Below are 60,948 nucleotides of genomic sequence, written 5' to 3' on the forward strand. Positions count from 1 at the left end.
GGACATGTTTAAATAAACTTTTTTTTTTTACTTTTTTTTTTAACTGCCTGGGGGGGCGGTGCCCGGAGGCCCCCTATGGACGGGCCGCCACTGCAACTCCTGTCATTCATGAATCCATGCTGTCTATTGCTTAGAATATTTTTTTTCCAGCAAGAACTCATCGATGTGGTCTTTGATTAAACTCTCTAGTATTATTCCAAGTTTAGAAGTTAAACTAACAGGTCTATAGTTACTTGGTAAAGAGTTTGATTCCTTTTTAAATACTGTATAGGCACCACATTGGCCTTACGCCAATCCAGTGGTACCATGCCAGTCATTAACCGATTCACGACTGCCCCATAGCAGATTTACTGCTAAAGGGCGGCCGCTCTTTGCAAAATCTTGTAAAAATAAGCAATTCTGCACTCCCGGGTTTCTCCGCCGGGACCCGCTGATTGTTTGTTACTCTGACATAATGACAGACTGCCTATGTAAACAAGGCAGACTGTCATTCTGTGAGTGCAGAAGACATGGATCCTGTGTTTCTGTGAAGCAGAAACACTGATCCATCTCTTTCAGTGGTAAAAACACCTCTCCCACAGTTAGTAAGCATGCTCTAGGCACACAGTTAACCCTTTGATCACCCCTTTTAATCCCTTCCCTGCCAGTGTCCTTAGTACAGTGACAATGCATATTTATTTTAGCCCTGATCACTGTATTAGTGTCACTGGTCCCCATAAAGTGTCAGTTTGGTGTCCGATTTGTCCGTCGCAGTCCTGCTATAAGTCACTGATCACTGCCACTACTCGTAAAAAAAAATATCTCAGTTTGTAGACGCCGTAACTTTTGCACAAACTAATCAATTTACACTTATTGGTGTTTTTTTTTTTTACCAACAATATGTAGCAAAATACATATTGGCCTAAACCAATGAAGAAATTCGATTTTTTAAATTTTTCTTTATTTGAATGTGTTGTATAGCAAAAAGTAAAAAATATTGTTTTTTTTTTCAAATTAGCAGTTGTGTCAGAGGTGATCAAATACCAACAAAAGAAAGCTCTATTTGTGGTAAAAAAAATAAATAAATGAATTTGGGTACAGTGTCGCACGACCACGCAATTGTCAGTTTAAACAACGTAGTGCAGTATCGCAACAAATGGCCAGGTCAGGAAGGGAGATAAACCAGAGCTTCAATACAGGGCACTTTCACCCCCTTCCTGCCCAGGACAATTTTCAGCTTTCAGTGCTGTCACATTTTGAAAGACAATTGCGCGGTCACGCAACACTGCACCCAAACTAAATTTTTATCATTTTCTTCCCACAAATAGAGCTTTCTTTTCACCGCTGGGGTTTTTATTTTTTGCTACACAAACTAAAAAAGAAAGACTTTTGGAAATTTTGGAAAAAAACGTTTTTTTGTTTCGGTTAAAAAATATTGTTTTCTCCTTTACTGAAGGGCACTGATAAGGCAGCACTGATGAGTTGGGACTGATGAGAAGGCACTGATATGTAGAATTTATGGGCACTGATGGGCACCAATAGATGGCACTGATATGCCATCATGGGCACTGACAGGTGATACTGATGATGAGGTACTGACAGGTGTTACTGCTGGGCACTGATATGGGCACCTACATACGTTTCCGATGGGGCACTGACTGGCAGATGATGTGCACCTTTTTGGCAGCTGGGGTGGCACATCTGATGGGGCTGTGGTGATAATCAATGTGATGATTATCAGCACAGACTCTGACAGGGAGAGCCACCGATTGGCTCTCCCTGTCAGTGCAAACCAAGGAATGATCACAGCTGATCACGTGGTAAGGAGCCTTCGTCAGACTCCATACCACGATCGGAGATGCAGTGTGTCAGACTGACACACAGAACCTCAGATCACCACGTTGCTTGCCCCCTCGGTGCGCACCGGCATGTTATCCTGCTGGACATCATACCACACCCAGTCAGGATAACAGAACAACCGCCTGGCCATCATTCTGCTATAGGCCAGGCGGGAAGTGACAGAGCTCACTTCTTTTAAGATCTGTGGCGTATGTCATCTGGTCCAGGTGCTTTATTCACCTTTATTCTGTCTAAATTAATCTAGACCAGCGGTTCTCAACCGTGGGTCGCGACCCCCCTGGGAGCTCAATTGCTGATTTGCCAGGGGGTCGCGAATGCTGTTCCAATCCGGTCAGACCCGACTCCGTACACAATAGTAATGTTCATCTTGGCCAGCGAGACATCACTTTCGGGAGAGGAGAGACCATGCGGAAGTGGCATTCTGTCGCCACCATCTTGGTACACTCGTCCACATTAAAGCCACGTACACACGATCGGATTTTCCAATGGGAAATGAGTGATGACAGGCTGTTGGCGGAAGATCGCATGGCAACGGATTTTCGGCAGACAAATGTTGAATGGAAGGCTTTAAAATTTTCTGTGGACAAATGTCTGTTGTCTCTGTCGGACAAAAGTCCAAAGTACAAACACGCATGCTCGGAAGCAAGGACGAGCCAGAAGCGGTCGGTCTTTTAAACTAGCATTCGTAATTGAGAATTAACATTCGTGACTAGAGATGGACGAACTTCCGACGGGACATTTCGCAAACACGCACCTCGAACGCGGCCAAAAGTTCGCGAACCGCAAAGTTCGTGGTGGGCCCCATTGACTTCAATGGCAGGTGAACCTTAAATGGCCACTGACATAACAAAAGTATGAAGTGAATCTGGGCTCGACAATGACAAGCATTCTTTTTTTATCTGTGACATTTTGACAATTCAGGATGCAGGAGCGCATGAAGGCAATGGAGGAGAGGAAAGGTCAGGGTAGGCTATGAAGAAGGTGCAGGAGATGATCACCAGCACCGTGATAGAGAGCACTGACATCAGCACCGAGATAGAGAGAGAGCACTGACACCAGCACCGAGATAGAGAGCACTGACACCAGCACTGAGATAGAGAGAGAGCACTGACACCAGCACTGAGATAGAGAGCACTGACACCAGCACCGAGATAGAGAGCACTGACACCAGCACCGAAATAGAGAGCACTGACACCAGCACCGAAATAGAGAGCACTGATACCACACCAGCACTGTGATAGAGAGCACTGAGACCACACCAGCACCGTGATAGAGAGCACTGAGACCACACCAGCACCAAGATAGAGAGCACTTACACCAGCACCCTGATAGAGAGCACTGACACCAGCACCGAGATAGAGAGCACTGACACCAGCACAGAGATAGAGAGCACTGACACCAGCACAGAGATAGAGAGCACTGACACCAGCACAGAGATAGAGAGCACTGACACCAGCACAGAGATAGAGAGCACTGACACCAGCACCTTGATAGAGAGCACTGACACCAGCACCGAGATAGAGAGCACTGACACCACACCAGCACTGAGATAGAGAGAGAGCACTGACACCAGCACCGAGATAGAGAGAGAGCACTGACACCAGCACCTTGATAGAGAGCACTGACACCAGCACCGAGATAGAGCGCACTGACACCACACCAGCACCGAGATAGAGAGAGAGCACTGACACCAGCACCGAGATAGAGAGAGAGCACTGACACCACACCAGCACCGAGATAGAGAGCACTGACACCAGCACCGAGATAGAGAGCACTGACACCAGCACCGAGATAGAGAGCACTGACACCACACCAGCACCGTGATAGAGAGCACTGACACCACACCCGCACCGAGATAGAGAGAGAGCACTGACACCAGCACCAAGATAGAGAGCAATGACAGCAGCAATGATACCAGCAACTCGCTGCGGGACCCAAAAATATGACACCGCTTAACCTCTTCAAACAGGAGGGTACGGGCATTTAGTACGGTGTGCTTTTTTTGTACAAGGAAGTGAGCCAAAGGTAGAAAAAAGGTCCGTGTGCTCGATTAAATAAATTGTTTATAAAGTTATGCATATACATGGTCTACTGGTCACATGTGTTGAATTCCTCCGAGATCCATGCCTCATTCATTTTTAGAAATGTGAGGTATTCAACACTGTTGTGAGCTAGGCGAGTGCGCTTATTGGTCACGATCCCCCCTGCTGCGCTGAACGTCCTTTCGGACAGGACACTGGATGAGGGGCAAGCCAACAGTTCCATTGCAAATTGGGCAAGCTCTGGCCAGAGGTCAAGCCTGCCCACCTAGTAGTCCAGGGGTTCATCACTCCTCAGAGTGTCCACATCGGCCGTTAACCCGATGTAGTCGGACACCTGCCAGTCTAGGCGTTCCCTGATGCTTGATCCAGATGAGACCTGTCGATGGGTCGGCTGAAAGAATGACCTCATATCAGAAGTCACCAACACATCTTCAAACCGCCCTCTTCTTGCAGGCGCTGTTGGATTGGTACCCATAACTCTTTCTCTGGGAGTGGGAATTCGTCCTCTGCCAGCGCACGCAAAAGCAGAATGCAGCATTTCTCGAAGCAAGGCCTGGAAGTGCTCCATTCTGACAGCCCTCTGTGACGGTGGTAACATTTCCGCCATTTTGTGTTTTTGCCGGGGGTCTAAGTACATTGCCACCCAGTACTGGTCCTGGACCCTTATGCTTTTTATACGGGGGTCCCTGTTAAAACACTGGAGCATGAAGGCCCCCGTTTGCACTAAACTGGAAGCGGTGTGGTAGCCTGGCTCCTGCTCATCATCCAGGATAATGTCGTCCTCCTCGTTCTCCTCTCCCATCCACGCACAACAACAGGGATCCCAGAAAGGTATAAAGCATGCTCTTCTTGCTTCTCCTCATCTGCCCCGGCACCATCCTCCTCTGACTTATCTTCAGACTCCTGTTGTTGACTTGTCTCAGATAGAGTAGCCCCCCCCCCCCCCCGGGAATTCATCCAGCATTGCGACTTCCTCATCTTCCTGCTCCTCCACGGCTTGATCAATGGCATGACGCAATGCACGCTCCATAAAAAAAGGCATAAGGTACCATGTCACTGATGGCGCCATGGCTGCGACTGACCAGTTTGGTGATCTCATCAAATGGCCGCAGAAGTCTGCATGCGTCGCGCATGAGCAGCCACTGGTGCGGTGAAAAAAAACAAGCTCCCCAGAACCTGTTCTGCCGCAGCGTTCGTACAGGTAGACATTAACTGCACGTTTCTGCTGGAGCAGCCTATCAAGCATATTGAAGGTTGAGTTCCATCGCGTCGGTCAATCGCAAATAAGACGTCTGACCGACGTCTGAATGTCAGCAAGGCGAGCCATGGCCGTGTAAGATCTTCTGAAATGGGCCGAGATTTTCCTTGCCTGCCGCAAGATGTCCTGAACCCCAGGGTATTTTCAATGCACTAAGCAGATTGGCACTGTTGTCACACACCACTTTACCAGCTGTCAAATTGAGCGGTGTTAGCCACTGATCTGCCTGTGAACGCAAAGCTGAAAGGAGTGCAGGGCCAGCGTGGCTCTTGGCTTCCAGGCACAACAGACGCAGCACAGCATGGCAACGTCTTACCTGGCATGTCAAATAGGTTCTGAGGAGCTTGGGCGGCCCAGTGGAAAAGACACTAACAGCGGAAAAGGAGGAGTCCACCGAGGAGGATGGAGGAGGAGGAGGAGAAGAAGAGGCAGGCCTGCATGCAATCCGTGGTGGTAAAACCAAATCTACACGAGTGCCACGGGTTACATGCTTGACGGCCATCAGAAGGTTCACCCAGTGGGCAGTAGAAGTGATATACCTTCCCTGTCCGAGTATGCTAGACCACGTGTCTTTGGTCAGATGTATGTTGGCACCGACACTGTGTGCCAGAGATACATTCACTTGCCGCTGAACATGGCCATATAGCTCTGGGATGCCTTTCTGTGAGAAATACTTCCTTCCTGGGACCTTCCATTGTGGTGTTCCAATGGCCACAAATGTTTGAAAGGCCTCCGAGTCCACCAGTTTATATGGCAGTAGTTGGCGGGCTATCAGTTCTGACAAGCCAGCCGTCAACCGTTGGGCAAGAGGGTTATCCGGCGTCATCATTTTTTACGCTCAAACATTTGGCCCACGGTAGCCTGCCTTTTTCCAGAAAAATGTGAGGATGGCATGATGGAAGGTGGAGTGGAGGACAATTGTGAGGAGAGAGGAAAAGGTTAAGTAGAAGATGAGGCTGGACGGTGAGAGCCTGGAGTGTGGCTTTGTGTGTTCCGTTGGCTCGGTGATGGCAGCTCATGTGCCTTCTTAAGGCGGTCGTCCCTAGGTGAGTGTTGGGCTTACCGCGACTTATGCGTTGACTGCAAAGATTGCAGATGGCAACTGCCATGGTTATGCAGTGATCTTCCTGTTTGCTTACCTCTCCTCATGTGTTCAGACTAAGAGGCCAGCCACTTCCACCTGGTGGTTTTTATAACCTCTCCTCTAAGCATGGCTCCACCCCAGGCCCTATCAGGGAACCTTATATTAACCTGTGCACTGCAAGCCAACAGGGCTGATCAACCATTGTGTATTCCTTTGTGTGTTTAGCTTCCTGTTACCTGCCGTGTGCTCTTCTTTTGTTCCATTACCAACTTTGGCGTGTCTTTGACTATCCCTGTTTGCCTGTGATCCTGACCTTTTGGCGTGTCCCTGACTATTCCTGTCTACTTGTGGCCCCGACCTTGGCTTTGTCCCTCACCATCCCTATCCTCCTGTGGCCTACTGTGGGTGTGAGCTGGGGGACTCTGGGGGTCGTGACCTGATGCCAGTTGCAGCCAAGTCCATCCTCACCACTCAAGGCTCTGGTGAACACCTGCTGGCTCTTAGCCCACGTACACACGGTCGGAGATTTTGCCAACCAAATACGTCGGATTTTGGCCGTCGGATTTAGTCCGACGGATTGTGTCCGAAACTGTTGCATACACACGGTCGGGCCAAGTTGGCGAAAAATCCGATCTTTCAGAACGTGATGACGTAATTTCGTTACGATGGGACTACATTCAGGCTAGTAGCCAATAGCTTTGATGTAGGAATTTGATCTGAGCATGCGTGGCACTTGGTCCGATGAAAATGATCTACACATGATCGGATTAGGTCCGTCCGGCCCAGTTGGTCGGGAAATCTTTCCAACATGTTGGAAAATTGGGTCGGACGGAGATTCGGATGGAATCAGTCCGATGCATACCACACACAGTCGGATTATCTGACGACACGGTCCGATAAGACTCATTCCGACAGATTCTCCGACCGTGTGTACAAGGGCTTAGACTCCGTGCCCCAGGGAATCTTATGCTCTAACCCCAGTGGGACCTGTCTCCCATCCGCAGCAGTCAGTCATATGGTCCACAACCTTGCGGTGCACTCCTGATCCCTACGGTGTGCATCTGTCACCTCGCCTTAAGGTGACCTGACAGCAACACTATTGTCAGCAGCGGACATGTTAAAAAAAGCTCACACTGCGGAGCCATGTGCCGGCGTCCTGGGAGTGCCAGATGTGACCGTACATGGTTGATGCCTTGCTCCTGATACATTAGCAGTCTGCTTTGTTTCTCCTGTGCAATGTAAGTTCTTCCTGCTTCTCCTCCCTATCTGCTGGTCCATATCTCCCTCTGAACTCCCCTCCTCTTCCTCTCTTGTGGGCACCCAGGTGACATCACTAGACACGTCATCATCGACATCACCTTCCCCACCGCTATAATTAGAGATCTCAGAGTAGGCAGCAACAGCGGGGACCAACCTCCTCCTTGGGCTGATCTGAGTACTGTCGTCAGACTGCTGAGTGGCAGTTGTTGCTACCCCCTCTTCCTGATCCAATGCCAAGAGTGGCTGCGCATTGGAAATGTCTTGATATGGATCGGAAAATAATTCCTGTGACTCAAGCGGAAGGTATATTGTGGTGGTGTTGGTGGTAGTGTCTTTGGGGGTGCACACAGCAGAGAGTGAAGAAGAGGGTGCAGATCGAGAGGATGAGGACGGTGCAGAAGAGTAAGGCTGAGTGAGCCACTCAACCAAGTCTGGTGCGTCCTTTGACGTAATCGCACCCACCTTCTGCAATTTGCCACTTTAGATAAAGCCTGTTGCTCCTGCCCTACCCTTACCACCCCTGCAGAAGGGCCTGCCTCTTCCTCTGCCTGTCATTTTTTAAATGACCCTGTGACAAAAGTCTCTAGAGAAGTGCAGTATGTATGTGGAAGAAGGTATATAACACCCCGCTTCAATCTGTCATTTTTGGGGGCCACTGGTCTATCACACCAGTTATAATACTTTTTTATTGCGTTTGTCACTCTTTGTAGTATCGCTGCAGAACTACTCAGCAGTCTCAATGCTGCACAGTGGAAATACACTATACTATGCTTTCTATATGTGCAAGTATTTTATACGTGTTTTACACACCAAATAGTACATCTATACCAGTCCTTAAAAGGACCTTTGTGGACCTAGTAGCTAGTGATTTGCAGACTGTCCCTCTGGCCCTACACTGAAAAAAGACAGCTGCAAAAACGAGCAGTAATCTGCAGCACAGCAAATAAACTGAAAAGTGGTGCGTGCAAAATTATTCGGCCCCTTTACTTTCAGTGCAGCAAACTCACTCCAGAAGTTCAGCGAGGATCTCTGAATGATCCAATGTTGTTCTAAATGACTGATGGTGATAAATAGAATCCACCTGTGTGTAATCAAGTCTCAGTATAAATGCACCTGCTCTGTGATAGTCTCAGGGTTCTGTTGAAAGCGCAGAGAGCATCATGAAGACCAAGGAACACACCAGGCAGGTCCGTAATACTGTTGTGGAGAAGTTTAAAGCCGGATTTGGATACAAAAAGATTTCCCAAGCTTTAAACAACCAAGGAGCACTGTGCAAGCGATTATTTTGAAATGGAAGGAGTATCAGACCACTGCAAATCTACCAAGACCTGGCCGTCCCTCTAAACTTTCAGCTCAGACAAGGAGAGGACTGATCAGAGATGCAGCCAAGAGGCCCATGATCACTCTGGATGAACTGCAGAGAACTACAGCTGAGGTGGGAGAGTCTGTCCATAGGACAACAATCAGTCGTACACTGCACAAATCTGGCCTTTATGGAAGAGTGGCAAGAAGAAAGCCATTTCTCAAAGATATCCATAAAAAGTCTTGTCTAAAGTTTGCCACAAGCCACCTGGGAGACACACCAAACATGTGGAAGAAGGTGCTCTGGTCAGATGAAATCAAAATCGAACTTTTTGCCCACAATGCAAAACGATATGTTTGGCGTAAAAGCAACACAGCTCATCACCCTCAACACACCATCCCCACTGTCAAACATGGTGGTGGCAGCATCATGGTTTGGGCCTGCTTTTCTTCAGCAGGGACAGGGAAGATGGTTAAAATTGAGGGGAAGATGGATGTAGCCAAATACAGGACCATTCTGGATGAAAACCTGTTGGAGTCTGCAAAACACCTGAAACTGGGATGGAGATTTATCTTCCAACAAGACAATGATCCCAAACATACAGCAAAATCTATCCAAGTCAAAGTCCAGACCTGAATCCAATCGAGAATCTGTGGAAAGAGCTGAAAACTGCTGTTTACAATCGCTCTCCATCCAACCTCACTGAGCTGGAGCTGTTTTGCAATGAAGAATGGGCAAGAATTTCAGTCTCTCAATGTGCAAAACTGATAGCGACATATCCCAAGCGACTTGCAGCTGTAATCGCAGCAAAAGATGGCTCTACAAAGTATTAACGCAAGGGGGCCGAATAATTTTGCACGCCCCACTTTTTATTTTTATTTTTTTATTAGTTTAAAAAGTTTCAAAAATCCAATAGATTTCGTTCCACTTCACAATTGTGTCCCACTTGTTGGTGATTCTTCGCAAAAAATAAAAATGTTATATCTTTATGTTTGAAGCCTGAAATGTGGCAAAAGGTTGAAAAGTTCAAGGGGGCCGAATACTTTCGCAAGGCACTGTAGTATATAAACTCAGTTTAGTGCTTTGATTGAGAAAAAAAATAAAAAATAAACTCAGTTTAGTGGTAAAAATAAGTGTAAAATGAAAGACTTCATGGGTGTAAAAAGATGTCCGCTTGCCGACTTCTAACTGTAGCCTTAGTGTGGACGAGTGTATCAAGATGGCACCGACTGAATCTCGCTTCCCTTTCCACATCAGATGAGTTGCTGATTCTGATGGAACATCAGTAAGTCAGAGACAAATTAATAAAAATATATTAGTACTGTGTGTCACCGGCCCAATCAATCAATAGATTGTATAGCACCCAAACACTTGTTATGCGCCACCACCTTCTGAATTGTGCACTCACCAGAATAAGGTATAATAAGGGTCTGATCAGAAAATAATTTGTACTGGTTACTCCAAAGATGCTTCAGCAGGTCCAGCGGTATGTATTCTCCACCCATATTCTCATGCAAGATAAAGAGCCATCATTGCGCAATATTCCAAAAAAGATAATTTATTTAGCTTAAAACATGAACAGATGTACACTCACATTATAGGGTCTTGTCAGCATCGCTCCACTAGCCTCAACATGTTTTGCATGAAATATGCATCATCAGGAAGAGCTGAGGCTAGTGGAGCAATGCTGACGTCATACCTGGCCCCTGAACCGCACTGAAAATGAGGCTTGGAACGCAAGCCGGCTTCTAAGCACAGTGTGCACCATCTTTTTCCAGAGCAGCCCATATTTCTCCTGAGGTTACCTGTGGGTTTTTCTTTTGTATCCCGAACAGTTCCTGTGGCAGTTGTGGCTGAAATCTTTCTTGATCTACCTAACCTTGGCTTGGTATCAAGAGATCCCCAAATTTTCCACTTCTTATTAAGTGATTGAACAGTACCGACTGCCATATTCAAGGCTTTGGATATCTTTTTATATCCTTTTCCATCTTTGTAAAGTTTCATTATCTTGTTATGCAGGTCTTTTGACTGTTCTGTAGTGCATCCATGTTAGAGCCAACAAACTTATTGACTATTTATACACAGACATGAATTGTGATTTAAAAAGCCACAAAAATGGTAAATTAACCTATAATTGCCATTTTAACCACTTAAGCCCAGACCATTTGGCTGGCCAAAGACCAGACCACCTTTTGTGATTCAGCACTGCGTCGCTTTAACTGACAATTATGCGGCAAACAAAACTGACGTCCTTTTTTTCCCCACAAATAGAGCTTTCTTTTGGTGGTATTTTATCACCCCTGCTGTTTTTATTTTTTGCACTATAAACAAAAACAAAACGCCAATTTTGAAAAAAACTCATTATTTTTAACTTTTTGCTATAATAAATATCCCCCAAAAATATATATAAAAAAGGTTTTAGTCAGATACGTATTCTTCTACATATTTTTGGTAAAAAAAAAATGCAATAAGTGTATATTGATTGGTTTGCGCAAAAGTTATAGCGTCTACAAAATAGGGGATAGATTTATGGCATTTTTATTATCTTTTTTTATTATCTTAAAAAAAAAAGACAATTTATAAAAAATAAAAATATAAAAAAAATTGCATATTGAATGGCTTTTGCAAAAGTTATAGTGTCTACAAAAAAGGGCATAGATTTATGACATTTTTATTTTTTATTTGTAATTGTAATGGCAGCGATCTGTGATTTTTATTGGGACTGCGACATGGCGGCCAGACTGCACACTTTTTTGGGACCATTGACATTTATACAGCGATCAGAGCTAAAAATAGCCACTGATTACTGTATAAATGACATTGGAAGGGAAGGGGTTAATACTAGGGAGCGATCAAGGGGTTAAATGTGTTCCCTCAGTGTGTTCTAACTGTAGGGGGATGGGATGGCCTGGGGGGAGGAGACCGATCATTGTTCCTATATATTAGGAACACACAATCTGTCTCCTCTCTCCTGCCAGAATGAGGATGTGTGTGTGTGTGTGTGTGTGGGGGGGGGGGTATACCCCCACACACACATCCCCGTTTTGGCAGGGGAGAGGAGACAGATTGTGTGTTCCTAATATATAGGAACAATGATCAGTCTCCTCCCCATTCTGGCTCTGTCTGGAGCGATCGTGGGTGGCTGGTGGACATCGCGGCCACCGGGCACACGCATCGGCTCCTCAGTGACGCGGCAGGCATGTGCGCCCCCCTATACACCTTAAAGCAGCCGCTGTACAGCTACAGGGGAGCCATTCTGCCACCGTCAAACGATGGCGCGTGGTCGGCAAGTGGTTAAGGAGCTGCCACCTTCCATTTATTCTGTCATTGGTTCCAACATGGACCAAGACAGCTGAGTCATGCCCAGCTCCTCCCAGAAATATATCAACCCGGTCCACCACAAACCAAACCCTGGAGCCAGGGAGACCGCAAATCTTTCTGTTGAGGCGATCTTGGTGATAAATTATTTTATCAGTCCTTCTGATTATAGAATCCCCTATTACCACCAACTGTCTAGGCCTTTTCCCGCACTACTAGATAGGCTGCTCCCGCAGTTGTTAGGGGTAGCAGTGACATCTAGGGCTGCCACCTCTGAACTTGCCACCCCCACATCTTTACCCAACTTGGCAAATCTGTTTGGGTGCTCAAACCCAGGGCTGGCCTTACTTTTCTGTAATCCCCTGCCACTCCCTCTATCTACAATAACCCATTTTCCTACCCGATGAGTCTAAATTACCCCTCCACATCAACCCTATTAACCACCCCTTTCAAGGTTGTCAGTTCTGCCCAGTGTTGCAATTTGCGACTCCAGCTCTCTAATGTGAGCTTCCAGAAGGGCAACGCGCTCACATCTGTCGCAGCGGTATCCATCCTGAAGCCGTTGCTCCATTGTTGTATACATGCAGCACACTGTACATTGCACAAAAACCTTCAGCCTTTTTAGTACTCATTATTCCAGTTAAAATATTAAATATTACTAACAGGAAATTTCAGATGCTACTTACATGTTAGGAGACTTCTGTTAAAATCTCCTGTTTTCAATTCCACTTAGTCAAAGTTCCAGCAATCAAAAGGTGAGCAAGTTCAGAGTGAGTTCTACAAAAAGTTAAATAGTACCTGTAACCAATTAACCAATCCCCTTAATTAGCAGACTGAAGGGAAAAAATTCTATTTAAAAAGTGACAGAAAAAATAGGATTTTTTTAAAACAGCTTACCTGTAAAATCCTTTTCTTGGGAACACATGACGGGACACAGAGCCTTTGATAATTACTTAGTGGGTTAGATAGTCACCATCAGGTGATTGGACACTGGCAACCCTAATTACAAGATGAGTTCCTCCCCTATATAACCCCTCCCATCTGGAGAGTACCTTTTGTAGCAAAGCAATAAGTATCCCAATGCATAATCCTGAAGAGGGGCGGGAGCTCTGTGTCCCATGATGTATTCCCAAGAAAAGGATTTTACAGGTAAGCCGTTTTAAAAAAAATCCTATTTTCTTGTTGATACATCACGGGACACAGAGCTTTTGATAATTACTTAGTGGGATGTCCCAGAACAATGCCCAAATTTGAGGGGAGGGAGACACAGATCAGAAAACACAGACCGCCAACGGACAAGAGGACTTATACCGCTGCCTGCAGCACACTGCGCCCAAAGGTGGCATCCTCATGCCCTCTCACATACACTTGGTAGAATCTAGTGAATGTATGGACCGAGGACCAAGTTGCAGCTATGCAGATCTGAGTCATGGAAGCCTGGTGATGCACTGCCCATGAAGCACTAACTGCCCTAGTCGAGTGCATTTTAACCTGAAAAGGAGGAATTTTCTTCTTTACACCATAAGCCTGAACAATAACCCGTCAAATTCATCTAGCGATAGTGGATTTTGATGCTGCCTGGCCCTTCTTGCAAAATAAATAGACAGTCTTTCGTATCTGAGCCGTTGCCTGCAGATACATTTTGACTGCTCTTACAACATCTAGAGTGTAACAACTCCGCGGACTGTGGATCTGGAAAAAAGGATGGTAGGACCACATCTTGATTCAGATAGAATCCTGAAACCACTTTAGGCAAAAAAGTCGGGTGAGGATGCAACACCACCCTGTCTTTGTGAATAATCAAATATGGATCTTTACAAGAAAGAGCTGCTAATTCTGATACCCTCCTAGCTGACGAGAACCAAAGAAGCATGGTGCAACAGTCCAAAAGGTTGTTTCTGTAAAACAGACCAAATTTAAATCCCATGGGCACACAGGAGGCTTAATTGGTGGATTCAAGCGCAGTGCCCCCGAACAAAGGCCTGGATAAGGGAATGAGAGGCAAGCGGCCTTTGAAAGAATACCGACAAGGCCAAGATCTGGCCCTTGATAGTGCTCAAGGCCACCCTCATTTCTACGCCTAATTGTAGAAAAGCAAGAATCCTGCTAATGGCATACTTTTTAGGATGCCACCCCCTGGATTCACACCAGGAAACATATGCCTTCCAGTTTCTGTAGTAGATGAGCCTGGAGGCCAGCTTCCTAGCATTAACCAGAGTGGATAGGACTGGCCCCGAAAGTCCACGGCTCTTCAGAATATGGGTCTCAACAACCAAACTGTCAAATTCAGACTTAAAATAGAATAGCATATTGGACCCTGTGAGAGTAGATCTGGGCTTAGCGGAAGAACCCAAGGTCTTCCTTCTGCCATCTTTACGATCTCCGCATACCAAGATCGTCTGGAACAAGCCGGGGCCACCAGAATTACCAGTTACCCTTCCCTTTTGACTCTCCGAAGGAATTGCGGGAGAAGCGGAACTGGAGGGAATGCATAGATCAGAGAGTACTGATCCCATGAAATCGTTCAGGCATCTGACCCTTGTGCTAGTGAATCCTTTGCTCGACACAAAGCTGCCCAATTTTCTGTTGAACTTGGAAGCCAACAGGTCAACATCCGAGGTACCCCATTTCCGACATAAGGCCTGAAATATGTTGGGGTGTAGAGACCATTCTCCTGGACACTGCTGTTGGCAGCTTAGGAAGTCCAGCTGCCAATTTTCTACCCCTGGAATAAAGAACGCAGACAGGCAAGGAACATGCCTTTCTGCCCAAGAAAAAATGTGATTCACCTCTTTTTTTGGCATCCAGACTCCTGGTGCCAACTTAGTGATTGATATAGGCCACTGCCGTAGCATTGTTGGACTGTATCCGGACAGGGCAACCTTGCAACCTGGAAGTCCATACACTGAGGGATAGACAAATTGCCCGAATTTGCAGAATGTTGATGGGCAAGAGTGCTTCGGCTGTGGATCATCTTCCTTGAGTGGAAGCTTCTTCCAGAACCACTCCCCAGCCTATTAGGCTGGCATCCGTGGTTATGACTTTGCAAGTAACTGGGACAAAGGATTTTATTTTTAGTAGATTTTTCGTCAGCAACCACCAATTGAGGCTCTGGTGATAGGCATATTGGAAGATTCAAGGCTTGAACTCTTTTCTTCCAGACCAAGAGAATTCTGCTCTGTAAAGGCCTTGAGTAAAAATGGGCATAAGGAACAGCCTTGAATGGGGCCACCATTTTCCCTAATAGTCTCATACATAGTCGAATGGAAGGATTTTTCCTTGCTATGACTACCCAGACCAAATCCTTTATGGCTTTGGCTTTTTACCAGAGTAAAAATACTGTGTTTTGGATTGTGTCTATGACCATGCCCAAATACTCCAGCCTTTTTAGGGGCTGTAAGTAGGATTTTTCTGGATTGAGGACCCAGCCTAGGTACTCCAAGTACTCCACTGTGCCAAGCACATTGCGGTCTAATTGTGCAACGGACTGTTCTATGAGTAGCAAATCGTTCAGATAGGCTGTCACTGTTATGCCCTGAACCCTTCGTTTTGCCAAGGGCAGGGCTAGAATTTTTGTGAACACTCGAGGTGCGGTAGCAAGACGGAAAGGTAGGGCCACAAATTGGAAGTGGCGCTGATCCATTGCAAACCTTAGAAACTTTTGGTGGGCGGGAAATATTAGCACATGTAAATATGCATCTTTGATGTCTATTGATGCTAGGTATTTTCCTCCCTGAAGGGTGGAAACCACTGAGCGGATTGACTTGAGCGAATGTTTAGAAACTGATTCAGGTCTTTTAGATCTAGAATAGGTCTGACATCCCCGTTCGGTTTTGGAACAGTAAAGAGGTTTGAGTAGAACCCCAAGCCTTTCTCTTCTAAGGATACATCTATAATTACCCCTTGGGATAACAGACGTTCTAAGGCTAGAAACAAGAGACGCCTCTTTTCTGGATCCTTTGAGACTCTTGACCTTAGGAAACGAGATGGCGGAAGCTCCCGGAACTCCAGCTTGTAGCCCAGAGACACCATGGAGGTTACCCATTTGTCCTGAATCTCTTCCCGGCAGGCGCCTGCAAACTGCAGCAGCCTTCCCCCCACTCGGCCGACTTGTTCCTTGAGGAACTGGCACATGCCAATTGCTGTGACCGCAGCATGGACCACAGTGCCATCTACAGAAAAAGAGGCTTTAAACAAAGTTTCCAGCTTTTTATCAGTTGGATCTTTGAACCCCTGAGCATTGCCCACAGCACAGGTCAGGCTTTTATTCACACAGGAAATAGCTGCATCAATTGCTGGCACCCCCCATTTCTTGGCGAACTTTTCCTATATTGGCTAAAGGAGAAAATAGTTTATCTGGGTGAACCCAGTCCCCATACAACAATTTCTCCAGCAAGGGATGAATTGGGAAGGTATACGCAGCCTGTAGGGATTTCCGAGATCCCAAGGAGGAAACAGAGGATATGGCCACCTCAGCAGAGGGCAATTTGTATGTGGTACGCACCAACTCAGTATAATATTGCACCTGAAGGCCTGAGAGGCAGAAGAGAGCTTCTCCTTTTTCCCTGAATCATCCGACTGTTCCTGATCCCCAGATAGGAATACTTCCTCATTATCAGAATGCTCTTCCGATATTTTGAACTTGCTGGATGAGTTGGAGTGGGAATCCCATACTAGAGAGGCCCTGACCAGGGCGCTCTTTGCTGCCCGCAAGTTGATAATGCTCCACTGGAAATCGGACTCACCTCCATCGGTCCGGGAGTGGACCACCACTGTTGGTAATACGCTGAGAATGGAAAAAATTGTATATCAGCATAGAGGTTGCCCTGATAAATTTGAAAAACTGTGGGGGCCGTGGCTGGACACTCCGGGTCTTGCCCCGGATGATTTAGTCATGGACCGACTGCTCGGACCAGGGGTGCGTTAAGTGCTGCAATATAAATATATTTCTATTTGCATGGCTGTGGATTAATGTTTTGGTGTATGTAAAGATTACTAACATTATTGGGTTATAGAGTGGAGGGGTGGGGGGGGAATCGAATGTTCTCATGTACTGTATGTCCTCGGACTACTTTGCACTGTACTGCATTGCTTTGTACGGACTGTGATTATTTGGACTGTATGTGTGCATTACTGAATAAAGTTTTTTCTGGATATAAAAAAAAAGAATGCTTTTCCGATAGGGAACCCAGAGCAGAGGCAGGGGATCTATCCCCTTTTCTGCTACTTTTCAAGGAAGCTGTGATAAAAGTAGTAATCCTTCCTTCTAAACCCTCCAATGCAGCTTTCATAGTGTCTTCAGTGACATACACAGGCGCTAAAACATTGGAAGAGGCTGCAAAGCCTGACAGGAGCACAGACTCATCCTGTGAGGTTGCATCCAGTATTTCGCGGGGGATGGTATCCTGCAGGCATACACAGAACACCTAGATCTAGGGGGTGATGCCTTAGTGCCTCTTTTACCTGCCCCTGAAGCCCTCTTATGGGAGACATAGTCCTAAGCTGCCAAAGCAGAGGTACTAGTACAAATGCAATCACTGTTGTGCCTTAGTCTTACAATATTAATATTAGCTCAGTCTGCACAACCTGATGCCGAGTAGGTGTCTTAGGTATGTCTGGATTCGAATCCACTGAGATGCTTACTGCCCACAGCTCTGTGTCCCACTGCTTACAGGGGCTCCAGCGTTCTGAGAAAGGAGAGCACCTGAGGACTACGCGGGACCCCCAGACTGCGTGGGATCCCCCTTTCATCTTATGCGGCAGAGCCTGCAGCGGAGGAGGTGAGCGGCTTCTCAGACCAGCTTCACTGAGCATGTATCCTGGATGACATATAAGTATATGCAAGGTTTGTCTCTTACTCCATCTAGTGGCACAAACCAGGTAAGACAGGCAAACTACTCAAAAAAATAGGATTTTTGTATTCACCGTAAAATCCTTTTCTCTGTAATTCACCGACCAACACAGCTCCTCTCTGTAACTAAATGGTTTGTTAGCCTGCCATTAGGAGAACTAGGCAAAAATTGTAACACAATACACAGAACTTTAGTCCCGCCCCAGGGGGCGGACCCTGTGCTAACAACCCTCCCTGCTCCCAGGCAGAACTCAGTACGTCAACAAGCAGTATAACGTAGAGAAAAGGAGGGGTGGGTGTTGTGTTGGTTGGTGAATTACAGAGAAAAGGATTTTACGGCGAGTACAAAAATCCTATTTTCTGTTATATTCACCGACCGATACAGCTCCTCTCTGTAACTAAATGGGACGTCCACAAGCAGTGCCAAACGAGGGATGGGAAAAAACAGCATTAAAACTTCATCCACCATGGCAAGTGGGAACTAGTGAAACCAAACCCACAAAAAAACAGCAGTGTATGGAAAAACGCACCACCATAACCGGGCATTCTCAACAGGAGAGATCCCAAACACTGCAACCTTTTGCGGAAGTAATGCAACAGTGCATCAACAAACAGTACTGCGTTTTTCTCGAAAAACCAGGAAAAAATCTCAATTGCAATTACACGGCCTTCTGCAAAACTTTGCGGCCAAAACAGGCATCAGCCGATGCACTGACGTCTACCTTGTAGAGCTTGGTAAACGTATGGACAGACAACCAGGTCGCCGCCTTACACACCTGAGTGACAGTCGCTTGGTGTCTGAAGGCCCAAGACGTTCCGATAGCTCTTGTGGAGTGGGCCGTGACTGGAAAGGGGTGCACCTACCCCTTCAAGGCGTAGGCTTGGACTACAATCTGTCTGATCCACCTGGAAATGGTGGCCGACGAGACCGCCATACCCTTCTTTAGACCAGCCACTGAAACAAACAGCGAGTCTGACTTCCGAAAGGGAGCCGTGGCAGACAAGTACACCTTCAGAGCCCTAACCACATCGAGAGCATGAAGGGCCACCTCTTTGGGGTGCTTCGGCTTAGGACACAACGATGGCAATACAATGTCCTCATTGATATGAAAAGCCAAAACCACCTTCGGTAGAAAGGACGGTTGCGGACGCAACACCACCTTATCCCTGTGGATGACCAGATAAGGCGACTTGCATGACAAGGCTGCCAATTCCAAAACCCTCCTGGCCGATGTGATGGCCACTAGAAAGACCACCTTCTGTGAAAGGGTCAACAGGGGAATCTCCCTGATGTTTTTAAACGGCGGCTTTTGAAGCGCCGACAACACCAGGTTCAAATCCCTTAGGGGTAATGGCGGACACACCGGAGGGACTACATGTCGCACCCCCTGAACGAAGGTACTCACTAATGAGTGAGACGCCAGGGGTTGCTGAAAAAAGACAGCCAAGGCTGAAATTTGTCCCTTAATGGTGCTTAACGCCAACTCCTGGTCTACTCCGTGCTGAAGAAACAGCAGGATTCTGGATATAGAAAAGGAGCGTGGATGCCATCCTTTCTCCTCACACATGGCGATGTAGGCCTTCCAGGTACGATGGTATATCTTCCGTGAAGATTTCGGCGCCCTCAACATAGTAGGAATCACCGAGTCCGACAGACCCCGGTTCCTCAGCAACTGGCTCTCAATAGCCATGCCGTTAAAGCCAGAGATGGTAAAGCAGGGTGAAAGATTGGACCTTGAGACAGGAGGTCCTCTCGCAGCGGCAGTCGCCAGGGAGCGTCTGCTTCCCCGACTGCCAAACGCAGAGATTTTTGATGCTGAAGGCATATGGTTACGTGCAGGTATGCATCCAGGATGTCCAAAAACACCAGGGAGTCTCCTTGATGAAGTGCAGCGACTACTGAGCGAACTGATTCCATTCTGAACCTCTGCACTTTTACAAAGTGATTGAGGGCTTTTAAGTCCAAGATTGGACGTACCCCTTCCTTCTTGGTAACCACAAACAGATTTGAGTAGAACCTCTGGAAGCGTTCCGATTCCGGAACTGGTACAATCGCCCCCTGAATCAGCAAGTCCCTTACTGCCCCTAGCAGGGCCTCCCAGCGAACTGGGGACGCGGGTATGCTGGAGGGGAAGAATCTGTTTGGCGGCCAAGAGAGAAACTATCTTGTAGCCTGTGGAAATCAGATCGCAGACCCATTGGTTGGATAACCGGGAGGTCCACCGGGCTGCAAACTCCCAAAGGTGCCAAAAATGGACCAAAGGGCCCGCAGGGTTCCAAGGTCATTCTCCTTCGCTAGGCAAAATAAAAAGGAGTTCTGCCTGGGAGCAATGAGGGTTGTTAGCACAGGGTCCGCCCCCTGGGGCAGGACTAAAGTTCTGTGTATTGTGTTACAATTTTTGCCTAGTTCTCCTAATGGCAGGCTAACAAACCATTTAGTTACAGAGAGGAGCTGTGTCGGTCGGTGAATATAAGAGAAAGGAAGATAATCCATAAGGTGTATACTTAGGATTGTCTTCACTTACCTTATCCCCACTGCAGGAAACTGCTGATAACAGACAGATCCAACCTTCACCCATCACAGAGGGTAATGTTGTGCCAAACTTCAGGGTTCTGGGTTCCTACTCATAGGATCGTCTTCCCTGGACCTGTAGAAGACTCTACCAGAAAAACTTTTCACGCAACTTAATTTTTATGCACCAAAGTGCTGGATCCCAGAGCCCAGTCCTCAAAGAGAGACATTACAGGCAAATCTTGTTTGTTTCTTCTTTCACGAGGCCCGGGTACCATCCATCTTAGCCCCTGTACACACGGTTGGAGATTTCCACAACCAAATCCGTCGGATTTTGTCCGTCGGATCTTGTCTGAAACTGTTGCATACACACGGTCGGACAAAGTTGGAGAAAAATCTGATCTTTCAGAACGTGATGACGTAATTTCGTTACGATGGGACTACATTCAGGCTAGTAGCCAATAGCTTTGATGTAGGAATTTGATCTGAGCATGCGTGGCACTTGGTCCAATCAAAATTCTCTACACATGATCGGAGTATGTCCGATCGGCCCAGTTGGTCAGGAAATATTTCCAACATGTTGGAAAATTGGGTCCGACGGAATCAGTCCGATGCATACCACACACAGTCGGATTATCCGACGACACGGTCCGATCGGAGAATCCGTCGGAATGTGTCCTACAGTGTGTACAAGGGCTTAGGCGTATTGGGCTTAGGCATGGATCCAATTGTATAGCTCCTAGGCCTTGGCAGAGACCATCAAACAGAGCTTTCTTCTTAGCACATCTTTAACATGACCAACCATCTTAGACACTGGCGAAAAAACCGAGGTACTCTCCATATGTGAGGGGTTATATAGGGGAGGAACTCATCTTGTAATTAGGATTGCCAGTGTTCAATCACCTGATGGTGACCATCTAACCCACTAAGTAATTATCAAAGGCTGTGCCCCATGACGTATGAGCAAGAAAGGTGTTTAAGCAATGCTTTGGCTTTCTTGTCCATAGTACAATGTACCCGTGTCTTCAAAAGACAGACGTTTTCTTACAGATTTTTGAAAGGGAAGTGTCCACCTTAGGTCTGGCCGGCAAAAATATAGGATTTTTGTACACACTGTAAAATCTTTTTCTCTGAAGTTCATTGACGGACACAGCATCTTCATCTTGACCTTAGGGTTATATCACCTCTTTAGGAGAGGACTAGGCAGAAAGTGTTAAAAAACAGCAAAACTTACACAATACCGCCCAGGGGGTGGTCCTACTGGCTGTAACCCCCTCACACTGCAGCCAGCAGCTAAGTTTGTCAAAGGCAGTACAAACAAATAGGAGGGGTGGGTGCCGTGTCCGTCAATGAATTTCAGAGAAAAGAATGTTTATACGGTGAGTACAAAAATCCTATTTTCTCTTTCGTTCATTGACGGACACAGCATCTTCATCTTGACCTTAGGGTTATATCACCTCTTTAGGAGAGGACTAGGCAGAAAGTCTTAAAAAACAGCAAAACTTACACAATACCGCCCAGGGGGTGGTCCTACTGGCTGTAACCCCCTCACACTGCAGCCAGCAGCTAAGTTTGTCAAAGGCAGTACAAACAAATAGGAGGGGTGGGTGCCGTGTCCGTCAATGAATTTCAGAGAAAAGAATGTTTATACGGTGAGTACAAAAATCCTATTTTCTCTTTCGTTCATTGACGGACACAGCATCTTCATCTTGACCTTAGGGACGTCCCCATGCAGTGTCAAAGAAACAAGGGGTGGGCACAGCAAGAACATAACTCAACCCATAACAACCAGAGCTCCTCAATGGAGGAGTTGCAACCTTAAACAGCCATCTGCAAAACCTTGCAGCTGAAGCAAGCATCCAAAGATGCACTCACATCAACCTTGTAAAATTTTGTGAAAGTGTGAACGGACAACCAGGTCGTCGCCTTACACACCGTGGAAACTGATGTTCGATGTCGGAAAACCCAAGAGGCACCAATTGCCCTGGTAGAATGTGCGGTGACAGGAAAGGGGCCGTGGCCATTTTTTCTTATAGCCACAGCCAGTTTTTGTCTTTCAGACATTTTCTGGAATTTCGGCGGTCATTTTCTCTGCGCCCTCAGATGTTTTTGCTGAGGCGGCCATTTTCTAGTAGCCTCAGGTAGTTTTGCCTCTAGCGCTGGATGCTTGTCTGTGTGAAAATCATGCTTTTCACACAGACACCTCATAGATGACACAGGGGAGAGCGGACAGCAGCATAACGCAGTACCTGGGTCAGGGTGGTGAGCCCTTGGGGGGGGGGCCCCTCAGTCTGTGGCAGCTAGGAGGGTGGACATTTTGTGTGAATTGGCTTAGGCGGCCTCCCCACATGTCAAATAGCACAAACACCCCACCGTGGCCCAGAAACAGGGAAGAGGACAAGCGGACACGCAACAACCAGTGCAGCCCCCTGCCAGGACCCAGAATCCCCCTGGCCAGATACGTGCACCACAACCCCCCATGTGTCCAGTCACACAGCGGCCCATAGCATGGGGAGGAGGGAAGGGACAGAGAGAGAAGAAAGGCAAAAGCGAGAGACCCCCTAGTTGACCTCCCAGGGAATGCCCAGCAGGTCCGCCCTGCCAAGACAGGTGGAACCATACTTACCCCTCCTGCAGGGACTGACAGACCCATCACCCGAGCAGTATGGGATGGCTGCCATCCATGGCACACTGTGACACACACAGCAGTAGCCCAGTCATATGTGTGCTCCAGAGCATATAGCTCACTGGCCGCCCCTGGATCAGACGGGGCATGTCGTGGCCGACCCATCGTGTAGATAGGGCCTGCTCGATGGCCAGGCTGGGGAGACTACCATGATCTATATTATCCAGCCTGTCACCCAGCCCAGCTGTTGCTTGTAGATCACAGAAATCAAAAATGCAGAAAAAAGAAAAAAAAAAATTCCCAGGACCAATGGTCCCACAGGGAGCCAGGACCTTCTACACTAGGCAGAAAGAAACAGAGCTGCTGGCTGCAGTGTGAGGGGTTATAGCCAGTAGGACCTCCCCCTGGGCAGTACTGTGCAAGTGTTGCCATTTTTAACACTTTCTGCCAAGTCGTCTCCTAAAGGGTTGATATAACCCTAAAGTCAAGATGAAAATGCTGTGTCCGTCAACGAAAGAGAAAAAAGTTTTTTTTCTGCATATGCTGTAATCACCAGAGAGACTGGTGTACTGGGTAGATACTCTTTTCCTGTCCTGTACAGAAACGTCTCAGTGCTTTTATTTAAGGTCTAATGTATCCAAAATAGTTTTTAATAACTCGTCTGTCTCCTCTTTGGGGAGAAAGAATATTTGAGTTTTATCCTCACAGGATTCTCTACATTCCCTTTCCTCCAAATTAGAACGTGAATCCTTGGATTCTCCAGACTATTTCTGTTGGACCAATTCTTCCCTTCTGCAGGAAGGCACTACAGTTGTGCATGCTGGACCTGTTATTAGGATGGATGCTGCTTGGGTCTGAAACTCATGAATCAGTGAACATAAGGAGAGAAAAACGTAGCGGAGACCTCCACCGTTACCGAGTTGATCAACCCTTTGAACATCCCTGTTGACACTTTAGTGATTAGTTTATTGATACACTTTTGGCAAAGTGGTTTGGAGCAAGAAACCAAAAGCTTCATACTGTAAAAAGTTGCTTTTTTTTCCCCCTCTTCTGGAGCCTTGGTCTAAACAAAGGACACGAAGGGAGCCAGATGAAAAATCTCAAAGGTTATTAAAAAATTAAAAATACTCCTTCCATCAGTAAGAAAAATAGACCACAGGAAGACCCCCACCATGCTTAGCTTGGCAAAACATAGGTAGCAAAGACAGCATAACCCCAGAGCCTTCCTGTGTTGCAGGATCTGTAGGACCAGCGGGGGACTGCTGAATCCAACATGGCTGAAGCAGACTGCCACTGTACATCCTAAAAAGATGCAAGATGTACTGTCCCAGGCTCTGGTCTCCTCCTCAATGGTGTTTCTAAAGCATGCCTATGGAACCTGGTGTTCTGCAGACATTAATTGCCCCCACCACATATCCCATCTACCGACATCTCCTGTTACAAATTCCTGGACCACCTTTTTGGAAGCGCCACCACACCCTGGTCGGACAAGCTGGAATTTTTGAATGGGCACCTAGGGGCGTCAGTGACCCAGGTCCAACAAGAACCCGGGGCCACCGTGTGAGGCGTGGCAATAGAATGAAAAAAGAAAACTCACATTGAGAAAACTTTGGAGACACATCTGCATTGCTAGATTAGTGATCCCCCATACCCATAAAAATAGCCATTTGGACCCCTGTGTAAGCCTGTTCTACAAACCCCCATATCTTGTCGCTAGCATGCAAAAACGGTTGGTTCTTGCTCCTCCCAGCATTACAATGGTTTGCAGAGCCTTGTTTTTTTATATCTGGGAGTTTTTTGGCCAGGCTTCTAGGATGGGCCAAAAGACCTACAGGTAGGACAATAAAATGAATGCACATTTTAGAAAGCTGTAGTTTTTTTTTAAGGTCTAATGAGGCCTATTCACTGCATAGGCTATTAGAAAAACTTAGCGTTTAAGGGATATACTGTATTTTATTTAGAGGACTAAGGTGCCGTAATTTTTACTATGCTGGTGACAAGCAAAGGCACTATTTTAAATGTTTATACAGCCCCATACTATGGCATCTCTGGTTTTCTGTAGCTATAATGGTCAGAAAATTTATGTAGTGAAGCTTGTATTCCACTCCATAAATGTAAAATATTATGATCATAAAGATAGAAGGGAACAAAAGGGAAAATTGTGCCAAATGCTAGTTCACTCAGCAAGTGAAAAGCCATTGACACCTCAGCTTTTGCACTATATTTTGTAGCATTTTATAGCTGGCCACCTAAGAAGCAAGCACTGTAATGGTCAGAGATACACCATTCCAGGATCATAGGTATTTAATGCTATTTCTGTTCATACATTCTATTTCCATTAGAGCAGAACAAGGTGTATCTGGCAGGTAACATTGTTTAATCTGGACCAGAATCTTTTGTATGACTTGGAAGTAAGCGCTGCATTTTTTTTGCCCACAGCCTCAAAATGAAACAGTGATCATATATCTTCTGCACACTGCATGATGCTTACTAAAGGGCAGCCAAAAAGCTGAAACTGTAGCCAATAAACAGGTCTTAAGAGTTATTACCAAGGTCAAAGCACTCAAATTATTCTGCAGTATAAACAATTAAACCTTTTTTTAAAAATAAAACACTTATTGGTTGTTATTGTTGTCAATTATTATTTCTTTTGGTGAAGTCTAGTACACCATAAAAATGAAGGCTTCTGCAAACTCCCTGGCAGGCCAAAGTCTAGCTTGTGCTGTTAAACTTGCACATCCAGCTTTCAGCAATTAATTCAGGTTATAATTTATTGCTAAATAAACATATATACATTTTTTATTTAAAAACTCCACAGCAGGTGTTAAAACTTACTTTTATCAAACAAACTGTTAAGTGTAATATCTGGAAACAGTCTTAATTTTGCTTTATATCAAATTCAGTGCAGTGCAATGCAACAAATTTAGGGACATTTCATGAAATCAGCAAGGAAGGCGAGAAGTGTACAGCTGATGTAATTCTTCAGCCCACTTTTCTGCATCTTCGTAACTTTCAGATCTGAGCTTCCATTCATAAGGAACTTGTACGTCTCCATGATAAGCACCTGCAATGGCTCCAGCCATGGTAGCTATTGTGTCAGTGTCTCCTCCTAGCAAGAAGCAGTAACCAAGAGTGCGTTGTAAAATATTGAATTCCTTGGGAAGGTCTTCCACTGGATCCATGCAGCGCAAGAATGAGTATATAGCAGTGGGAACAGATTCCAAAGCAGCAACTCCATTACCTTGAGGATACAGCAATAAACAGTTACAGTTTTAAACATCTACTGAATGAGAATCATGACTGCAGCTATATTCAAACATTTACTAGCACAGGGTTTGACAAAATTTGCTTAGAATCTAGCTGAAGCAAGCAGAAAAAGTCGGGAGCCAGTTTTTTAAATACTCTGCCCAGCGCCCAGAAATGCATGTCTGGGGTATCGGGCAATAAGAATTGCTCAGGCCTGATGCAAAGCAAAAAAAAAAAAAAAGATTAAAAAAAATAAAAAATAAAAATCAACTTCTGTTTTGTTTATTATAAGATTTTGCAAATACGATTTTTCTTTCCACCTTCACTGATGTGCTCTGATAGGCTGCACTAATGGGCATTGATGGGCTGCACTGATGAGGCAGCACTGAGGTGCCACTGATGGGAACTGAAAGGTGGTGCCAATAGGCAACACTGAGGTGGCACTAATGGGCAGCATTGACAGGTGGCACTGGATGGCAATAACAGGTTTCACAGCCGATAGTGTAACTATGTGTGAAACAGAATGCTCTCTGCAGCGCAGCGGTGTGTGAAACTGTATGGAGAGACAGGGAGGAGCTGACAAATTCAGCATGATGTTGGCGGTGGGAGGTAACCAGAAGCTATCCAGCCAATGATTGGGCTGTTTAAGAAAGGGGTGGGGCCACATACGTAGTGGCCCGCCCAGATCCCATCGGCTGGTGTTGGATAGCCACCCACCCACCCCCAACCTCAATTTTAACAGCTCCTCTCGCTCTCTCTCTCTCCATACAGTTTCACACATCGTGGCACTGCTCTGCCAGCAGAGTGTGGAGAAGGGAGGAGGAACCTCTCGCCATGTCACCGGTTGCTGCACCTCTCTCTCTTCCTGCTCCATCCCCACTACCGCCGCTAATCACGTTACCAGAGAGTGCTGTGTCTGGAGGGCCTACGAGGCCAGCGAGTCACCTCCACTTTCCCAGCCAAGACTCCACAGCCTGCCCTGTAGCAGAGGCATCCGTCACTGACAAAAGCCCAGGTGCCAGGCCACAATTTCTAGTTGCCGCTCCTGGGATTTGTCTTCAAGCCCTGTACTAGCATCTGTCCTCTTCAGTAAAACAATACATAAAAATGTTGCCAGTTTTTTGTTTAACTGTTAGTTTCCAGTGCAGCACAACAAAGGGGCAGATCTTCTATTTGGATGTTCAATGGAGAGATGAAACACAGGACACTGCTGTTATCTGACCTTTCGCACTCTAGAGAGCATTCTCAGGCTATAGGGATGGAGAATTCACTAGGAAACCAGTGACATTGACCGTGGCCCTAAGTGGATCTTCCAATGGAATATACAGTATGCACACCAAGGTGACCAGAAACAACATCATAAAGGTCATCAGGATGGAAACCAAAAGAGACTACTTCCAATGATCCATACTTTAAACGCAAATTTATCATTATGTTTTGTGACCCCAAATTCAAAATCTGTGTTCACCATGCACACAGTGTTAAAACATGACACATACACTAGTCAGTGTCTCATTCAACTACCGATGATCCTATTTTTATTGAAAATATTAAAAACGTGCAAAACCCTGCTCTTGCCTCTTTCGAACGGAACTAGGAATTATTCCAACCCTGCAACATGAGTGGTCTAAACAGAAAAACATTTAAAATTGCTTCATACAAGTGGGGGGTCAAAAAAAACTAAAAAAAAAAAAACTAACAAATTCCCTTAAAAATGCTAACAGAGAATGTCTGTATGGCATTTATAGCCCATTCCCCATCCCTTTAAACCTGTAAAGAAAGCCTAAGAACTTTGCCTTCCCCTTCATCCACAAAACAACAAGAGCGCCATAACCCTCATCTTGAGTGCGCTCATTGGATAGTGAATATTATAACGTCACAAAGAAAAGTTGGGTATTCCATTACAAAGGTCACCCGGGTTTAGGGAGCAGACAGTGGTATCATATTCATTTCAGCTGCTGTCCGGAGATGGGTATAGCCACTTGCCACTCACCCACAGTACTGTGGGCAGGCAGCAGCTCCAAGCTAAGCCACATACTGTTTTTTTTTTTTAAATACTGTGACCAGTCAGTATCCTTGATAACCACGACACCAGTCATACGACACTGTACTGCACTGGTGACAGTATGTAAAAAACAGAAAATCCCCCCCCAAAAAAAAAAATACCTTGGACGGTGTGCTTTGCAAAATGGGTTAATTTGGGTGGGGGGGTGGGGTGTGTGTGTGTGTGTGTGTGTGTGTGTGTGTGTGTGTGTGTGTGTGTGTGTAATACGGTGCCTGGAAAAAGTATTCATAACCCTTGAAAATTTTCCACATTTTGTCATGTTACTACCAAAAATATAAATGTATTTTATTAGGATTTTATGTGCTAGACCAACACAAAGTGGAACATAATTCTGAAGTAAAAGGAAAGTAAAATGGTTGTCAACATTTTTTACAAATAAATATCTGAAAAGTGTGGTGTGCATTTGTATTCAGCCTCCTTTAAGCCTCATACACACGATCCGATTGTTGGCAGGGGATTGTCTGTTGGCAAACTGTTGTCCTAAAATCTTACCATTAGTATGCTCCTTTTGACAATTGTTGTACAACTTTCAGCCAACAAAATGTTGGATGATGGGCTAGTAAATTTTCGGCGGACAACAGTTTGACATCAGATTCGTATGGTTAGTACACAAAAGTCGAAAAAGTACAAACAAACATGCTCGGAATCAATGCTCAAACACAAAATTAGCAGAAGGGGCCCAAAGGGTGGCGCTCAAGAGCTGAAATTCCTCGTAGTAAGTCACTACATTCCCGTTTGTTGCACAACACTTGTGTACCATTAGCATGCAAGACAAAATCCTGGCACACACCCTTTTGACAAAAATCAGACGCTTGGGTGGCCAACAATCGTACTGTGTGTACGATGCTTTACTCGAACGAATTGCCTTCAGGGGGTCACCTAATTAGTAAACAGAGTTCACCTGTGTGTAATTTAATCTTAGTATAAATACAGCTGTTCTGTGAAGCCCTCAGGTGTTTGTTAGAGAACTTTAGTAGAAACAAACAGCATCATGAAGGACAAGGAACACACCCGACAGGTCAGTGACATATATTACACATACATCCATTTATATTATATATATATATATATATATATATATAATTTTTTTTGTACTCACCATAAAATCCTTTTCTCTGCAATTCACCGACTGACACAGCTCCTCTCTTAGACCATTGGGACGTCCCCAAGCAGTGCCAAACGAGGGGTGGGAAAAACAGCATAAAAACCTCATCCACCATGGCAAGTGGGAACTAGTAAAACTGTACCCACAAAACAATAGTGCGTGGAAACCTCCACCACAAAATCAGGGTACCCTCAACAGGAGTGACTACCCACAACCGCACCAAAAAAAACAAACAAAAAAAAAAAAAACTGCGGAAGTAATGCAACAGTGCATTCTTAAAAAGGTACTGTGTTTTATCGAAAACCCAGAAAAAAAAAAAAAAAAAAAAATATTGCATATTCAATTGCAACTATACAGCCGCCTGCACTGACGTCTACCTTGTAGAACTTGGTAAACGTGTGGACAGACGACCAGTTCGCCGTCTTACACACCTGAGAGACAGACGCTTGGTTTCGGAAGGCCCAAGACGTTCCGATTGCCCTTGTGGAATGGGCCGTAACCGGAAAGAGGGGCACCTGCTCCTTTAAGGCGTAGGCTTGTACTACAATCTGTGATCCACCTGGAAATGGTGGCTGACGAGACCGCCATGCCTTTCTTGGAACCAGCTACCAAGACCAACATCGAGTCTGACTTCCGAAAGGGAGCAGTGGTAGACAAATACACTTTCAGAGCCCGAACCACGTCCAGAGCGTGAAGGTCCACCTCCTTAGGGTGTTTCGTCCTAGGACAGAGAGATGGTAACAATGTCCTCATTAATGTGAAAAGCCGAGACCACCTTCGGTAGAAAGGACGGTTGCGAACACAACACCACCTTATCCTTATGGATAACCAGATAAGGCGACTTGCAAGACAAGGACGCCAGTTCCGAAACCCTCCTGGCCGAGGTGATGGCCACTAAAAAGGCCACTTTCTGGGAAAGAGTCAACAGGGGAAACTCCCTGACATTTTCAAGCAGCGGGTCTTGAAGAGCCGATAACACCAGGTTCAAATCCCATGGGGGTAACGGTGGACGCACCGGAGGGACTACATGACGAACCCCCTGAACAAAAGGTACTCACTATGAGTAAGACGCCAGGGGTTGCTGAAAAAATAAATAAATAAATAAAAAGACAGCCAAAGCTGAAATTTTTGCCCCTTAATAGTGCTTAACGCCATTTTCTGGTCTACTCCTTGCTGAAAAAACAGCAGGATCCTGTATATGGAAAAAAGAGCGCGGATGCCAACCTTTCTCCGCACACATGGAGATGTAGGCTTCCACTCTGCGAATCAGATGTGGTAACAGCTGCAGTGGAGGAAAGGCATAGATCAGCTGGTACTGATTCCACAGAGCCACCAGCGCGTCCGACGCCTCTGCCCATGGATCTCTTATCGTGGACACGAATCTTGGCACCCTCCGATTGAGACGGGGGGCCAGAAGATCCACGTCTGGTGTGCCCCACCTCAGGCACAGTAACCTGAATATCTCTGGATGCAACGCCCATTCTCCTGGGTCCAGCATCTGGCGACTCAAACAGTCCGCCTGCCAGTTCTCCACTCCGGAAATGTAAATGGCAGACAAAACCAGTACATGTCGCTCTGCCCACCGAAGTATGTGAGCGACCTCCCGTGCCGCGGCTGAGCTACTTGCCCCCCCTTGGTGATTGACGTATGCCACTGCAGTGGCGTTATCTGACTGGAGCCTGATCGGATATCCTTGCAGTCTCACTGATCATGTGGAGAGGCACAGCCTGATTGCTCTCAGTTCGAGCAGATCGATCGACAACTTTGATTCTTCCGTCGACCAGAGGCCCTGAGCCGACTGAACCCCCATTACTCCACCCCAGCCAAAAAGGCTGGCGTCCTGTGTGATCACTGTCCACTTTAGAAGTAGGAACGACTTTCCGGCCTGAATCACCAAGGACCTCAGCCACCAGATCAGTGATTCTCTGACTGACTGGCTCACCTGAATCTGACGATCCAGTGACAACTGAGATCTGTCCCATTTTGACAAGATCTCCTTCTGCAGGACTCTGGTGTAGAACTGGGCAAACGGTACAGCCCCAAAAGGAGACCACCATGAGCTCCAGGACTCGCATGCAAAAGCAAAGCGACGACCACCAACGGTTCATCCGCAGTTTTACCGCGGATCTAAGAGTCTGCAGTTTGTCTGAAGGGAGAAAAACTCTTGCTTCCATTGAGTCTAGCAGCAAGCTTAGGTACTCAAAACGCTGAGTCGGTACAATCACCAAGTTCTTTAGGTTCAACAGTAGGGGTGCAACGGATCGGCACACGCCGCAATCCATGGTCTCTGCCTTAGGAAAGGCCGCGGCTTCGGCCTAGCTCCGAAGCGGCGGCCATCTTTCTACACCCCAAGACCCATATAATACAGCGCTATTCTCAAATACAAATATTGAAAAAGAAATTATTTTAAAATTAAAAATGAAGAAAAATTTGTGACAAAAATGTTTTAAATAAATATAATAAATGCAGCAGCAACTTAAATATGAGATACCCACAATTTCAAATACCAGTTTTTTCAAGAAGGCTGCGCTGTAGTGATTCAATCCAATGTGTTATAAATATAGATAAATTGATCATGCAAAAAACATGAATAAATAAATCCAAAAATCCAGAAAAATAACAAAAAAAATCTATCTATCTATATGCAAATGTTCAAGATATTAGTCCATTTCCCATTAGACAATGTTTCTGCTTGTCGTCTCCACCGTGATTTGTCACACCACACCAATGAAAAGAGTGTCACCAAAGTTGCAGAAAAGGACTTTCCACCACCAACAATACTGACGCTTACCAGCTATATCCCATCTCAGAGATCTAATATCGCCACTGTTAAATCACTCCCTCTGGACATGAACTGAATGGAGGATGTATCCCTTTAAGCACTCTGTTCCAGTAGTTGGTATATTCCTACGGCCACACCGCTCATTGCCAAGCACATGCATAAACAAGAGGAATCGCCATAGTATAATATTGTCGAAATATTTTAATAAATAAAAGAATTGCACTTACATCAAATGTAAAAAAAACTCGCTTCCAATAAAAAGGTTTGCCAGCCGGCTTCATACAACGCTGCCCGTCGATTCCGGGTTCAGCATAGATCGCGGTGATGTGCTGACTCACCGCCATAAATATCACAACACATAGTTAGTACCGCCCCACTCTGAGCTTCTGATGGCCATGTTTAGTAAGGGCAAGCGCCCACATTACGTGAGCGGATGTTCTGTCACTTCCACAGTATGCAAGCTGCTATAAATGTAGAAGATCTCTTCCGGAATCTTTCCCTTCATACCTGAAAGGGCCATATTAAAAATGGGCAAATGTTCCCTCATAATGAACACGCTACCGCACATATGCGATAGCTCTGCAATCAACATATCCTGTATTAATTAGTTATAAACAAATATTAGGAAAGGAAATAAAAAATAAATTAAGAATTAAAAACATATGTAAAAAAATAATATATAAAAAAAAAGGAAATTTATAGGATTACCAGCCAATATAGCAACTATCATACAACATGTTTATCTCCAAAAATCTCACGTGAGATAGAGATATATATATATATATATATAACCATGTTTATTTCCAAAAAGTCTCACATGATGTGATGCAAATTTAATTTTATTGTTCTAATTAGGCTGCTTATGAAAATCTCAACCTAATTTACTTAAAAATTAACATAAAAAGATATTTATTTATTTTTGGTGGTGGGGCACTCCATACCCCCAAATATGCACACTTCAAAAAATATAAAGTATAAAATATAGAATATAAAAAGGCACCAATAACTGTACCTCCTTAATCAATTTAAATTACCAGGCCTTACAAAAAACTCACAGTGGGTTTACAATATTTGATCTCACCACATTTTCATAAGCAGCCTAATTAGAACAATAAAATTAAATTTGCATCACAGCATGTGAGACTTTTTGGAAATAAACATGGTATATATATGTGACAAATCAAGGTGGAGACGACAAGCAGAAACATTGTCTAATGGGAAATGGACTAATATCTTGAACATTTGCATATAGATTTTTTTTTGTTATTTTTCTGGATTTTTGGATTTATTTATTCATATGTTTTTTGCATGATCAATTTATCTATATTTATAACACATTGGATTGAATCACTACAGTGCAGCTTTCTTGAAAAAAACTGATCTTTCTACACCCAATGTGATCGCTCCGTCAAATGACAGAGCGATCACTTGTAAACAAACCGGCGTCGTCATGACGCTGGTTCCTCTCTCCCCTCCATGTACATATCTGTACAATGGAGGGGAGAGATCGGATGGAAGCAGCGCTGTGGGCTGCATCTGTAGTGCCCACAGAGCTACTCTGACAATTGCAGTCGCAGCCATCCCTCAATACTCTGCAGTATCCTGCCATAACCCAGCCAATAATCTGCCATACTCTATAATGCTGCGCGATACCCAGCCATACTCTGCGAGCGATACCCAGCCAATATTACAGTGGGAGAGATTGTGGATATTACAGTGGGGACTATATGGTGGTGGAATTTTCACAGGTTTTTGCCAATTCAATTATTATTTGCCGATCCGAAAAATGATCCGATCCGTGACTCTGATCTGAGGAACGTTCCGATCCGTGAGTTTTTTGATCCGTTGCACCCCTAGTCAACAGCCACCCAAATTCTCGTAGAGTCTGCATGGTGATTGCCACATCCTCCTCTAATTCTGAGGCAGAAGATGCTCTCAGGAGGAGATCGTCTAGCTATCGTAACAACGTCAAAACCAGACCCAAAACCTTGGTAAAGACTCTGGGGGGCTGATGCCAGACCAAAAGGGAGAGCCACAAACTGGTAGCGGGCTTTCCCGACTGCAAATCGCAGAAACTTCTGCTGTCACAGGCATATGGGTATGTGCAGGTACGCATCCTGGAAGTCCAAGGGCGCCAGGGAGTACCCTTGATGGAGTGCAGCAACTACTGGGCGAACTGATTCCCTTCTGAACCTCTGCACTTTAACAAAGTGATAGAGGGCTTTTAGGTCCAAGATTTGACGTACCCCTTCCTTCTTGGGAACTACAAGCTTATTTGAGTAGAATCCCTGGAAACGTTCCGATTCCAGAGCCGGTACAACCACCCTGCGATTCAGCAGGTCCCTTACTGCCCCGAAGAGGGCCTCCAGGCGAGCCGGGAGTACGGGTATGCTGGAGAGGAAGAATCTGTTTGGCGACCAAGAGAGAAAGTCTATCTTGTAGCCTATGGAAATCAGGTCCATTGGTCAAAAACAGAGGGGACCACCGGGCTGCAAACTCCCGAAGGCGACCCCCCCACCCGAGACATGGATGGGGACAAACCTTCATGCAGTAGCACTTATACTCACAGGCTTGTTAGGCTTGCGGTTCCAGGGACGTTTTTGTCCATCCGTGGTCGTCCCGTCGACGTTATATCAAAGCTCCAGGTGGACTGAAAGGCCGTTAGCGAACGGAAAAAGGGGCCCTTGCCTACGGCGTGGCTCCTTAGCCTTCCTGGCCTGTGGGAGTGGTATATTCTACCACCGGTGGCATTTTTACTAATGCCATCCAAAGAGGCTCCAAAGAGTCGGTCGCCAAGGAGGGGAAGATCCGTCAGGGCTTTTTTAGATGCCTGGTCAACACACCAGCATATTAGCCAAATCAGGCGCCTCAGCACCACAGCTGACACTGAAGCCCTAGATACAGAGGGAGGGTATCCAGGGCCGCGTCACAACGTACTTAAGGCCTTGCACTAGTTGGTCTGCTAATTTCGTGCAGACAGGAGAAGCCTGTTGCTCTCCCAATTTGCAGTGCAAAAGTTTTGCCCGCTCAGTCAGTGTCTGACACAAGTACGGATGCCAGTACTGGTCGCACAGCGGACCCCACAACAGTAAACAAGGAACGAGCCACTGCCTCTGCCTTCCTGTCCGCGAGATCCTTAAATGCAGGAGTTCCCACTACCGAGATCATGGTTAATTATTTAACCTGGATACTGAAATTCCACGACCGGAGGAGCAGACTACTTGTGAGAAGGCTTTCCTCAAAAGGGTAACGCACCACCATGTGTCTGGGGACCAAAAAGGTCCATTGCGTGCGACCCCACTCCCTGTAAGTGAACTTGCAAATAAGTCAGATACGGGAACACCATAGGCGAACATGTTGGCTTGCGGGACCCAAAAGGGACTGGTACATCAGCAGGGGTACCTGCTGGCTCCCTAATCTTCAGGGTATCACGCACAGCTGTGATAAGTGCTCCAACAAGCGCTTTGTCGCGCACGGACCCAGACGGGGACTCATCCTCACTGTCCGAACGGTCCTGGTCAGCGTCATATGACAAGACAGAGCAGGGGTCACCAGCCTCAGCAGAGCCCAAGTCTGTGCCAGAGTTCTCCCCAGAGGACGGGGGGAGAACAGGGGCCACCTTATTGCACCCATCTTCCCATGCACCGCCTCCATCTAGCAATGAACAAGTTGAGGACCACCATTGGGGTGTCCATGGGCACTGTGCAGTCTGCAGGTGACTCGGTTGCCATTGCCTGGACTTTGGGGGAAGAAACACTAGTTTCTGAGCCACGCTGACCCTATTCTGTCTGCCACCCGAAGGGGAGTTAGGGTAGTGACAGTCCCACACTCCCTGCTGCACTGAGGGGCTTATTCCCGCTGGACTCACAACCCTGGGGATTTCTGCGATGTCCACAAGGGGTGCCTGTAGTCCCCAAGTGCGCCCAGGTGCAGAGGAAACCAAAAAAACTGAGTTGGTGATAACCGCTGGAATGATCGCTAAAACGATCAGAAAAAATGCTCAGGCTTCCATAAATTGGCCGCTCAGCGTCCAGTACACAGACGGGAAACACAGGGAAAAAAGGCTGTGAGAGCACATGAGCCATGCTGCTGTCAGGGAACACTGAAATATGTTCAGGCTTCCAGAAAATGGCCGCCAGTGCATTGGAATCACATAGAAAATGGCCGCTGAAGCCCAGACAGTCAGCCTGCTCTGCCCACACCTAAAATGACCGCAAACATCGCCATGAGGTAGATATAAAAAAAAAAAAAAAAACCCTGCAAAGCCACAGCACTGCACCATTCCCAGCAGACCCTCACAGGCACCTTCCAGGGGCATACCATACAGGTCCCAGGACCACCGCCATTCAGCCAGCCCCCCCATGTCAGGTGAGAGCCCACAGAGAGCCCCTATATAGACACACACACACACACTGCTCAGCAGCCACATGCAGCATTCCCCCCCGAAGAGGGGGGGGGGGAGGGAAGATAGGGACAGGGGAGAGAAGATAGGGAGGTGAGGGGGCCCTCGAATCGACCTCCCAGGGAATGCCCAGCTGCTTAGCCCTGTCAGAACAGGGAGAGCTGTACTTAACAGTCCTGAAGAGCTGGGAGACATTCCATTGTAGAACTACTCCTGATCAGTACAGGGTAGCTACTGGCCTCGGCATACTGCAACGCAGACATCAGTAGCCCGGTCATATATATGCCCCGGAGCATAAAAGCTCACCGACCACCTCTGGAGCTGAGGTATGTCATGGCCTGCCGAGCCGTAGCTGCGACGTGCACACGCTTGATGGCCGGACTGGGGAGACTACAAGGATAAGTGAACCAGCCTGTCACCCAGGCGGCTGTTGATAGAAGATCACAGGATCACTCATCTTGCGCAAAAAGCGACGTTTCTGCATAAAGAAAAAACATGGACCCATGGGCCCGCAGGGTTCCTAGGTCTGTCTCCTTCACTAGTCAAAATAAAACTGATTACTGCAAGGCAGGGTGGAGGGTTGATACCTAGGGGACTGCCCCCTGGGCGTAACTGAAAGTTCTGAGTGTTGTGTTACAACTTTGCCTAGTGTCTCCTAAAGGGAAAGGTATACAACCCAATGGTCTAAGAGAGGAGCTGTGTTTGTCAGTGAATAGAAGAGAAATTTTATAATATATAATTTATCCCCCCCCCCCCCCCAAGCATTGAACATCTCAAGGAGCAATATTCATATATCCATCATCTGGAAATATGGCACAACTGCAAACCTACCAAGACATGGCCATCCACCTAAACTGACAGGCTGGACAAGGAGGAGAGCAATAATCCAAGAAGCAGTCAAAAAAAAAAAAAAAAAAAAAAGAAAAGAGGCCCAGAGTAACTAGAGGAGCTGCAGAGATCCACAGCTCAGGTGGGAGAATCTGTCCACAGGACAAATATTAGTCATGCACTCCACAAATCTGGCCTTTATGGAAGAGCGGCAAGAAGAAAGCCATTGTTGAACGAAAGTCATAAGAAATCCCGGTTGCAGTGTGCGAGAAGCCATGTGTGGGGGCACAGTAAACATGTGGAAGAAGGTGCTCTGGTCAGATGAGACCTAAATATAACTTTTTTGGCCTAAAAGCAAAATGCTATGTGTGGCGGAAAACTAACACTGCACATCACCCTGAACACACCATCACCGTGAAACATGGTGGTGGCAGAATCATGCTGTGGGGATGCTTTTCTTCAGCAAGGACAGGGAAGCTGGTCAGAGTTGATGGGAAGATGGATGGAGCCAAATACAGGGCAATTTTAGAGGAAAAAAAAAAAAAAAGTCTCATACACGCGATTGGATTTTCCGAGGGGAAATGTGTGATGACAGGCTGTTGGCTGAAAATCCGACTGTGTGTATTCTGCATCGGACAATTGTTGGCCAATTTTCCGTGGACAAATGTAGGATGGCAGGTTTATAAGTTTTCCGGATAAATGTGTATTGTCAGATTTTCTGAGCGTGTGTACACAAGCCAGTCGGACAAAAGTCTGAAGTACAAAATCATATGCTTGGAGGGAAGGACGAGCCAGAAGCGGTCGGTCTTGTAAACTCGTAATAGAGAATTAACATTCGTGACACGGCAAATTATGAAATCTCAAAATGCAGCGCATATTCTCTTCTTTAACGGGATAATGAAGCTGCTTTGCTGGTGATACTGATGAGTTATGGCAAATTAATTTTCTAAGGCTTTTTTTTCTAGTGATATCAAGATCATTATTATGCTTTTTTGTTTTTCTTTGGGCAAGTTAGCACAACACCATTATTCTGTAGTTTTTAAGATCAAAAGATACAACTATGTTGGTGTCCCTTGTTCATTTTACATTTTATTTTTATGTTTTTTAAATGCAACTGTCTACTCCCAAACTCTGTCATTTGAAGTAAAACACATAGCCAAGTATTATTCTCCACAATTTTTTTTATTGTGCATTAAAAAAAAAAAAAAAAAAAAAAGAAAAATTAGACATGCTATTTGCCAATAGAACTTAACCAAAAAGTGCATTCTATCAATCGAAAATATATAGATAAATATATAGAAACTAACTGAAAAGTGCAAACTGAAAAGCACGAAATGAAAGGTGTGAATCAATACTCAAACTTTAACAGAAGGAGCCCAAAGGGTGGCGCTAAAGAGCTGAAAAACCACCTAGGGCTAAAGGGCGTTGGCCCAAACTTGTCTTGCATACATACAGCCACACAGTTGTCGGCCAACAATTACGAATGTACTCACGTTTCAGTACATTTGTAAATGTTGGCCAACAACTGTGTGACCGTATGTATGCAAGACAAGTTTGGGCCAACACCCTTTGGACAAAAGTCAGTTTCGTTGGCCAACAATCCGATTGTGTGTATGAGGCTTTAGAGCAGGGATCTCAAACTGGTGGCCCTCCAGCATGTTGTGAAACTGCAAGTCCCATGAGGCATTGCAAGGCTGACAGTTACAAGCATGACTCCCACAGGCAGAGGCATGATGGGGCTTGTAGTTTCTCAATAGCTGGAGGGCCGCCAGTTTGAGACCCCTGCTTTAGAGTCTGCAAAAGAGACTGCGGCGGAGGTTTACCTTCCAGGAGGACAACGACCCTAAACATGCAGCCAGAGCTACAATAGAATGGTTTAGATCAAAGCATATGTGACAGAGCTTGAGCTATTTGCAAAGAAGAATGGGCAAAAATTTTACTCTAGATGTGCAAAACTGGTAAAGACATCCCCAAAAAGCCTTGCAGCTGTAATTGCAGCGAAAGGTGGTTATACAAAGTATCGACTCAGGGGGGCTGAATACAAATGCACACCACACTTTTCACATATTTGTTTGTAAAATATTTATTTTGAAAATCAGTTAATTTCCTTCCACTTCACAATTATGTGCCACTTAGTGTTGGTCCATCACATAAAATCCCAATAAAATGCATTTATGTTTTTGGTTGTAACCTGACAAAATGTGGAATATTTCAAGTGGTATGAATACTTTTTCAAAAGGCATTGTATTGTACTGTCCTGGCATTTTAGGACCAAGAAATTAGATAGGTTGTCAGTACATCAAGACTGATCAAATTTCACACACACACACACACATAGTTAGTAGAATCTATAACTTTCCTAAAGACTAAGGCCCCTTGCACACATGCAGACCGTATGTCCATATTTCATCCATCCGTTTGCGGGAGCGATCCCCGCTGAGCAAGCAGATCATCACGGGGTGGATCATTACGGATCCGTCCCATGTGAAAGGTGCCTTAATAATATACACCTATTCGGGTTATTTATACTAAAGAAATGTAGCAGAATAAATTTTGGCCTAAATTCATGAAGAAAGGTTATTTGTTTGCAAAATTTTAAATTTTTCGTTAGGTTTTTGTTTACAAAAGTAGCACAGTGTTGAATAGCAAACTATCCCATTGCTGATCTTGTTTTCTAGTATATGAACCTATATAAAAAAAAACTTACCTAGCTGATCCACCACATCCTCCCGTGGCACACATCTTTTATCCAAAAATTCTTTAATCTTCTCTAGTCTCTTGCAGTATGGAAACTCACCCAGCTCCAATCTGAAATTATAAAAACACTTCTAGTACAAGCAATGTAAAACGAGACATTAGATCAAAGAATCTTTAACATTTCTCCCAAAACACTATTTTCCATTTAATAAATCTACAAAAAGTGGGCATCTACTAAAAGTTCTGTAGTCCAGAGACACAGAATATCCCCATATGACATGTTCAAAAGACTCATTATGCCTCAGATTATGCATTGGGCCGTTTTCCTTACAAAATGGGGTAATTGTTGGGGCGTTTCTATTGTCCTGGTTCTCCAGGGCCTTCAAAAGTGTAAGAGGTAGTCAAGAAATTATGTGTGTAATTTATGCTCCAAGAACACCTGATGGCGCTCCCTGCATGTGGCCACAGTGAGTAAAAGTCTCACACATGTGGTATTGCCATACTCAGGAGGAATAATAGAATGTGTTTTGGGGTGTAATTTGTGCTATGCATATGCTGTGTGAGAAATAACCTGCTAATAGAATAATTTTGTAAAAAAAAAAAAAAAAAAAAAACACCCCTCTTGATTTTGAAAAGAATTGTGGGAAAAAAATTAAAAACTAAAAAAAAAAAAAAAAAAAACCCTCACCATGCCTCTTACTAAATACCTTGGAATGTCTACTTTCCAAAAAAAAGGGTCATTTGGTGGTTATTTGTACTTTCCTGGCTTGTTAGGCCGTCAGTACTTCAGGTGTGATCAATTTTCAGAGATTGGCACAGGTACGGTGTTGTATGTTGTATGACTTAGTAAGAAAGTAGAAAGCTGAAAATTGGTCTAGTTAGCAAGGGAGTTCAAGTGCCCAGTGGGTTAGTTGTTAATATTGAAAAGATTGTTCATCATGGATGCAAGGTACATCTAGCACAGGGTGTCCTAGATGTGTTTTCTGCCAAAACAACCAATTCCTGTTTTCTAGATTTTTTAGCAGGTAGTGTGACAGACTCACCCAGGACAGAGGCTTTTGGAGGGGACTGCAGACGCCGTAAGAGAGCCAGGCGGGCGGGCGGCGTGAGAGAGCCAGGCGGGCGGGGTGAGAGAGCCAGGCGTTCTGTCAAAATAGCCGGGTGGATGAGAGAAGCAGATGAGCAGAGATGACATCTCTCTCCGTCTGGCCCGCATTACCGCTCTACCGCTCCCCTCGCAGGCCACCTCTTTAATGTTAGAAGTGTGGCGGGAGCAGAGAGATGACATCATCTCTCACCGCCTGCCCTGCATCTCACTCTCCTGCCCTCACTCACAACCGACCAGTGCACAGAGGCCTGTCTCTGTGCTAAATGGACCAGTGCTGCCACCAATGCAGTGGCAATTCACATTTGATGGCACTGGCAGGTGACGTTGCAAGTGACAATCCACATCTGGTGGCACTGGCAGGCGAAATGGCAAGCGATAATCCACATCTGGTGGCAGGCAATATGGCAAGTGACAGTCCACATCTGGCAATATGGCAAGTGACATGGCATGTCTACATGCACATGTAAAAGCTACATCTGGTGGCACAATTGTACCACACCCGGGCCTTGGCACAATTTTCTTCCACGCAGCCGGTCCCCAAAACGTTGGGGACCACTGCTTTAAAGGATAAGTTCACCTTTTGTAACAGATTACATTACATTACATTACAGCTGTTGATAGCTTTAGGTATATCCCTGTCAGAAACACCAATGATCTGCTGCTTGTGGGCACAATGCATTACAGATCCCAAGCAAAAAATAAAATAAAAAATGGGCGTTCGTTTATCTACAACAAAATGCGTATTTTTATTTTTTTGTAAAAGTTAACTTATTAAAAAAGTCCCTCAGAAAATATGACTTTGGGCTTTGTCTTAAAGTAAGAATCTGACAGAATGGTCATGTTAATATCTCTTACTAAATCACACAAGCATGAACCAAGTATTTTAGAGGTCGACTTACTCCACTGCATCACTTTTAGATTTCTCATCAGCTTCTATTTCGCCCATGTGATCCAGGAGCCTACTGAGGAAGGAATCCCGACTCTGCTCTCCCTGCAGAGCATAGTGCACTGCCAGGGCCTGCAGAACTGCTCCATTGTAACCCAAAGAGGAGGCATGTGTCAGTTTTCCACTGGTTTTAGCATACTGTAAAAAAAAAAAAAAATACATAAAAAATTCTGTCCATTTTTAAAAAGGGTGTTGGCAATGGCAAACTGTATTTCTCTAAAGTCAAGTTTAGTTTAAAGTGTATTTAATCCCATGAAAAAAAAAAAAATTATATATTGCAGCTTACCAGTCCTTAGATGCGGCAGCTACCTTTATTTTCAATTAGGGGATACTGACGACACACTTTGTCCTAGGGTGACAGCACTCATTCACTGTACTGTATCTACAGAGAAGCAGCATGGTCACCCTAAGACAGGAATACAAAAAAATAAATAAAAAAAAATAAAAAAAACCCAACAACCCTTCAATATATCTTTCCCATTAAATAGGCACAATGCGTTTTGTAGTCTGCAAGGATCGCTGTAAACAATGTAACTGATGACAGCACAGCAAACAGAGCAGAGAAATTTATCAGTTTCAAGATTTCTGGTAACATTAACAGGTACGTTTCGCACTTATTAACCACTTGCCGAAGGTTGCACACCAATATACATCGGCACAATGGCAGCGGTGGGCAAATGTGCGTACCTGTACATCCCCTTTAAGGAGGCGGGGCTAGCAGGCGCCCACCACGTACAGCGTGACCGTGTCAGCAGCGATTGTGTCACGGACCCGCAGAATGGGGACGTGCCTATGTAAACAAGGCATTTCCTCATTCTAGTGTGTGTCATGACAGAGATCACTGCTCTCTGTCATCGAAGAGCAGTGACCACTGTCAAGCAAGTTGAAGCCCATCCCCCCCCCCCCCCAATTAAAATCACTCACTACCACACACTTATCCCCTTCATCGCCCCCTTGTGGTTAACCCCTTCCCTGCTTGTGTCATTTACACAGTAATCAGTGAATTTTTATAGCACTGATCGCTGCATTAATGACAATGGTCCCAAAATAGTGTCAAATGTGTCCGCCATAATGTCGCAGTCCCCAAAAAAATGTTAAATAAATAAAAACACCAAAAAGCAGATCGACACCACTACTAATAATATATACCATAAAACCATCCCCTACGCTATAACTTTTGCACAAACCAAAGAATATGCGCTTATTGCGATTATTTTTTTTACCAAAAATATGAAGAATACATATCAGCCTAAACTGAGGAAAAAAAACGTTTTTTTAAAATATATTTTTGGGGGATATTTATTATAGAAAAAAGTAAAAAATATTGATTTTTTTTCTTAAAATTGTCACTTTTTTTTTGGTTTATAGCGCAAAAAATAAAAACTGCAGAGGTGATCGAATACCACCAAAACAAAGCTCTATTTGTGGAAAAAAAGGACGTCAATATTGTTTGGATGCAACATCGTATGACCGTGCAATTGTCAGTTAACCACTTTCAGACCGGACCATTTTGCTGGTCAATGACCAGAGGTCTTTTTACACTTTGGCACTGCGCTGCTTTAACTGGTAATTGCGCGGTCATGCAATGTTGTACCCAAACAAAATTTGCGTCCTTTTCTTCCCACAAATAGAGCTTTCTTTTGATGGTATTTGATTGCCTCTGCGATTTTTATTTTTTGCGATATAAACGTAAAAAGACCGCAAATTTTGAAAAAAAAATGATATTTTCTATTTTTGTTATTAGAAAAATCCAATAAACTCAATTTTAGTCATACATTTAGGCCAAAATGTATTCAGCCACATGTCTTTGGTAAAAAAAAGTCAATAACTGTATATTTATTGGTTTGCGCAAAAGTTGTCACATCTACAAACTAAGGTACGTTTTCTGGAATTTACGCAGCTTTTAGTTTACGACTGCCTATCTCATTTCTTGAGGTGCTAAAATGGCAGGGCAGTACAAAACCCCCCCAAATGACCCCATTTTGGAAAGTAGACCCCCTAAGGAAATTGATAAGTGGCATGTTGAGCCCATTGAATATTTTATTTTTTTGCCTCAAGCGATTGAATAATGACAAAAAAAAAAAATTTTTTTTTTTTTTTTTTTTTACACAAAGTTGTCACTAAATGATATATTGCTCACACATGCCATGGGCATATGTGAAATGACACCCCAAAATAAATTCTGCTGCTTCTCCTGAGTACGGGGATACCACATGTGTGGGATTTTTTGGGAGCCTAGCCGCCTACGGGGCCCCGAAAGCCAAGAACCGCCTTCAGGTTTTCTAAGGGCGTAAATATTTGACTTCACTCCTCACTACCTATTACAGTTTTGAAGGCCATAAAATGCCAAGATGGCACAAAACCCCCACAAATGACCCCATTTTAGAAAGTAGACACCCCAAGCTATTTGCTGAGAGGCATGTTGAGTCCATGGAATATTTTATATTTTGCCACAAGTTGTGGGAAAATTACAAACCTTTTTTCTTTTTTTTTTTTTTTCACAAAGTTGTCACTAAATGATATATTGCTCACGCATGCCATGGGCATATGTGAAATGACACCCCAAAATAAATTCTGCTGCTTCTCCTGAGTACGGGGATACCACATATGTGGGACTTTTTGGGAGCCTAGCCGCGTACGGGGCCCCGAAAACCAAGCACCGCCTTCAGGCTTTCTAAGGGCGTTACAGTTTTGAAGGCCATAAAATGCCAAGATGGCACAAACCCCCCCCCCCCCCCAAATGACCCCATTTTGGAAAGTAGACACCCCTAAATTTAGGGGTACACTAGTGAGACTAGGTAATAAATGGCGGGTTCCCTGAAACTATAAAAAAATAACTAACCAACCAGCGTCACCTGTAACAGTTATATGGTGATCACTGGTGAAGGGGTTAACTAGGGGGCAATCAGGGGGCTTTATGCGGTAGTATATGCGGGTCCCTGGCGCTATAAAAAGCTGCGGCGAACCTAAATACCTACCTGCCTAACTAGCGTCACCTGTGACACTAATACAGCGATCAGAAAAATGATCGCTTATTAGGCTGGGTTCACACTGGAGCGATGCAGGAACGCCACGAATCCGCGGCGGGTTCCCGCATCGCATGCCTCCCGGCGGCAGTTCACACTGCCCTATGCGAACTGCTGGGAGTGTCAGTGAAATGTTAATGACACCCCCAGATCAGTTCGCATATCGCAGTGCGATCTGCAAACTCAGATCGCATGGTGTGAACCGATTCTGCTGCGGACCAAAAAAAGGGTCCCGTGCGAATTTGCGGCGGGTGCGGCGCGAATTCAGCCATACTATCTGTATGGCTGAACTCGAATCGCACAGAGATCGGATGTGATTTGCACTGCAGTGCGAATCACATTCGTTCTCATAAACCGCTGCAATGTGAACCCAGCCTTAGTGACACTGGCGACGGGGGGTGATCACGGGGTTAAACCTTTATTGGGGGGGTTAGGGGGGTACATTAGAACTAAAGGGGGCTAACCCTAACTGCCCTAACAGTTATTACAGTCACAAATGACACCAATGTAAAAAAAAAAAAAAAAAAATGACATTGGTGTCACTGTGACTGGGGGGCAGGGGTAATTGGGGGGGTGATCGGGGGGGTGTGAGTGTGCCTGGCATGTTCTACTGTGTAGTGTCGTGTTGGTGCAACTCACCGATCCTCTCTCCTCGGTGTCGGAACAAAAAATACCGACACGGAGGAGAGATTACATCACTTCCTCTCCTGTGTTTACATTACAGGAGAGGAAGTGATGTCACGGAGCATTTTCATTCGTCGGGAGCGATCGCGAGGGGGTGGCCATGAATGAATGGCCGCCCCCTCATCCCGGATCGCTCCCGAACGAATACCGACCGCCGCAGGCACCGGGGGGGGGGGGGGCCCGATCGGGCCCCCCACCCGCGGGAAGGCAGGGACGTACAGGTACGCCCGTATGCCTGCCCGTGCCATTCTGTCGACGTACATCGTCGTGCGGCAGTCGGCAAGTGGTTAAAGTGATGCAGTGCCGAATCACAAAAAGTGCTCTAGTCAGGAAGGGGGTAAAATCTTCCAAGGGTTGAAGCGGCTAAACAGATAAATATAAAATGAAAAAGAATTTTGTTTTAAACAAACCAAAAGTGAATAAGTTATTTTTCATACCAACTGCTTTTAAGCCCTGCATTTCACTGATGCCCGCTTACTTTGACAAAATACTGCGTGTGAAAAGCCTGTAGGTCTGGAGGGTACCCATATGAAGTACCTCAACAACATTTCAACATGTAAATCCATTGCATGACAACAAAGATACCCCTTTGAACATAGTGTAGTAGAAACACTATAATCTAATTGCAAGGTATGAGTTGAATGGGTGCAGAGGCATGTTAAGTATGGAAAGTTGTCACACTTGGGGTTCATTTATTAAAAAGTTGTTTTATCAGTTCACAGGTCATGGCAACGCATTTTGAGGGCCTCCCCTTTCCTCAGGGCTGTGATAGTGAGTGTAGTAGGAATTGGTCATGCACTCCTTTTGTGCAATTTTTGCTCCTGGGGCAGCACATTGAAATAAATGGGCTGTCCGAACCACGACACACAAAAAAAAAAAAAAAATATCACACACACGTTCACAGCTGCATAGATGTGAACAAAGCCCAAGTTATGACAAAGTTATTCTCTAATCACTGGGCTCATAGCAGAAATTTAACTTTGCTCTGGTTCCTTAAACGGTATACAGGTGGAAGAGCTTAAGTGGTGGTTAAATACTACTCCCCTTTTTGGGATGTACCAAACTGACAGATAAAGAGTACAATACCTACCACAGACATCAGAGGGGAGGTAACTCCTTTTAGGCTGGACATTGATGGATCTAAATTCAGCTGGTTCAGCAGAGAGCAGCCGAATAAAGGATCATGTGCGGCTGCTCCAGCTCAACAAAAGTGGACTCAAGGATCGAATTTTGTTGAATTGACTTTTGGGGAAAAAATTTCTCCTCAATAAGTGGCTGCAGCGGTGTATTCTGAGAGCAGAGTGTCCATGCTATGTGAATGCAATGAGGTTGATTTACTAAAACTGAAGAGTGCAAAATCTGGTGCAGCTCTGCATAGAAAATAATTCGCTTCCTAAACCCCCATAATCAGTTTTGAACGGCATTATGGTTAATGAGAAATTAATAGCTATAATATCAGACACTCATGAAAAACTGTTGGGTTTGGTGACCTTGGATTATTCACACTCAACCCCCTTCGAAACAACAACACTTTTCTGTCACTTTAGTGATCCTCATGGACCCCGTGGGACTCTTTCCTTTCCCCCCTTTCTCTCTGTGCTTTTCTTTTGCTGCCTCTACTTTTCCACTCCTCCTGCTCTTATATTTCTGGCTATTTTATATGCTTATGGTTCCCAGGGGCTGCCCTGGTTTGGCTGGTTGTGATATATGCAATTTTTTTTTCCCCTTCGCCTCCATTTATAATGCAAGCTCTCGGCTTAATATTAGATTGTTACCGTCTTTGTGCACCCAGCTGTGCGGTCAGACATTTCTGCAATGTTAAAATTCCTGTTTTGTCATTACCTTAGAATTGTCTCGACCATTTTCTTTTTCAATTTTTTCCTTTTTACAGTTCTAAATATTGTGAGGCGTTGAATTTTGATTATGTACGTTTTTCCTGTGTTTGTACACAATTACTGTATTTAGCGGCGTATAAAACACGCACTTTTTTTCCCCCTTAAAGTCAGGGGAAAATTGCGGGTGCATGTTATATGCCGATCCCCTGCAGATTATGAGCCTCTCTGCGGCTTTCGGCCACTCTCACAGTCACGCGTGAGCGACCGAGATACACAGGACATCCGGCACCATTTTCAAACGGCAAGGCCTCAAATGACACTGACAAGGGTGCAATGATGGACAAGGCTGCAGATGGACTCTGATAAGGCTGCATTGATGGGCATTTAAATGTAATTTTTTTTCCTTACAATTCCCTCCTAAACTTGGGGTGCTTGTTATATGCCGATAAATACGGTATACCATAACTAATTGTTGGCTCTGTTTGACTGAACATTATTAATAAAACCTTTTGTAAAAGACATCAGCTTCCATTTTTATTTTATTTTTTTCGGTCAAAGCTTAATTGAACAGCTTAATTGAATGGTCTAAGGTTATCAGTTGTGTACCCCAAGGTTCAGTGTTGGGACCCATACTTTTTAATATCTTTATAAATGATATTGGGTCTGGGATCAAAAGTAACATTTCCGTCTTTGTAGATGACACCAAGCTATGCAGTGGAATAACATCCTTACAGGATATCTCCAATTTACAAGCCGACCTCAATGCTCTGTCTAATTGGGTGACTACGTGGCCTCAATGCTCTGTCTAATTGGGTGACTACGTGGTAGATGAGGTTTAATGTTGATAAATGTAAAATTATGCATGATGCATACTAGGGGGATCCATAGTGGAGAAGGATCTGGGGGTTTTGGTAGATCATAAGCTCAATAGCAGCATGCAATGCCAAGCTGCGGTTTACAAAGGGAGGATAGATAGATAGATAGATAGATAATTTTTCCCCTGTTCACATCATTAGTTAGACCTCATCTGGAATATGCAGTTCAGTTTTGGACACCAGTTCTCAAAAAGGGATATTAGGGAACTGGAGAAAGTGCAGAGAAGGGCAACCAAACTGATAAGAGGCATGGAGGAGCTCAGCTATGAGGAACTGAACTATGAGGAACTATTAGAGGAACTGAATTTATTCACTCTTGATAAGAGGAGATTAAGGGGGGATATAATCAACATGTACAAATATATAAGGGGTCCATATAGTGAACTTGGTGTTGAGTTATTCACTTTACAGTCAACAAAGAGGACAAGGGGGCACTCTTTACGTCTAGAGGAAAAGAGATTTCAAATCCAAATACAGAAAGGTTTCTTCACAGTACGAGCTGTGGAATAGACTCCCTGCAGAGGTGGTTCTGGCCAGCTCAATAGATTGCTTTAAAAAAGGCCTGGATTATTTCCCAAATGTACATAATATTACTGGGTACTATCATTTATAGGTAAAGTTGATCCATGGAAAATCCGATTGCCTCTCACGGGGATCAGGAAGGAATTTTTTCCCCTGCTTTAGCAAATTGGATCATGCTCTGCTGGGGTTTTTCACCTTCCTCTGGATCAACTGTGGGTATAGAATTGTGTATATATGGGATTGTATGACATTTTTAAATTTTTTGGTGGTTGAACTGGATGGACTGGTGTCTTTTTTCAACCTAACTACGCAACTATGAACAAGCTGAAGTTTGAAGCTGATTGGCTACCATACACCAGATTTTGCACTGTCTAGTTTTAGTAAATCAACCCCAATGTCTGAGAGGATACCGCTATCTACCTACATTGTGTGGATGTAGGAATTTGTTTGTTTTTATCGTTCAATCTGCAGGTTCAACGAAAAAACACAAGCCATCTATGGCTAGCCTTGGGATCAACAGTCCAGTTTTTCTTTGTACATGGAGACCGAATTTTTTCAATTTTAGTCTCATCTGACCACAACACCTTTTTCCATGTGGCCTCAAAATCTTCAAGATGCGTTTAAGTCGTTTATTTGGCCTCAACACCAAACAATATGTCTGGTGGAAATCCAATACAGCAGACCATCCAAAATATCACCATTCCCACAGTAAAGCATGGAGGTGGTACTACCCTGTTATGGGGGAGTTTCTCTGCAGCAGGGACTGGAGCACTTGTTAGGATAGAAGAAAAACGCATGGGGCAAAATACCATAAAAAATTTTGAGGAAAATCTGCTGCCCTCTGCCAGAAAGTTGTCAATGTGAAGAAGGTTTACCTCCAACACAACAATGACCCAAAGCGTATAAATGAAGCAGATATGTTCCATGGACCATTAAAGTTTGTCCCTGGAGGTTTGATGAAGGCCGAGCAACCAACCATGTATATGCTACAATGTAGGCAACAGGAAAGCATCTGTGTTGCTGTTAGACTTGCCCTCATTTCCTGCCCCTGGAGCCACCCTTTTGCTAGTTAGCAAGTGAAGGAAGCTAAAAACTGAAGTAAAACCTGACAGGAATTCTAATCCTTCCCAACTCCATGCAAAAAAAAAAAAAAAGTCAGCATAGATAGACTTGAAACCAAACAAGAACATGTGTCATAAATGTGGTCATTACCACTTTTACACTATATGAAGGGTCTACATTCTATACTATATGCAGTTACAGAGCAGAAAATTAAAAAGACAAACAGAAGAGCTCCTTTAAAAAAAAAAAAAAAAAAGTGGATGTAAACCCCATTCGTGAAATATGACCTAGGCATATATAATCGGCAGTGTTAACTTATCTCTCTCCAAAGCCCCAAGTCACGTGTCTTTTTGCTGCTTCGTTCCTCTGTTACCAGCATGATAACTTCTGGCAAGTTTTCCAACACAGGAGATAAAAGCAGCTGGAAATTTGTGTTGGGGGATGTAACTTTGAGAAAGTTAAGCAGAGAGCTGGTCTACGCACAGCAGGGCTCTGCATGTTTCTTCACTCTTTGCACCATATTACACTATGAGGAGTCTCCCAGTTTTTTTACCCATTTTAACTCTGAGGATTCATCCATCCAATCTGAGACGGTGAGCTGAATCATCTTCTCACCATAAGGGGAACACAGCGAAGCTGGCAGGGGAACATTTCTGGATTTCCATCTGAGGATCAGAGATCCCAATAAGTGCTGAATGGTCTTCCTGATTAAGGAAGACCTCTGGTGATCTGGTAAGCCCCCCCCCCCATCTGATTAATGGTGAAGGTGTCACAACGGTGAATGTCTGAGCACTGCACCGTCGGGATCGATCTATTCAGTGTGGGTCACTGGCATGCATGAATTGTTTGCACAGGAGCACTTTAGTGATCAATTTATGAACTTTGTACTTTATGAATATAATATTTTGCACTTTTGCATAAGGACATTTTTGGATTGAATAATATTTTGATTGAATTTTCTGTTCACTTCAAAGGTTTTGAAATGTCATATGGAGTTTTACACATGGTAACTTTATTTAGCGCTGCACTTTTAGGACATGCATTTGTGATTGACCTGGTATTTAGGTTTTAGTGCACAGCTGCTACATTTACTTTTGATAACACACTAGCGCAATTTTTTTTTTCCGATTGCTATATATATATATATATATATAGCACAGTGTACAGAGTATGAATATCTGTATTTTGTGATGCAGTGAATGACAGGTGCTTGCTTCAGGGGAAACATTCAAAATAAATGACAACTCACATATACTGTGCATTGTGCTGTGTAGGAAAGAATGAAACAGAAAGGGGTCTTCCGGCATTAAGCCAGGGCTCGACAAACCCGGGGTGCCAGGTCACATTTGCGACTAGAATTAGCGACCTGACGCCCGGGGCAGCACAGTTGGGGGGAATTCTGTCTCCGTGCACACCCCCCCTCCCCCACAGCGTGATCACGTTGGGCCACGCTGCCGCCGGCCGGTAATTGAGGACGCGGCTTTGAGGCCTTCTGCGGTCCTATGCTTCCTTCTGGAATCTGGCGCCCTCTTGTGGTGGCCTTTGGTATGACAACCAGCAATGCTAATGGAGCTTCCCCTGCCTGTTTCCGCTGCCCACCTATCTCCTTCCCTTTACTTCGAACCCCTAAACATTATATATATTTTTTATTCTAACACCCTAGAGAATAAAATGGAGGTCATTGCAATACTTTCTGCCACACCGTATTTGCGCAGCGGTCTTACAAGCGTACTTTTTTGGGGGGAAAATAATTATTTAATTAAAAAAGTAAAGTTAGCCCATTTTTTTTTATATTATTGTGAAAGATAAATGTTACACTGAGTAAATTGATACCCAACAGGTCACGCTTCAAAATCGCATCCGCTCGTGGAATGGCAACAAACATTTACCCTTTAAAATCTCCATAGGCGACGTTTAAAAAAAAAAAAAAATCTACAGGTTGCATGTTTTGAGTTACAGAGGAGGGCTAGGGCTAGAATTATTGCTCTCGCTCTACCGATCACGGTGATACCTCACATGTGTGGTTTGAACACCGCTTTCATATGCGGGCGCTACTCACGTATGCGTTCACTTCTGCACGCGAGCTTGGCGGAACAGGGCACGTTTAAAAAAAAAAAAAATTCTTCTTCTTATTTATGTTAACTTTTCTTTTTTATTTTTTCTCTGTGCTTTTAAAAAAAAAATTGTGTCACTTTTATTCCTATTAAAAGGAATGTAAAAATCCCTTGTAATAGAAAAAAGCATGACAGGTCCTCTTAAATATGAGATCTGGGGTCAGAGAGACCTCATATCTCACATTTACACTAAAATGCAATTTAAAAAAATGTTGTCATTTGAAAAAAATAAATAAAATGTCCCTCTAAGAGCTATGAGCAATGACTTGGAGACAGGTGGGGGGGGGTATGGGCGCTATCTTCCCCTCACTCGTCTCCATGTCAGGCCAGGGACAGGTCCGGATCGCCATTGCCAACCTGGCTCCTAACTTTTTTAGCTGGCTCCTAGATTCCAAGCAAATTTGTCAAGCCCTGCACTAAGCAATAAGGCAAAGAGAATAGTGCAGTTGCACTAAAAGTCAGTGATCTAACATTAAAAAAAAAAAAAAAAAAAAACACACACAAAACCTGAAATCAGATTGGTTATCAATTACTGTACTTTATCTTGTATTGCTAGAGATTTTTTTTTTTTCTTGGAAGAGTGCATGTGATCAGCACAGGGTCAATCAGTACTGTCCAGACAGAAGAAGGTCGGGGGTCCTGCAGCCTCAAGAGACAATCGGAGGAGAATGAAAACTCCTCCTACAAGCAAACACTTATAGAAGTCACAAGACTGCTATATACTGCTGATGGGAAAAAAAAAAAAAAAAAAAAAAAAAAAAAAAAAAGGTATATGGCAGTTTATATTTAATAAAACTATTGCATTTCCACATTCTGTGCGAAACCATATATAGTGAATACAGGGTTTAGTAATACTTTAAAATTACAATCTCACATCAAATCCAGCTCTTTTTTGTTTTTCAAACAGCTAAAGCAGAGATCACTTATATCTTTTATCTAGCTCAAAGCATACGTCTAAGTTATAGGTAGTACCTAGCAAATAAACACTGTTCTTTACATTTTACCATGAATTACTATAAAATAAGTAAAAGCTCATTAAATAATATTTTTTTCATATAATAAAAATAACAACCTTTATAACGTCAGCAATATTGGGAAATGCCAGAGGAATGGCCACGGCTCTCATTGCTGCTCCATTTCCATAGGAACCCTTCCCATTAAACTGCTCCTTGGCTGGGGTAAAGACGTTGCTGTATTCCCCACTGTAAAGCTTCTCAAACACATGGATGACGCCTGGGCCATATCCACGGTCTGGATCATTGAAGTACTCCTTGGTAAATCTGTAGAATAGAAAAAATAAATAAAAATAAAAATGGGAACACTTAAAAATATATTATATATATATATATATATATATATATATATATATATATATATATATATATATATATATACACACACTCAATTTGCAGACTTTCTAGCCCCACTGCAATTTAATGAGCCCGTCTTAATAGAGCAAACCCTTTAACCACTTCAATACCGGGCCATAGTCAAATGACGGCCACAGATGGGATCCCATCCTGGGTGGACGTCATATGACGGCCTCGGTATTGCGCCGCTCCAGCGGGCCCGCAGCATGGCGATCGTGGATGAGCTGTGTCCCTCGGACACAGCTCATCCCCGATCTGTGGGATTTTCCTCCCCATCGACCCTCCCCGATACATGTGACCGGCCGTGTCCAATCACATGTACTGTGCAGTTATAGGGCTCGTGCACGCGCCTAGGGTGCGTGCAGAGCGCCGATCGGGGGTTGCAGCTTGTCACCCTGACACAGCCCAACCCTGATCGCAGTAAAGAGCCAATGAAATTGGACACAGCCGGTCACGGGGTAAATAGCCAATCACAGCCAGTCACACAATGTAAACAAACCGTGGTAACAAGATGTTACCGCTCAGTGTACACCAACACACACTGATTACCCCCCCTATCAAAGTACCTGTCACCACCCATCAAAGTACCTGTCATCACCCATCCCAGCCCATCTGAGTACCCGAGTACCTGTCCCAGCCCATCTGAGTACCCGAGTACCTGTCCCAGCCCATCTGAGTACCCGAGTACCCGTCCCAGCCCATCTGAGTACCCGTCCCAGCCCATCTGAGTACGCGAGTACCCGTCCCAGCCCATCTGAGTACCCGAGTACCCGTCCCAGCCCATCTGAGTACCCGAGTACCCGTCCCAGCCCATCTGAGTACCCGAGTACCCGTCCCAGCCCATCTGAGTACCCGAGTACCCGTCCCAGCCCATCTGAGTACCCGAGTACCCATCCCATCTGAGCACCCCTCCCAGCCCATCTGAGCACCCGTCCCAGCCCATCTGAGTACCCGAGTACCCGTCCCAGCCCATCTGAGTACCCGTCCCAGCCCATCTGAGTACCCGTCCCAGCCCATCTGAGCACCCGAGTACCTCTCCCAACCCATCTGAGCACCCGAGTACCTGTCCCAGCCCATCTGAGCACCCGAGTACCTGTCCCAGCCCATCTGAGCACCCGAGTACCTGTCCCAGCCCATCTGAGCACCCGAGTACCTGTCCCAGCCCATCTGAGCACCCGAGTACCTGTCCCAGCCCATCTGAGCACCCGAGTACCTGTCCCAGCCCATCTGAGCACCCGAGTACCTGTCCCAGCCCATCTGAGCACCCGAGTACCTGTCCCAGCCCATCTGAGCACCCGAGTACCTGTCCCAGCCCATCTGAGCACCCGAGTACCTGTCCCAGCCCATCTGAGCACCCGAGTACCTGTCCCAGCCCATCTGAGCACCCGAGTACCTGTCCCAGCCCATCTGAGCACCAGAGTACCTGTCCCAGCCCATCTGAGCACCAGAGTACCTGTCCCAGCCCATCTGAGTACCCGAGTACCTGTCACAGTTCATCTGAGTTCATTTTCTTTCCACGTTTTCCGAAGACTTGTGAAAAAAAAATTAACTGTTCAAAAGACTCATTATGCCTCATAGAATATACGTTGGGGTGTCTGTCATTTTGTGGGTAATTCTACTGTCCTGGTGCTCCAGGGCCTTCACAAATGTAATAGGTCTTTAGGAAATTAGAGGTGTCATTTATGCTCCTAGAACCCCTGACGATGTGGCCAGCCTGTGTAAAAGTCCCACACATGTGGTATTGCCATACTCGGGAAGAGTTGCAGAATGTATTTTGGGGTGTAATTGGAAGTATGCATATGCTGTGTATGAGAAATAACTTGTTATTATGACAATTTTGTAAAATAAAAAATAAATTCTTCTTTTTCCCAAGAATTGTGGGAAAAAATTACAACTTCAAAAAAACTCACCATGCCTCTTACTAAATACCTTGGACTGTCTACTTTTCAAAAAGGGGTCATTTGCGGGGTATTTGTACTTTCCTGACATTACAGAGCCTCAAGAATTTAGATAGGCCATCAGTGCATCAGGTGTGATCAGATGTGATAAATTTTCAATGATTTGCACCATAGCTTGTAGACTCTATAACTTTCAAAGAGACTAAATAATATCCACTAATTTGATTCATTTTTACCAAAGAGATGTATCCGTATAAAATTTTGGCCCAAATTTATGAACAAAAATTACTTATTTGCAAAATTTTATCATAGAAACTAAAAAAAAAAAGTGGGGGTTTTTTTTTTTCAAAATTTGCGCTCTTTTTTCACTTATGCCGCAAAAAATAAAAAACCCTGTGGTGATTAAATACCAACAAAAGAAATCTCTATTTGTATGAAAAAAAATGATAAAAATTTTGTTTGGGTACAGTGTTGTATGACTGAGTAACTGGCATTCAAAGTGTGAGAGCGTTGAAAGCTAAAAATTGGTCTGGTAAGGAAGCTGTATAAATGCCCTGTATTGAATTGGTTAAACACAATTTTAAAGAGGGATTCCACCTAAAAAAAAAAAATATTAAAAGCCAGCAGCTATAAATACTACAGCTGCTGACTTTTAATAAATGGACACTCACCTGTCCCGGGTTCCAGCGATGCCGGCAGCCGAGGCCGATCGATCGCTCGGCTCTCGGCTGCTGCCGTCACCATTCTAGGTGAGGGAATCAGGAAGTGAAGTGAATCAGCTTCACTTCCCGGTTCCCTACAGCGCATGCGCGAGTTGCGCAGCGCAATAGAAATTCTCCGCGCTGTCACTGGGACCTGTGTGTGTCCCAGCAGACAGTGCGGCAGGACGGGATATGACAGACTCCCACGGGAGTCTATGCCCGGAAGTGGGTGTAAATACCTGTCTTTGACAGGTATCTCCACCCCCTCCCCCCTGTAAGGTGCCAATTGTGACACCGGAGGGGGGAGGGTTCCGATTAGCGGAGGTTCCACTTTAGGGTGGAACCACGCTTTAAGTCAGGTTTAAATTTCTTTTAAACATCCTCTTCCCCTTCACAGATTGTATTTCAGATTTAAGAATACTGTAGATACTTTTTTTTTTTATGCTGAAAAACCCCCCCCTTCAGTTTATACTCGAGTCAGAGAAGGGATACTGCTTGTCCTGGGGCCGCATTGCCCTGTGGCTGGAGAGCTCCCCTCTCTCCCTCCCTTACACAGCGGGAGACTGCTGTGTCTCAGCACTAACTCTGAAATATTCGACCGCCCTGTGAGAAAAGTTCCGCCCTCTCTTACACAGCGGGAGACCACCGTGTCTTGGAGCCAACTCTGACATTTTCGGCCGTGCTGTGACTAAAGTCCCGCCCTTCTCCTAGGCCAGCTCGTTTGATAGACAGAACACTGCGTCTATCACATGAGCTGGTCTAGGAGGAGGACGGGACTTTTGTCACAGCATGGCTGAAAATGTCAGAGTTGGCTCAAAGACACAGCGGGAGATGCCCGCTGTCAAATACAGGTACTGACACACAGTCACTACTAGTGAGGCTGCAATGACCGACACAACGAGGCTGCGGTGATAGGCACAGTGACGCCGGCAGCCTATGTGTTGACCTTGCCGCATACTGAAAATTTACCAGGAATGGCTGCATTTCCCACCCTAGGCTTATACTCGAGTCAATACGTTTTCCCAGTTTTTTGTGGTGAAATTAGGTGCCTCGGCTTACTCGAGTATATACGGTAATTAGGGAAATAAAAACAAATCATATGTTCAAGGTACAAGGAGTGTTTGTAAACAGGTTTTTCTTGCACAAGAAATCCCTTCTGACTGTTTGGACCACAAAGTCCAGTACATGCCGAGTGCAAATTTCAAATTTAGAGTCTAATCAAGTGACTGGGCAAGCTCTCCATCCCTCTATGGAAATCACAAGGCAGATCTCACAGCACCTTGCATTCTTAGAGATCTGACTAACGCCAGAAAATTAAAACAGCATTGGGCTACTTCAGGGCTATGTGGCTATAGGCAAAGCCTATAGCACCCAGTAAGAAGGAGAAATCTGGTTATGTTTCAAGCGGTGACAGATTCACTTTAAAAGTTTAACCCAAAACAAAAAGGGATTCTCCATTTTTGTGGTTCATGGAGGATTGAGAGTAAACCTGTGCCAAGAAAAATATATCATCATTGCTTACCTCTACCTCTATTTAGGCAAGTGACTCAAAGTACTGAAGCCAATGGATAAGCATAACAGCTCAAAAATAATTGTTACTCTACCTGTCAGCTAAATCCTTTGCATCAAATTCCTTGTTTTCCAGCAATGACTGTACCATTGATCTGGTCATCGCTGTGTCATCTGTGTATGTTAGAACTTCCAATATGAACACATAGAAGAAAGAAAAAAAATAATGGAAATTATAAGCCCAAATCATAGTTACAGCCAATGTCTTTAAAAATGGCAGTAAAATAAGTTATTTTACTGTAAATACCGAAGGAGTTTCAAAAGGTTCAGTTGAAAGGCCAAAGTTCACCTTTGAAAAAATATTAGGGCTGCAACTAACGATTGTGATTATTTAATCATTATTTATTGAACAAGCGCTGCACTTTATTTATTTTTTCTTTGTCCTCCAGGACTGGTCCTGCTGGTGGGTATTGTTGGCTGGTTCCCGACCCACCATCCCCAAGCATCAGCGTGACAGGAGTTGGCGCTGGAGGAAGCATGGGGCTGCAGTAGAGATCTTCCTGCATCGCTCCTGTCACAGGTGGAGTACATTTGTTATCACTCTGCCAGTGACAGGAGCCCAGTGTTGCTCTGCTTCCTCTAGCACTGGTGTTCTATCAGGATGCCACTACCCATCATAAAATGCAACCGAAGTAACCTTCCATTTCGGCCATCCTGATACACCCGCACTCGTCCGCAGTAAGCCTACAGTCAGAAGGCAGCAACCAGACATCTCTTTACACCCACCAAAGTCTTGCATGTCACACTTATTTTTACCAGTAAACTCAGCTTATATAGTAAAATGTAGTATTTTGAAACCCATCAAACTGTTTTGATGTTAAAAAGCAGCAGCAAGCCTGCTGATCTGACAGGTTTGTTAATCTGACAGAACACCACTGATTTTAAAGAGGAAGTAAACCCTGATGGGTTTACTTCCTCTTTGTCTCCCTGCAAAGGTAAAGCATAATGGGCTACTATGTATCGCATAGTAGCCCATTATGTGTCACTTACCTGACACAGGAGCCAGCGATGTCACTGCTGTCCCCTGTAGCACGAAGTGTCCATCTTCTTCCAGGTATCGCTGCTCTGGCCACTCACAGCGCCGGAGCAGTGATGACGTCACGTCCGTGCATGCGCACGGGAGCCGCCACTAACAGCATATCGCCGTCAGCGGTGTGCTCAGTGCGCATGCGCGCGGCTGTCTATGGCACATGCGCCGTAGACAGCGGTGCCTGTATTTTTGCAAATATCTCCTAAACCGTGTAGGTTTAGGAGATATTTCTTGGACCTACAGGTAAGCCTTAATCTAGGCTTACCTGTAGGTCAAAGTGGTTTGTAAGGTTTACAACAACTTTAAAATTCAACATCAAAAGTTTGATGGATTTCAAAATACTGCATTTCAGTATACAAGCTGAGTTTACTAGTAAAAATAAGTGTGAAATGCAAGACGTTGGTGGGTGTAAAAAGGATTGCCGCCTTCTGACTGTAGGCTTACTTGCGGATGAGTGTACCAAGATGGCCACGACAGGAATGTCACTTTGGTTGCATTTTCTGATGGGTAGCAGTATTCTGATATAACTCCGGCTCTATTTTTCACAATGATGCTCATGGATGGGGGGGGGTTGGTGTCGGGACCCCGTAATCTGGGCTTGCCGATCCACCATCTCAGAGCAGAAGGTGGCGGGCCACATCAGAGGGCGTCACAGGTCACATGTGGCCCACGGGCCAGCAGTTGGGCACCCCTGGACTGTATGGACCAGCCTTCACCACACACACACACACACACACATATCAGTTTTTGTCATCCTTACCCATTTTTTCTGCTTTAAACACAACTTCAGGGACAACATGTTTACTTGCTGCCCAATATATGCCATGGTAACGAATGGTAGCCACTTTAGGTATCAGTGGTGATAATGTTGTTTTGTATATGGCTGTGATAGTGCCCTAAGCAATGATACATGAGAACAATGAGCCGTGTAATGAAAGGGAAAGCAGTACAGCCTCAGTTGGGATTCCCCTTGTCCTGTACAGGAAATGACAGACACCCTCCTCTCCACACACCTGATATTGGAACCCCTCTTCATAGGTAACAATGGCTCACACCAGCCCCCCCCCCCCCCCCCCCCACCTTCTCTCATACCAGGAAGTAGCGGGAGGATACCATACAGCCCCTACCTTTCGGCTTTCCATCTTTGTCCAGACTCTCCAATACCCTCTTCAGGAACAGAGTACTCACGCAGGACTCTCCCTCGAACACGGCTCCTATACAGTCCCCCATTAGCGCCCCTAGCAGAGCTCCCCGGAAGCGGTACAAAGGAACGGACTGCATGATAATTCCTCACCGAATACACAGCGTCACTCACTGACAGAACAGAGGAAGAGAAAGCTTTGCACCCCTCAACCCTCCGTCCACACACACACAGCCAATCAGAGCCCTTCCACCCTTCCATGTGTGTATAACAGCAGGCGTCGATTGGAGGAGATCAATCCACCCAAAATGGGTTTACCAATGAACTGCGGAGTTTCAGAAGAAACCCAAAACAGAAGGGCGGGCTCACGAGAGACTATAAAATTCTAGGTGAGCGGCTGGCAAGGGTGAGCTGGGTTAAGGTTTGTGAGCGCGAATGATTTGACTGCCAGCTTTCCAAACCACTTAAAGTGGAACTTTAACTTAACCACTTGCCTACAGGGCACTTTTATACCCTTCCTGCCCAGCACAATTTTCAGCGCTGTCACTCTTTTAATGACAATTGCACGGTTATGTCACTCCATGTGAAATTTTGATCATTTTCTTCACAAAAACAGAGCTTACTTTTGGTGGTATTTAGTCACTGCTGGGTTTTTTATTTTTTTTACAAAAAAAACCCAAAATTTTGAAAAAAAAAATAGTTTCTTAGTTTCTGTCAGTTAATCTTGTAAATAAGTAAATTTTGTCCACTGGTGTGCACTGATTAGGTGGCACTGATGAGGAGTGCTGCAGTTATGGTCACTGATATGTGCCACTGATGGGCAACACTGATGGGCGGCACTGACTGGCA

General features: G+C 45.0%; 1 protein-coding gene across 2 annotated transcripts; it reads right to left on the reverse strand.

The window, feature by feature from the left end:
• Positions 1-25,846: 25,846 nt before the first annotated feature.
• Positions 25,847-60,375, reverse strand: ADPRS (ADP-ribosylserine hydrolase). 2 transcript variants are annotated; one of them, XM_077481716.1, is made up of 6 exons: positions 60,086-60,340; positions 57,964-58,057; positions 53,463-53,670; positions 42,226-42,410; positions 40,229-40,329; positions 25,847-26,334 (listed from the first exon to the last, which is right to left on the reverse strand). In XM_077481716.1, the coding sequence occupies exons 1-6, from the start codon at positions 60,237-60,239 to the stop codon at positions 26,036-26,038; spliced, it is 1,041 nt and encodes a 346-aa protein (XP_077337842.1). In that variant the 5' UTR covers positions 60,240-60,340; the 3' UTR covers positions 25,847-26,035. The 2 variants fall into 2 exon arrangements, with proteins under 2 accessions (XP_077337842.1, XP_077337840.1); XM_077481714.1 differs by lacking the exon at positions 57,964-58,057 and having other exon boundaries at positions 60,086-60,375.
• Positions 60,376-60,948: the final 573 nt, after the last annotated feature.

Source organism: Lithobates pipiens, unplaced genomic scaffold (genome assembly GCF_037356315.1).
Source record: "Lithobates pipiens isolate NorthernLeopardFrog02 unplaced genomic scaffold, aLitPip1_a1.2 Scaffold_16, whole genome shotgun sequence".
NCBI lineage: Eukaryota > Metazoa > Chordata > Amphibia > Anura > Ranidae > Lithobates > Lithobates pipiens.

Excerpts from the sequence above, each read along its gene's own strand:
- ADPRS (XM_077481714.1), bottom strand. The coding sequence starts at position 60,360 with ATGGAAGGGTGGAAGGGCTCTGATTGGCTGTGTGTGTGTGGACGGAGG. Across the intron at positions 42,411-53,462 it reads ATATTGCTGACGTTATAAAG|TATGCTAAAACCAGTGGAAA; the intron begins GTTGTTATTTTT and ends TTTTTTTTACAG. Across the intron at positions 26,335-40,228 it reads GGATGTGGTGGATCAGCTAG|GTAATGGAGTTGCTGCTTTG; the intron begins GTAAGTTTTTTT and ends TGTATCCTCAAG.